Genomic DNA, 72,089 nt, shown 5'->3' with positions numbered 1-72,089 from the left:
ATCAAAGGTAGCATTGATATGATTATCATTACGTTACTTATGGTCAAACAACGCGTGATTTGTTGTACCTAAACAATAAGTCGCGACCCTTGAATCATTAACCATTTTTACGAAAAATCTTACGATTTTACCTCGGTGTTAAAAGCATGTTAGATGTATCATCAAATGATCCTATATTAATGGTCCTAACAATAGGCAAGTGACACCCCCGAAACGTATTCGAAGTATGCCTCCTGTTATCTGCAATTACACTCCTAGTGTAGATTTTCATAAACCCATTAGGAAACCTGTCGAAGATAAGCGACAACCACTCGCAAGATTTTCATTTGAATATTCAAACGAAGATATTATAAACACCACATTCACTGTCCCGTTCTCATACTCTACCATCCATATCTCACTTGCCAGCAACAGCTTCACACATGAACATTTTGAATTCCAAAAACTTATGATAGTCAACAACCGCATTTAAATACAATAGAATTCATTACCACGCAAGATTTTTGCTTAAAATAGCCCGAAATTTTCAAAATTCCATCACCCGATTTTCATCGAACTTTTTCCAACCCGTAACCTCCAAAATGGGAAAATTCTGTCATTCTTGCAAATTTTATAAATCGTATATAATAAAGTAATTTACCCTTACGTATTTTTGACTAGTACATATAAAATTATACTTTGACTTTTATAAATCAATTCTTTTATTTAAAAGATATTTTACTTAAAATAGTACATGTTGTACATAACTCTAGTTTTACTAAGAACTTCGTTTCCTTTTTTTTAAATTGTCACCTTCAATGACTCGAACTTCTATAAAAATTTTCGTTGCTTGTTTATATAAAAATTTTCGTATTATTCTACACCATGTAGTAGTCACAATTCCTCTTGCCCTTCGAAACTTACCATTGAGTTCATCATTGGAAACTCTATGTTCTCCGTAACTTTTCCCTTGTAAGGTTGACCGTTGAGAAGATTTTACTTTTAATATCTCACGGCTAAACCACAGCAACCTCGTAAAATGTCAATTCCATGATTTAATATCTTTTTGGCACAAGAAAGCATTTTTCAGATATTTTCTCACCCGGTGTAAATTATTCTTTGTAGCCAATGATTCATATTTCTTTACATCCGCACTTAAACTCATAAGTGAATCATAGATTGACTCGCCATAGGTGCGAGAACGTCTTTCTCATCAAGAGATCACACCTCTCGTGCGATTTCCTATCAGAAATATAAATTATGATCCTCGCTATCCTCTCTAAAGGAGTTACCTTAAATGATTATGGTGTCTATGTGTTTTCACTAAACAATTTCTTCCTCACTAGTTATAACTAGATGTTATCCTAGACAAATTTCGACCTTTTGTTTTAACATATAGCTGAAATCTTGAACATAAGGTGCTTTCATTGATCGCTCAAACCATTCTGAGGGCATTTTAGTAATTATGGTTTACTTTGCATATAAGCTCGATTAGTGACTCCTCAGCTGGAATCTCGTTTCATCTATTCACATTAGATATTTCTTGAAAACCAAAGGTATCATGTCTAAGGTTATCTTCCGGAATTTGAAGTCGGTAACATATCTAACAAACACAAGCCATGCATCAAACTACATGGTTGTGATCTCCACGTACTCCTCTCTGATTGTCTGCCCTAATGGCGACATAAACGCCCATGGTTTCAAATAAACTTAACAATGTTGGTTGCACATGTCAGGTATCCAACTTACTGAAATGCTTGTACGACTAAAATATCACAATCCCTTTTTAAAAAAACCTGGTCAGATGACACTCATGTTATCCCATTTAATTACCGCCGCATTGATAATAAAATGCACTTCATAGAAGAATCCGTAGAAGTTGTGGATCGTGAGATCCAAACGCTTAAAACAGGACAACAGTTCATATTGTCAAAATCCGTTGAAATTCACGTAGAGGCCCCGAGTATACCTGGGAACGTGAAGACCAAATGAAGCGGAAATATCCGCATCCCTTCTCCACCGTAGATGCATCCGAGAAGTCTACCTAAAACTTCGGGACGAAGTTTTTATTAACGGGGAGGTACTATAACGACCCTCATTTTTCCAATTCTATTTTTTGCTGTTTTACCCTTAGGACTTTTGTGCTCATAAATTTCTAGTTAGCAAAACGTTGACCAAATAGTAAACTTTTAGTCGACACTCACTGCTAATTAAAGTTTATGCAATTCTGTGTTATATAAATATTAAACCTTCTAAATAATAAAATGAGACATTTATATAAATAAGAAACCTTTTGTGAACTAAATAAAATAAACAGAAGTCAGACAAAAATATAAAAAGATTTAATAAAACTTATCCTAAATAAATGATATGGACAAATAATGTAAACTGATTAGATGTATAAAAAATAATAATAAAATAAACTATATAATTAAATATGTAAGCCGAACTATATAAAAAAAAAATAATGCATATATAAATCGGCTAGGATAAAAAAAAAGGATGACTTGATAACTAAGTAATGTAATCCTAACTCTAATCCAATTTTTATCCATTCCTTTTAGCCAAGTTCTAATCCCATTCAAACTCCAAGTTTATCATAATCCAATTGTGATTTCTAGATTAATCATTAAGGAATTTGTGTTTGATCATGACTCATGCTAACACTCTATAAAAGGATCCATTAGTTTCTTGATTTTTCATTCAACTTGCATTCTAAAAATCACACCCAAATTTCCTCTCCATCTTTTCTTGTGTTCGGCAGATTTTGATCACCTTATCATCATCATTCTAGTCAACTCAACAACCCTCTCTTTTGCTTGTTTGTGTTCGACAGATTTTGCACCCATTTGTCCACCACCATTGACTAACAAACACCATCCATCACAGCCCCTCAACAGCTCCAAGTCGATACCCATTCCAGCCCGCAAACTCCTCGAAATCTTCTGTTTTCTGCTGACTTTTACAGCCACCTGTTGCCGCCACACCTGCTGCGTTTTTCTGCAGCAAAACCCGCCACCCAAACTGTCCAAATCACCACCCTACACCACCCATTCGTTCACCCTCAAAAACTGTCACCACCACCTTCAAACTTGCTGTTTACTGCAGCTTTTCACCACCCTCACCTGCCGCGTATTTGCAGCCTAAGACAGCCCCAAAACTGCAGCTATTTGCTGCTGTGTGTAGTGACCCGGAAAATTTCGACTATTTTTAAATCAAATTCTCGATACGTTTGACACGATAAGCAAAGTCTGTAATGTTGAATCTTAAAAATTTTAAACTGTTTCATATATTCAATTGACCTTCGACCATTCCTGACGATTCACGAACAACTATTTGTAAATAGATATGTGTGTATATATATAAATAATAATTGAAAGTATAATTTGAAATATATTATATGATGTTGTTATGAAATATGATATTATAATAATTATTATTTAAAAATATATCTATATATAAATAAAAGTATATTAAAAATAAATATTAAATAATTGTAATACTCGTTTGATGTTTCGATCGTTATTAAGCAAGTTAAATTCGAACTTAAGTGATTATAAAATAAACGGAGATCCGAAAATGAGTTAGATAAGTTTTAGGCTTATTAAAAATGTATTTAGGAACTATTTGTTAAGTTTTAACACTTTTTATATTTTACCCAAAATTGAGAGGGACAATTGATGTAATTTTTATTTAACAAATTGATGATCGACTTTTATACCATAATGACTGACATAAATAAATATAGTTAATATAAAAATTTGGGATCTTTCTGTGTACTTTTATCCACTACTGATTAGCTAAGGAGTACGAAATCTAGTCCGTGAAAGGAATAGTAGACGACAGCTAAGAATTCATGCGTTTTTATTTTATAATATATTATAATTATTATAATATTATTTTTATTACATTATTGTACTAAGTTCTGTTAATTGATTAATTTGATTACTATTAATGATTGACGATAATAGGATAAGACAATTGTGACGGCTGTTTTACTATATCATGTTACTATCTTCTTTATGATATTAGGATATAATATACATATATAATTTCCACTAACTAATATCTAAACATATACGTACATACTTATGATTGGAGATTTAACAACCATCACTTTAAAATATGTCTCTGCTTCTTTTACTTCCTATCAAACCCACAAACTTTTTATTTATTCGTCAATGAATCCATAAATTCATGTCTTTTCCCACACCTCAAAAATTGTTCATTTACTCTTATAAATTCGTGACTATACGAAATATATATTAAAAATACATATATATTCAGTAAAATGGGTTAGAGTTATGAATCATATTGCAAATGGAGAGTTATACTCCAATTCATCCTCAAAGATCCGGTACCACAAAACCACCTCAACCATCTCGTTCCAACACCGTAATCTTCCACCATAAACCACCATGACCTTCACTAACCTCTTGAAACCCACTTCAACCTATACCGAACACTCACCTCCCACGACCACCCTAATGCCACCCTAAACCCACTTACTTTTTAGTTTATGTTTATGATCGAGAACCCTCACCACCTTTCATCGTGAATCATGACCCTCCATCTATCACCACCTTTACTACTATAATCTATCACCATTTCAATCGGGAACCAAACCACCATCACCTACAAAAACACAAAACCACCACCAATTGAACCCACGTTGCTACTGTTTAATGTTTCTAATTTCGATCAAGACAATCACCACTCTTGTAATTTGATGCTGTGTTGCAGTTGTTCACCCTACCCATTAAACCACCACTTCTCTACCTATCTCTCTTCTATTTCTGTCTGGCGAAATCCACACCCAACTGTCATCTTTGTGCTGCTAATTGCAGCTGGAAAACCACCCAAAACAGTGACCACTTACTACTATTCACCACCGTGAAACTACAACTGTTTTGTTTATGTTCCTATTTCTGTAAACCGTAACAACCAACCAAAGCCAACACCATTTTTATTACTCCGTTTATTTCTTCTTCTGTTTCAGCTGTTTCTCATTAACTTTTCTGGTTAGCTGCTATTATATTTTCTCTCAAACACGAAACCCATATGATAGTGATAATGTTCCTCGTTTTTCTGTTTCATAACCACCACCATTATCGTCATCATAAATTTTTCTGTTTTAATTCGTTGGATCCTAGACTCAAAATATATCGCCTGTTGCTACTACCTATCTGTTTTGTTTCTGTCCAGCTTCAAATAAACGTCTAGCCATTTGTGTTTTCTCAATAAACCATATATTTCTTTTTCTCTTCATGTTGTCGGCCACTATTGCCTTATAAATATATTTGGATACCAAAGCCTTTAATTATTTGATGGAAACAAAAAAAAAGAGGATGTTGGTGCGTAATCTTTCCAACACCACCGACACATTTTGGTTCTCTTAAACTTGACTGATGAAACGATTGGGTTCATTTTCTAGATTGGGCCGTATATTTGTTATCTAAGTTGGGCCGAAGGAAGATTGGGCCATTTAAACTTGATTATTGGACTAAAAATCTAATTGGGTTTAACTTGGGCCGAATAAATAACTAGTATCATAAAGTAGACGTTTAATTAGTTTCGGATGATGTTCGATGGTAAAGGTTGATGATTTGAAATAGATGACGATATATATGATGATGATTTAGAAGAGGACCGTGATGAGAGTGATACATTAAAGAAGATGTCTATGAGTATGATTTTATGTGAGGATGGGTGTATTATGAACGATGAGAGTGATGATAAGTAAAGATGATGAAGATTATAATTTTATGATGGTCATGATAATGAAATTGTGATATTAGATGATTATGTTTATGTAGTATGATGATGATGCTGAAGAACGATGATGATGGGGAAGAAGCAGATGAAAACAGGAAAAGGGTTAAATAGATTTAAGTAACTATTTCAGTAAGAAAATCGAGATAGAACAGTTGGTTTGTAGTGTTGTGGGTTAGGCGAGAGGTCTCGGGTTCGAGTTCGGGCAGTGACGTTTTATTTTTAGAAGCTTGTTTCCTCAAAGGTTGTATTCTAAATTTTTTGTTATTATTATTATTATTATTATTATTATTAATAATATTATTATTAATATTATTATTATTATTATTATTATTATTATTATTATTATTATTATTATTATTATTATTATTATTATTATTATCATTATTATTATTTTTATTATTATCATTATTATTATTATTATTAATATAAGTATTAACATATAACATTTTTTAGTATTATCATTATTATTAGTATTATAAGTATTTTCAGTTTTATTAACAATATTATTATTTAACATTATTATTATTATTATCATTATCTTTATTAAAAGTATAAATTTTTATTTTTATTAGTATTATTAATAGAATTATTATCGTCATTAGTAAAAATTATTAATCACCAATGCTAATGTTATTATGATCATTAATATTATTATTATTATGATTAGTATTATTATGAATTATTAACATCTACATTTATATAATAAAATATTAGTATCATTACTTTCATATTAACAATATTATTATAACAAATAAATATTTTCTAAATAAGAATACATTTATTACAAATTAAATATACAAGACATATAAATTAAGAATAAATTATTCGATTACAATTATATGTTTTAATATAAATATAAATGATATAGGTTCGTGAATCCGAGGCCAACCCTGCATTGTTCAATGCCATCATATGTATTTTTTTACTACAAAATACATTAGGTGAGTTTCATTTGCTCCCTTTTACTCTTTAAATTTTTGGGACTGAGAATACATGCGCTGTTTTTATAACTGCTTTATTAAATGCTTTTGAAATATATTTTGATCTGCGAATACATGAAATGCTTTTATAAATGTTTGACGAGATAGACACAAGCAAAACATTCCTCGAATGAATTATTATGCAGACAGAAGTTCTGCGGATTATTATTGAATTATGTGGACATGATAATTGCCACGATTGAATTATGTGGACATGATAATGCCACGATTGAATTATGTGGACATGATAATTGCCACCATTGAATTATGTGGACATGATAATTGCCATCAATTGATATGAATGTTATGTATCGAGAGAATGATTTTTATACACAGGTTATGTGTATGTTATATTTTATACACGAGATATGTGTACGGTTACTAAGATTTATGAAAAAGGATTTCGTACACGAGAAAGGTGTACTGTATTTAAAAGATATAGCATGTACATTACAGGTGGGTATAGGATTCTGGCCCATTTGTACCATGCAGGATTTAAATCTTGTGGTCAATCAAAATGATGAATTTTATTATTTTATGATAAACTTATGAACTCACCAACCTTTTGGTTGACACTTTAAAGCATGTTTATTCTCAGGTATGAAAGAAATCTTTCGCTGTGCATTTGCTCATATTACATGGAGTCGTTCATGGCATATAGAGGTCAGAACCTCGCAATGGGACCAACTGTTGAAGACTTCGTCCAGATGGATTAGGACGGGTCACTACAGGTGGCATCAGAGCTGATATAATGCCGTCCATGTGTGGCGGGTTAGTCGTAAAGGAGGTTCTCACAGTGTTACGTGTGACGAAGCATTGGCTCTTACTCCTTGCTATCCCTTACGAGGGTTGGCAATTACCGAGAGGCAGACCCTAAAATCAGTATCTGAGGTACACTCAGTGGTCACCAGGCGATTAGCTGGGAAGGCACTGGGTGGGACGGGTTGTCCCCACTGTAACTACAGGTGGTATCAGAGCGGTGGTCTTAGCGAACCAGGTCTTGCATTAGTGTGTCTAACTGATAGTTGTTAGGATGCATTAGTGAGTCCAGACTTCGACCGTGTCTGCATGTCAAAAGTTTTGCTTATCATTTCGTGTCGAAAATCATCTGCTTATCATCCTTAGGAAATTACCTGCTTATCATTCTTAGTCTAGACACATCTTACTACAATGATTGCATGAATAGTGTATAGACAAAATTCGTATCTTAGTGTATCTGCTAATTCATATCTTAGCATATCTGTTATTGTAGACTTGCCTCCGTAACTTATGGGATTTTAGTATTATATATGCATATGTAACTTATGTATTGCAGAGTACTAATCTATATCCTATAATCTAATTCTTATCGAAAATCATTCATCTGATCGTACGAGATGAATCTCTCAACCAGTTCGAATTTCTCGGATTCCGACAGCTATTCCGATATGGATATCCACCTGAGCTCTGAAAATAGTATAACTGGAATGGATCAACCAATCAGTCATCCCCAATTCATCTGATAGGTTCGTAGTCGACTTAATCAATGGAGACGCGAAGAAGGCGATCCCTTCCACCAACCAAATTTACCTCTTGGCGATGAACCCGAAGCACTTACCGACGAACCAGTCTGAAACACCAGTTTCACCCTCATTTCCCGAATATCTCACCACAATTATATTCTATCTACAATTCTGAACCTTATTCATCCACTCGTTCCGACCGACAATCATCCCGGAGTAATGAAAGAAGTCAACGAACTTCGCGCTCGAATAATCAATTTGGAGAATATGGTGCAAAATGTACCAGCTTCAGCAACATCACCGACACCAACAGTACCATCAGTAACAGCACCAGTACCATCAACAATCCATGCCTAAACATCTCATTCTGTACCTCGAGTATAATTATCGTTCTACGAATCGTTCTACATCATTTATCTTCGTTCGACATGGCGATTATGTAATCTCTAATATTTTAGAGATTATATATTCTTATTCTAACGGCAAATCAAATGAGTCTAATATCATATTGACTCATTAAAATCCCTGACTACATCTGAAGAAAATATATATGTATATATATTTTCATAAGGATTGTAATTAAAAATTCTTTTGTACAAACTGTTAATGGTGAAGATATTTTAACGGGTAGGTAATACCCAAGGAATATTTAGATTTCACATTAATAAGTTACACTGTACATTCTTCGAATCTGATTCAACAGTCATTTACTATCCTACTTACATCTACCGATAATACGAATCTGTTCACCACAGAATAACCATTTTCATTCAATTTCATATTTGGATTTTGATTTATCAAAATCCAACAAGTGGCATAATGAAGAAAACATTGGACAAAATAAAATTTGTTAGAAACAAACAAATTAACTATGAGAAATTTTGTTAAGAATCCACGCTAACTGTTCCTAGCTAATTGTTCCTAGCTAACTGTTCCTATATGACTATTTTCTTATAATATACTAGTTTTGGCTGAACTATTGGACTATTGAACTACTATCATTGGACAATTAAAAAGTATTAAAAGATTAGGAAATATTAATTACAACACATTTTGACTTAAAAATATCGTAAATAAATTACATCAACTACAGTTAAATATTTCCTCAAGTTGCCACTTGATTTCATCTTAAACATCATATATATCTTGACAATTACAATCTTCATTCAAAATCCTTGAAAACACCTCAATCGAGAGGATGAACCAACCGCACTTCATCTACGGAAGAAAAGATTGATACATATAGTTATGCACCTGAAAACACTCGGAACCTGAGAAAACATTTAACACATATTTGTGCTAGCTCCTTTGACGTTATTATTACTGAAAATAACTTTGCAACTCCTGTTCGAGTAGCCAATTTTGTCACAGCTCCAGCCAGTCAACTTCAATTTTTCAGACGGATTAGCCTTATTATAACCTTGATTTATAAGTTTACCTTTCGTCATTGTTACCGGGGAACCGTTTACCCCCCATCACATTATCAGAAAACTGAGCAGCAACTTCATTACTCATTGACTTAAGTCTCTCCAAAGAATCATTATGGTTGTTCATTAAAACCTTACCATATACTCATCCATATCTTATAACGAGAATTACCATACCAATTACCGGGAATTAGCAATCAGTATTTTGAATCTCGCAGCGTATCTACATCAATAGTTATATGTATACATATAACATTTATCTCTTAGAATTATGATCTCCTATTCTGATATTCTGAACAGCACTCTAGTCTACGAATCAGTTCTTCGAATTTTGAGAAAGCTGATAAAGCAGCGAAAACTGTTGATGACATTAACAGTCAAAAGTATGAAGATAAAGAAGGGAGTGTTGGAAACGCTCAATAGAAAATTTAGTACCGAAAAGCGAATTTTGTGAAACCATGAAGGAGACTCTGAACGAATTACAAGGACTAAACTTGTACATAAAGAATCCTGATGATTATGTTCTGATGAAATTTTTAGCAAATACCTTGCTCCTTAATCGCTCTAAATCATCGTGAATGAATTTCTTCATCACAATTTAATTCTAAAATCCTAAGATATTATCGTATCTTTCATTATAAATATTCTCAATATTTCTGAAGATATCTTCATAAATATTCTTGTCCGATATTAATTATCTCTCCGCTCTATCTGTGTCATATCATAAAAAGAAAACTATTTTAGTTTCTAAATTCTGAAAAATTCAAATTTAAAATATGAATGTTTTTGAAGTAGTGTTGGGAACTGATGCATGAGTTAGTATAATATAATGACACTTGATCAACGTGATTATATTACAGTAAGTCATGCTGAGTTTCTAATGAAACGTGATGATTCTCAGTACCATCATCATGTGCCATGTTACACGACTCTTACATTCTATCTAATCTTTAAACATATCAAGAGCATATTTTCTTGATAGTTCTATCTTTTTTCGTGACTTCTGATAATTTGACAAGTCAAATCGAGTTGTGGAAATAAGGAAATAAAGAGGGTGAATTTATAGTGAAATATCAGACAAAGCAATCAAGACAGATGACCACATTTAATTAAAGACGATCCTAATTTTCTTATTTACCAAAGAGTCAAATCTTATAAAGATTTTGAAGATTTTCTTTAAATTTCTTGAATTCCGGAATTCAACAGTGACAACGTCAAAAGTTAAGACGAACCTCTATTTGCTTCATTTCACTCTTTTGTGACAGCCTCACTCGTACGCTTCACATAATCAAATCTTTTTATCTATATTAATCAATATTGATAAAATTCTATTTATCAACTCATATTCGTCAGGAAAACATTCTTATTGTTAGCCATGACGACCTCACTCAAATTTCGGGATGAAATTTCTTTAACGGGTAGGTACTGTAGTGACCCGGAAAATTTTGACTATTTTTAAATCAAATTCTCGATACATTTGACACGATAAGCAAACTCGTAATGTTGAATCTTAAAAATTTTGAACGGTTTCATATATTCAATTGACCTTCGATCATTCCCGACGATTCACGAACAACTATTTGTAAATAGATATGTGTGTATATATATAAATAATAATTGAAAGTATAATTTGAAATATATTATATGATGTTGTTATGAAATATGATATTATAATAATTATTATTTAAAAATATATCTATATATAAATAAAAGTATATTAAAAATAAATATTAAATAATTGTAATACTCGTTTGATGTTTCGATCGTTATTAAGCAAGTTAAATTCGAACTTATGTGATTATAAAATAAACGGAGATCTAAAAATGAGTTAGATAAGTTTTAGGCTTATTAAAAATATATTTAGGAACTATTTGTTAAGTTTTAACACTTTTTATATTTTACCCAAAATTGAGAGGGACAATTGATGTAATTTTTATTTAACAAATTGATGATCGACTTTTATACCATAATGACTTAAATAAATAAATATAGTTAATATAAAAATTTGGGATCTTTCTGTGTACTTTTATCCACTACTGATTAGCAAAGGAGTACGAAATCTAGTCCGTGAAAGGAATAGTAGACGACAGCTAAGAATTCACGCGTTTTTATTTTATAATATATTATAATTATTATTATATTATTTTTATTACATTATTGTACTAAGTTCTGTTAATTGATTAATTTGATTACTATTAATGATTGACGATAATAGGATAAGACAATTGTGACGGCTGTTTTACTATATCATGTCACTATCTTCTTTATGATATTAGGATATAATATACATATATAATTTCCACTAACTAATATCTAAACATATACGTACATACTTATGATTGGAGATTTAACAACCATCACTTTAAAATATGTCTCTGCTTCTTTTACTTCCTATCAAACCCACAAACTTTTTATTTATTCGTCAATGAATCCATAAATTCATGTCTTTTCCCACATCTCAAAAATTGTTCATTTACTCTTATAAATTCGTGACTATATGAAATATATATTAAAAATACATATATATTCAGTAAAATGGGTTAGAGTTATGAATCATATTGCAAATGGAGAGTTATACTCCAATTCATCCTCAAAGATCCAGTACCACAAAACCACCTCAACCATCTCGTTCCAACACCGTAATCTTCCACCATAAACCACCATGACCTTCACTAACCTCTTGAAACCCACTTCAACCTATACCGAACACTCACCTCCCACGACCACCCTAATGCCACCCTAAACCCACTTACTTTTTCGTTTATGTTTATGATCGAGAACCCTCACCACCTTTCATCGTGAACCATGACCCTCCATCTATCACCACCTTTACTACTATAATCTATCACCATTTCAATCGGGAACCAAACCACCATCACCTACAAAAACACAAAACCACCACCAATTGAACCCACGTCGCTACTGTTTAATGTTTCTAATTTCGATCAAGACAATCACCACTCTTGTAATTTGATGCTGTGTTGCAGTTGTTCACCCTACCCATTAAACCACCACTTCTCTACCTATCTTTCTTCTATTTCTGTATGGCGAAATCCACACCCAACTGTCATCTTTGTGCTGCTAATTGCAGCTGGAAAACCACCCAAAACAGTGACCACTTACTGCTATTCACCACCGTGAAACTACAACTGTTTTGTTTATGTTCCTATTTCCGTAAACCGTAACAACCAACCAAAGCCAACACCATTTTTATTACTCCGTTTATTTCTTCTTCTGTTTTAGCTGTTTCTCATTAACTTTTCTGGTTAGCTGCTATTATATTTTCTCTCAAACACGAAACCCATATGATAGTGATAATGTTCCTCGTTTTTCTATTTCATAACCACCACCATTATCATCGTCATAATTTTTTCTGTTTTAATTCGTTGGATCCTAGACTCAAAATATATCGCCTGTTGCTACTACCTATCTGTTTTGTTTCTGTCCAGCTTCAAATAAACGTCTAGCCATTTGTGTTTTCTCAACAAATCATATATTTCTTTTTCTCTTCATGTTGTCGGCCACTATTGCCTTATAAATATATTTGGATACCAAAGCCTTTAATTATTTGATGGAAAAAAAAAAGAGGATGCTGGTGCGTAATCTTTCCAACACCACCGACACATTTTGGTTCTCTTAAACTTGACTGATGAAAACGATTGGGTTCATTTTCTAGATTGGGCCGTATATTTGTTATCTAAGTTGGACCGAAGGAAGATTAGGCCATTTAAACTTGATTATTGGACTAAAAATCTAATTGGGTTTAACTTGGGCCGAATAAATAACTAGTATCATAAAGTAGACGTTTAATTGGTTTTGGATGATGTTCGATGGTAAAGGTTGATGATTTGAAATAGATGATGATATATATGATGATGATTTAGAAGAGGACCGTGATGATAGTGATACATTAAAGAAGATGTCTATGAGTATGATTTTATGTGAGGATGGGTGTATTATGAACGATGAGAGTGATGATAAGTAAAGATGATGAAGATTATAATTTTATGATGGTCATGATAATGAAATTGTGATATTAGATGATTATGTTTATGTAGTATGATGATGATGTAGAAGAACGATGATGATGGGGAAGAAGCAGATGAAAACAGGAAAAGGGTTAAATAGATTTAAGTAACTATTTAAGTAAGAAAATCGAGATAGAACCGTTGGTTTGTAGTGTTGTGGGTTAGGCGAGAGGTCTCGGGTTCGAGTCCGGGCAGTGGCGTTTTATTTTTAGAAGCTTGTTTCTTCAAAGGTTGTATTCTAAATTTTTTGTTATTATTATTATTATTGTTATTATTATTATTATTATTATTATTATTATTATTATTATTATTATTATTATTATTATTATCATTATTAATATTTTTATTATTATCATTATTGTTATTAATAATATAAGTATTAACATATAACATTTTTTAGTATTATCATTATTATTAGTATTATAAGTATTTTTAGTTTTATTAACAATATTATTATTTAACATTATTATTATTATTATCATTATCTTTATTAAAAGTATAAATTTTTATTTTTATTAGTATTATTAATAGAATTATTATCATCATTAGTAAAAATTATTAATCACCAATGCTAATGTTATTATGATCATTAATATTATTATTATTATTATGATTAGTATTATTATGAATTATTAACATCTACATTAATATAATAAAATATTATTATCATTACTTTCATATTAAAAATATTATTATAACAAATAAATATTTTCTAAATAAGAATACATTTATTACAAATTAAATATACAAGACATATAAACTAAGAATAAATTATTCGATTACAATTATATGTTTTAATATAAATATAAATGATATAGGTTCGTGAATCCGAGGCCAACCCTGCATTGTTCAATGTCATCATATGCATTTTTTACTACAAAATACATTAGGTGAGTTTCATTTGCTCCCTTTTACTCTTTACATTTTTGGGACTGAGAATACATGCGCTGTTTTTATAACTGCTTTATTAAATGCTTTTGAAATATATTTTTAACTGCGAATACATGAAATGCTTTTATAAATGTTTGACGAGATAGACACAAGCAAAACATTCCTCGAATGAATTATTATGCAGACAGAAGTTCTGCGGATTATTATTGAATTATGTGGACATGATAATTGCCACGATTGAATTATGTGGACATGATAATGCCACGATTGAATTATGTGGACATGATAATTGCCACCATTGAATTATGTGGACATGATAATTGCCACCAATTGATATGAATGCTATGTATCGAGAGAATAATTTTTTATACACAGGTTATGTGTATGTTATATTTTGTACACGAGATATGTGTACGGTTACTAAGATTTATGAAAAAGGATTTCGTACACGAGAAAGGTGTACTGTATTTAAAAGATATCGCATGTACATTACAGGTGGGTATAGGATTCGGGCCCATTTGTACCATGCAGGATTTAAATCTTGTGGTCTATCAAAATGATGAATTTTATTATTTTACGATAAACTTATGAACTCACCAACCTTTTGGTTGACACTTTAAAGCATGTTAATTCTCAGGTATGAAAGAAATCTTCCGCTGTGCATTTGCTCATATTACATGGAGTCGTTCATGGCATATAGAGGTCAGAACCTCGCAATGGGACCAAATGTTGAAGACTTCGTCCAGATGGATTAGGACGGGTCACTACACTGTGTTCGACCACCAAACCGTCCCCAACATCTTCCATTCTTCTGCAGCTTTCCTGCTATTTCTGCACGTCCAAAAATAGCCCAAACCCACCTGATTTGCACCCTGCTGCTGCTGCATTTTTTTCCTGTTGGTTATGCGTGTTCAAACAGTCCAAAACCCATCTGTTTTGGGTCATCCCTGCTGCTGTGAATCTGTTTCTTTTCGGTTCATATTAGTCACCACCTTTTTCTTGATCTAAACCCTTAAGGTATCCCTAAACTCTAAACTAATGTTACTTATTAATTTATTATGTTTTAGTAGTATGTTGTTAATTAGGATTTGATCTTAAAGATAGTTATGAATGATGTATAAATAACTCTAATGAATATGAACTAAATAATTAAATTGATCATGATTAGTTAGTGTTATGATAAAGTAATATATTGAATATGATACTTGAGAATTATTATAATAAAGGGATAATTGTAAAAGTTCAAAAGATAATAACAACTTAAAAAGTTAAAAATAAATATAAAGTGATAATGATAAAAATACATGAGATAAGATAAAATTTTGACTTTATCTAGGTTACATAAACTTAATGATATAAAATTTTATTGATAAGATTAGGGTTAAGTTGTGATCATGATTTGGATATGAAGTTAGTTAATATAGATAATGATTGTAATTAAAAGAATTATGATTATGAACTAGTAATAAAATTAAGTATGAATATAAGTTGATCATGATTGTTGTTATAAAAGTTAATTAAAATAGATAAAAGTTTATGATAAAAGATTATGATTTTATGTTAATGATAAACTAGTTTAATAAGTTAAAGAGTATAAATAGGTTATGATTATGATTAAAGGGTTGATTAGTAATATATGAAAGAAGGTTAGTAAGTAATAATAATAATGATACACATGCATGCATGCATGCATGCATACGTACGTATGTACATGTATACATTGTAGATATATGTGTGTGTGTATATGTGAATATATACATAGGTGTATATGTATATGTATATGTACGTGTGTATGTATGTATGAGTGTGTATATGTATTAGGTAAATATTATAAGAAATTACAAAGATGATAAGTAGTTATATGTATATATATGTATCACCTTTACACTAATATATATGTAACACATACATAAAAGATATACATACATAGTATGGCTTATATGTATAGGTAACATGTAGGTAAGGATGTATATAACACTTGTATTAATGAGACTACTTAATACTTGATTAATTAAAGAATAATACTACTATTATTATTATAACTCATACACTTATCTATATAGTAACACTTAAGTACACCAAGTATATTATCACTTATATAAATATAACTTTTCTCGAGAATGGTCACTGTTAATATAGTTTGCTATATTAATAAATAAACTTTATGTCTATTAGACATTAATTAATTTAACATTATATCTCTAGGTTGAGATCTCTGTATTCAACACTCCGATCATTTAACTTGCGTGGATTATCTATCTGCTATTAAGGTGAACTTCATAGCCCCGCTTTTTAACTATCTTTATATACTTGTTTTATAACTTTGGGGTGAGACCTATGCTGTTCACTCAACCATTGTTGGTTGACACTTTTAAGCATGTTTTGTCTCAGGTACTTAGATATATTGCTTCCATTGTAGAACTCTGCTGTTACTTAGAAGTCAAGCCGAGCACTGGGACCAGAGTTAACATCCGCGTCAATGGCGATTTTGGCGGGGTGTTACAAGAATCACTGTTAATGTCACACAACCAACATTTCAAAACCGGGTTAGACCGAAGATCCCACAGTTTCAACTTATCTTGAGTTTTCAAACGTTCACCCATTAATAAGCACATAATAAAGGCATGCTTTGGAATATAATGCGAGAACCAAACCACACTAAACCATGGAACACATGTAGCCCGAGGCCTGATTGAGTCCCAAACACGAGACACGGCCCAATGTTGTTACTTACCATCGATGTCCTTCCATAACAGTTTATCATCACTAGAATTAAATGAAGGAAACATCACATATTGTAAGGCAGGGTATCTTTGTTTCCAATCTTGAAACCACCTAGATGCACTCGAAATACAAATTTCATTAACAGTAGCCTTCATGGAAAAACCAGCTTGCACTATATCATGAGTAGAGATGATATTAATGAGAGGCCCATAAGGACCCCATGAATCGAACCAAGCAGAAGCATCACGACCATTACCTATCTGATATACGAAAAAGGGACGCACCAGAGGTCTAATTTAAAACATTTTACGCCAGATCCAAGACGCGTTTGCAGAGATCAGAACCCACAAATTGTGATTCACAAGCTTATAAGAATGAGTCCACTGCACCCACAATGATTGTTTACACGTCATAAGCCTCCATAGACGACATTAGGGCCGGGTTCCATAGCTTTAAACTTTTAATACCTAGCCCTCCCTCATCTTTTGGAAGGCAAACATCATTCCATCGAACTTTCGCTTTGCATCTCTTCAACTCGCCTTGGCACCATAAGAAACCTTGTAACAACCCAACCCGTTTCCATACGATAAAATTTTTTTTATGCAACACAATTACACGCCGAATAAATATGTAACCCATTTCACGAGTTCCATTTAAAGCGCACAACAATTAATCGTTTACAAAAGGCACGAGGGCCACAAATAAAGTTTAGTACAAGTTTGACCCATTACAGATGATAGTTTACAATCCAAACGACACTTCGAGCATGGTTTGGGACTAAACTACCCATAACGTTAGACCAACATCAAAACTCCAACAAAGCATCATCACGGGACACCTAATGCCCGATAACCCCCTTGCCCTTAACTGCGCCTGCATCTAAAAAGATAAACAACGAGAGGGTAAGCTAACGCTTAGTGAATGCAATAATTATACACATACATATATAACCTACTTACATGCAATCACATACACAATTACCTCATACACGCTAGCAATTTAAAAGACATACCAACGCAAGGCATAATGCTAAATCTCCAAGACCACAAGCTAGCACAACGATAACATATATAACTCGAATAATGTGAAAACACCACACAACAAACACATAGCCATGGTTAACCAATAGTACAAGGAATGGTACTTCGAATTACCCATTGGTGTTCCCAACAACCGTTAGTGCACAACAAATTATGACACTAACCCCGGAGTGGTATCGATCGCCCGAACTTTAAACCCACCCGTCACATGTAATGTGGTATCGAACGCCCGAACTTTAATCCCACACTACATGCCCACACACATATATGACATGGCATCGAACGCCCGAACTTAAACCCATATCATATATTGACCCGATGTGGTATCGACCGCCTGAACTTAAACCCACATAGAATCTCGTACAAGTAAATACATTATATACACATATGCATAATCATTCCACTCACCTCAAGTCTCTTGTGAAAGCTAACCGAGCTTGCAACCCTTCAATGTAACGTATCTATTACATTATGCATTTATTAACATACAATCTAGGTGAATTAAATGCCAACCACTAACCCTTGAGCATTTAATGACCCGTTTGCATTAAATGACTCAAGTACACCAAAACCGCCCGTTAATGGCCATGCCTCGTCATAAATCACTAAAAGCTAGTGATTAGGGTTTAATAACATCAACTAACATAAACTTGGTGTACTTCATAACCATTTCACCCGATTAGGTCAACTAGTGCTCTTTTGACTATTTGACTCATAAATCAAGTCAAACTTACACAATAACAACTCTTTCATCCTTTTAAAAGTTCATTAATGACTAACAACATCATTTAGCACTTACAACCTCAAATCACAAGACCAAACCCTAGATAATAGCTATTTAGGGCTTCCTTTCAACAATCTAACCAAAAACCCACCCATTTAACCCTCAAATGGGTCACACTAGTTCCATATGAACCAAACCCTAGCTTAAACTAATTAAAACTCAAGACTTAGAGTTAGAACTTACCAAGACTATGAATGTGTAGCTAAAGATACAATGAACAACTTTAATTCTTGCTCCTAGGTTTGATTCACAACTCTTCACCTTCAAATCTCAAGATTAAACTTAGTGGGTTTTATGTTTTAGGAGGAAAATGTGAAAGAAAATGGAAAAGAAATGAGAAATGGAGGATAAGTGGCTGAGATTAAAGGCTCCAATCTGATCTATACGCAAAAGACCAAATTACCCCTAAAGTCCTATTTAAATTGGGCTGAAATTGGAGTCAGAACTGCAGAGGTGCCGCGGCGCGGCTCCTTTGTGGCGGCGCGACATAAAGAAGGAAAAATGACCCTTCTTAACTCAAGTTCTGATCTGGATTTGCTTTACATGTCGCGTCGCGGCATTGGCCTGTTCCTGGTAACTTTCACAGCAAATCATAAAACGAAGGTTCATACAACTAGCACACCTCGTTCACTATTCCTATGCATGTCTAAGCTTCGCCCTTAAGTCTCACACGACTCAACACCATCGCGACACATACATAAACACGTACACGCACGCATTCGCATATATATATATATATATATATATATATATATATATATATATATATATATATATACATATACATACATGTACTTACACAAAAACTAACACTTGGCTCACTTAATCACACAAACGAACAAGTTATAAGCGTGCTAATAATTAAGGTTGTACCTTTAAACGTGCACGGGAAAACGGGGTGTTACGACTCTCCCCCACTTAAATCGGAGCGCGTCCTCGCGATCCAAGCCGCATGATACGAGGGAAGGTAAATCAACACGAATTCTTCGGGCTCCCAAGTAAACTCGGAACCTTTACTACGACGCCATTGGACCTTAAAGGTCCTCACCTCTTTGTTACGCAACATTTTTACCTTCTCGTCGAGTATAGCAATCGGCTCTTCAACGTATTCTAACTTGTTGTTTAGCTCAATTTCGTCTAAAGGCATCTATGAAGAATCATCCGCAAGACACTTACGGAGGTGGGAAACATGAAATGTGTTATGGATCCCCGCAAGTTCTTCGGGTAATTCCGAACGATACGCGACTTCACCAACACGAGCTAAAACCTTAAACGGCCCAATAAACCGAGGAGCTAACTTTCCCCATTTTCGAAACCGAATGATACCCTTCCATGGCAAAACCTTAAGCATCACCATATCGCCTTCTTCAAATTCGATCGGTCGCCTACGTTTATCAACGTAAGACTTCTGTCTATCTTGCACCGCCTTTAAACGAGCCCGAATCATATCGATTTTGCTATTTGTCTCCAATACCAAGTCGGTGCTCCCAACTTCCCTTTGACCCACATCACCCCAACAAATCGGGGTTCGACACCTCCTACCGTATAACATCTCATATGGTGGCATTCCAATGCTAGAGTGAAAACTATTATTGTACGAGAATTCCACCAATGGCAAATGTTCGTCCCAACTACCGCCAAAATCGATAATACACGCACGTAACATATCCTCCAATGTTTGATTCGTACATTCAGTTTGCCCATCCGTTTGAGGATGATATGCCGTACTCATATTCACCCTCGTACCCATGTCTTCATGAAACTTCTTCCAAAATCGAGAAGTAAAACGCGTGTCCCGATCCAAAACAATAGACGCGGGAACGCCATGTCTCGATATCACCTCTTTAATGAACATCTTCGCGAGTGCCTCTGACGAAATTGCTTCTTTAATAGGAAGAAACAAAGCACTCTTCGTTAATCTATCGACAATCACCCAAATAGTGTCAAATTGGGTTCTTGCCGTTTTTGGCAACTTGGTAATAAAATCCATGGTAATATGCTCCCACTTCCACATCGGAATTTCTAGCGGTTGCAACTTACCCTACGGCTTTTGGTGTTCGGCTTTAACTTGCAAATACGTGACGCATTGTGACAACCCGGAAATTTTTGACCAAATTTAAACTTTATCTTTAAATAATTTAACGTTTCCGACACGATAAGCAAAGTCTATGAAGTTGAATCTCAAAATTTTAGAACTGTTTCATTACATTTAACTGCTTTCGACGATTCATGAACAATTATATGTATGTATATATATATATATGTACAAGTAAAATGACTTTGCTACAGTAAAACACTATTTGCTACAGTAAAACACTATTTGCTACAGTGAAACCGTATTTTGCTACAGTGAAAACACTATTTACTACAGTGAAACACTATTTGCTACAGTAAAACACTATTTGCTACAGTAAAATACTATTTGCTACAGTAAACACTATTTGATGTCGACGAACTAGCAAACAAAAACGGATAAGGCGGCCATGCGATCGCATGGAAAAAACACTGAAAACTCATGCGATCGCATGAGGTACTGTAGCAGGCCACATACTATAAAAGCTCGGTTCATTCCTCGGAATTATTATTTTTTATATTATTATTATTATTATTATTATTATTATTATTATTAAGATTAATATTATTATTATTAATCTTATTATAATATTATTATTAGTAGTATATATACCTAAAATACTACGACGAGGTTATGAGCGTGTCACCTTCAAAATGGGTTTTTGAGCGGGATAGAGCTAAGGAAATTATGGGTTATTGCCAAGGAGGTTAAGGGTAATGTTCGGGGGTATATTTGTGAATCAAATCTAGTGTTTATCATCTCCGTTACGTCTACGTACTTTCCTACAATATTGAATCTCAATATTTATACGTAAGCACTCATATTTTATCTTTTATATATTAATTGTGTATCCATGTCTAGTGCTCGAGTATATATATATTTATATATGCTTGTATACTAAATTTCGTCGTTAAACAGTTATAATGAATCACGAATTAAATACATATATTACTGGTAAAAAGTATATGATATACATGTTTTTGGAAGGCTGGCAAAAAATCAATAACTTTTCATTTAGATATCGAATAATTTCGATGAACGGATTAAAAGATATGATCAACTGAATTATGATTGACGTTAATTGAAATTGCTTTTGAATCTACAATTAAGATTTAAACAACTCGTTTACGAGATTGATAATTTGGATTTTTGAATATTACCAACCGAGTTAATGAATCCTTATATAAGGTACGTCTCGTTTTGTTAAACAACTGTCAAAATTGACTTTTTGAAACGACATTGGATAACTTTTGTATGTCAATCTCGAGCATTAGGATTGTGATACACTATGACCTGACCTAGCTTGATAGACGTTTATTGACCAACATATGTTCTCTAGGTTGAGATCTACGATTATTTGGTAATCCGAGTTTCGATCACATTTTGGTGAACGACTTTATATGCTGCTAAGGTGAGTTTCATTGATCCCTTTTTAATTGCTTTTGCAATATATATTTTTGGGCTGAGAATACATGCACTTTATTTTAAACGCATTGGATACAAGTACATACTAAATTCTACACTGAGTTTGAACCGAAAATCCCTTAGCTTTGGTAACTAGTAACTGCCAGTTATAAGAACTGGTGGGCGCGAGTAGTAGTATATGGATCCATAGGGCTTGATATCCCCGTCCGAGCTAGAGAACTAGCCTTTTAACGGATGTATGCTATTTGAGAAGCGTACACGTTGGTTTGCGTGTATTATTAAGATGATTATACAAAGGGTACAAATTATATATACGTTAAAGTTTAGTTACCAGGGTGCTCAATTTCGTAGAATATTTTGATAAACGTTTCTGGATGAAACAACTGAAATCTTGTGATCCACCTTTATATACAGATTATACGAAACATTAAAACTATGAACTCACCAACCTTTGTGTTGACACTTGTTAGCATGTTTATTCTCAGGTTCCCTAGAAGTCTTCCGCTGTTTGATTATATGTTACACAAGCTATGTGCATGGAGTCTTACATGGCATATTTTTTCAAGGAAACGTTGCATTCACCAAATCATCACCATGTATCTTATTTTGACTGCATTGTCAACTGAAGTACTATTGTAAACTATTATTTATGGTGATTTTATATATGTAGAAATCATCAGATGTCGAAAACCTTTGATTTAAATATTCATTTATGGTGTGCCTTTTCAAAAGAATGCAATGTTTACAAAACGTATCATATAGAGGTCAAATACCTCGCTATGAAATCAATGAATGATGTGTTCGTCCATATGGATTTGGAGCGATCGTCACAGTTGGTATCAGAGCGTTGGTCCTAGCGAACCAGGTCTTGCATGAGTGTGTCTAACTGATAGTTGTTAGGATGCATTAGTAAGTCTGGACTTCGACCGTGTCTGCATGTCAAAAGTTTTGCTTATCATTTTTTGTCGGAAATTACCTGCTTATCATTCCTAGTCTAGACACGTTTTACTGCATTGATTGCATGAATAGTGTATAGACAAAATTTATATCTTAGCGTATCTGTTACTGTAAACTTTTCCTGACATCTTCCGAAAATTTCTCCGTGATTTATGGAATTTGGTATTATATATACATATGTAAATTATGTATTGAAGAATACCAAACTAAATTCTATAATCTAATTCATATCAAAAATCATCTCCCTAATTATACAAGATGGATCCTGTATCCAGTTCAAATTCCTTAAACTCCGACAGCTATTCCGATATGGATATTCACCTGAATTCCGAAGACAGTGTAACCGGAATGGATCAAATAATCAGCCATTACCCATTCTGGATGAATTGGGGATGGGTTCGTAGCCTGCTTAATTATTGGAGACAAGAAGAAGGCGATCCCTTCCATCCATCACATTGCCCTCTTGGCGAAGAACCTGAAGCACTTACCGGCGAACCTGTTCGTAATACCATTTTCTCTCTCATCTCCAGAACATCTCGTCATGATCATATACTCTCTCAAATTCTGGATCTTATTCATCCGCTAGTCCGAACCACCAATCATCCCGGTGTAACTGTAACGACCCGGAAATTTCCGACCAAATTTAAACCTTAATCTTTATATGTTTCCGACACGATAAGCAAAATATGTAATGTTGAGTCTAGAAAGTTTGAAATCTATATTTAGGTAATCAATTACCATATGACCATGCCTGACGATTCACGAATCATTGTTTGTAAATATGTGTACATAAATAAAAATATATGTGTATATAACTGAATTACAAATATTGTTATAAATATGTAAAATAATAATGTGCATTGTAATGAAAACTATTATCTTATATATATATATATATATATATATATATATATATATATATATATATATATATATATATATATATATATATTGTTACAATTCAAATTATTCTGTACAAATTATATATTAAATATATTCATTTATGTAATAAAAACTATTATTTAATATGTATAATTCTTGTTTATATATTGTTATATTTAATTTAATTATTTAATATATATTTATTTGCGTAGCAAATTTTGTTATTTAAAACTGTTTATATATATACATAGTATATATTGAATATAATTAATTTTGAGTTTAAATGATCAATGTCTGTAACTTTCGGTTGACGTTTAGCTATTTCTAAAATAGGTCTAATATATATATATATATATATATATATATATATATATATATATATATATATATGAAGTTTTAAAATAAAAGTTGTTCCAAAAATTTAATAAAAAGATAATAGTTTTGATAAATATTTTTTTTTACCTTTTCGAACTAAGTTTTTGTACTCCGTATATATAAATTGGAACATAAAATAAACAATTATTTAACGTTTTTGATCAGGTTTCAAACAATTAATGAGTGGAATAATTAATTTTATTTAACCTAAAAGTTTGAGATTTTTAGGAACACTTTCATACGTCAATTGTTTAGCAATAGACACGATATAGCACTCCGCGAAGTGAAAATATCCAAACGTCGGCAGAGTAATTACAAACATCCTGCCAACTGTTTTCAATTATTCTTTGATCTCCTTACTGTGTTATATTTTATTATATATAAATTATTACATGTGCTATATACTTATATTTTATATATACATATACTTGCATTATGGAGTTATCATCACATTATCCATCACCCTTCTCTTCTTCTACTTTCACCTTCACCCACCACCTTCAACTCAACTTGAGACCCATTTTAATCAACTCATCAACACCTTCATGTGTCATTCGAACCATCAACCACCATAACCATAGCCATCAAGCTTTTTGATCTTTTCGTGTTCGGTTTTCCATCAAACACTAAGACCCATTTTACACGCCATTTGATCTCCTCCACCATTTCAAGAATCACCACCACTAACACCGGTCAACACACCCACCGCCCAATCCCTACACCGTCGCCATACTATCTATCTCTCCTCCCTCTCTCTCCTGTTTTTCTGTCCCAAAGCATCGTGAAACCAACACCTTCGAACACCCTTTTAACCGTTTCATATTTCTGTTTCTTTATCTCATCAAAGACAGCCACGAGATCATTCTTTTCTCTCCCTATTCTTTTTCTAATTAATTCCGAAATACCCTAAACCGCCACCCTTATTCCTTATCTCTTTTACTCTCTCTTTTCTTGAACCATAAACATGAGCCACCATATAAACACACTTTCGTTCTTTCCTGTTTGTGCAACAATCAACGAACAAACCATCACCATAAATCGAGTCACCTAAACCCAACGTAAATTGCATACACCTTCTGCTGTCCACGCGTTTCTGTTGCACAATTAACAACCACCAAAACAGCCGATACCATCCTCCTGCTATGTTACCACGCTATTTCTCCTTCTATTCTTTTTCTGTTTAATAGCCAACAAGAACCCACCAATACCAAACATATTTGTTGCTCATATAGTTACGGTTTTTCTTTTATAAAGATTAGGAATTAGGAATACGTTATTCTTTTTGGAAGTGGCCAACAACCATTAAAGGTGATAAATCCTTTTGACTATTAAAAGATAAAGGATGGAATTGTTGATTGGTGACTTGGTATGAAAACGATATACATATGCTTTTGACCGATTATAATTTAAATAAATTTACAATATAACGATGGGCCACTACTTGTGAGTCCTTGTTTCCATTTTTTTATTTGAGTTAAAAACACGAGAGATAGTGATACACGATGATGAGATGATTTGATTATCCTGGTTTAACGGGTCCCGTATTCCCTTGTGATAAAGTGTACATAATCGGGTTAATCAAGAACAGAAGGAGGCCGTGAATTTAGTTAATGATGTTGGACCGAAAGATTGGATATAGAGATTTTCTTAACGGACTATTATATGGACCACAATGGTTTCAGTTTTGTATTGGGCCAAATCAAATGGTTGCTGAGGTTGCAATCGATTAGTGTTAATGAGAAACCCAGACGTTTAACTAGATATAAAGGTTTAATCTGGGAAATAAAACAGAAAGTTATGGGTAGTGAAGTGGTTGAGGGGTGTTGAGTTTAAGCGAGAGGTCTTGGGTTCGAGTCCCGTTTGGAGCTTTTCTTTTTAGGAGGGTATACATTCTTTTTCCATTTCCACTATGATTATAGTTACTATTATTATTATTATTATCATTATTATCATTATTATTATTACTAAAAGTATTATTTTTACTAAAACTATCAATTTTATCATTTTTATTATTACTAGAATCATTATTATTAATATTATTAGTATTTTTTTTATATAACAAATAGATACTATATACTTATATTAATATTACATAAAATCCTATTAAACATATTAACATCAATTATATAAAAATTACATATAATAAATTATTGATTTTTTTAGTACATATATTTATTTCACTACAACACTTAATATATATATAAATATTATATGGAAGGAATTATGTGATTATATGTGTTAATATAAATATAAATGTTATAGGTTCGTGAATCCGAGGTCAACCTTGCACATGTTAAATGATGTTATATGTATTTTTACTACAAAATACAGTATGGTGAGTATATAGCCCCTTTTAAACTTTAAATATTTTGGGCTGAGAATACATGCGCTATTTTTTTATAAATGATTTATGTTATGGACACAAGTGATTAAAAATGATATTCTGCGGATTGATGTGCTAGGTAATTTAGTTATATGTTATAATAGCATGTAAGCGCGAATCCTAAAGATAGATCTATCGGGTTTAACACCCCCATCCAGTAGGCTGCACTAGACATAAGAACCAGTGGGCGTATGTTTAGTACTTCGAGGTTTATTTATACACTTGCGAGTGTACACATCTATCTTTGCGAAGATGACTTATTATATTATTGTTAAGGTTGGTTACTGAGGCCTCAACATAAGCAGAATGATTTTATACACTTACGAGTGTATTATATTTTTTTTTATATATGAAATCTTGTGGTCCATAGTTATAACGCTGCTAGCATCAAACCTATATATCTCACCAACTTTACGTTGACATTTTAAAGCATGTTATTCTCAGGTACGAATTAAGTCTTCCGCTGTGCATTTGCTCATTTTAAGGACATTACTTGGAGTCGATCATCGCAATGGAACCAGATGTTGATGATTTCGTCCAGGGGGATAAGGACGGGTTGTTACATGTGGTATCAGAGCGGTGGTCTTAGCGAACCAGGCCTTGCATTAGTGTGTCTGACTAGTAGTTGTTAGGATACATTAGTGAGTCTGGACTTTAACCGTGTCTACATGTCAAAAAGTTTTGCTTATCATTTCTAGTCGGAAGCCATCTGCTTATCATCCTTAAGGAATTGCCTGCTTATCATTCATAAGTCTAGACACGTCTTACTGCATTTACTGCATTGATAGTGTATAGACAAAATTCATATCTTAGCGTATCTGTTACTATAGAATTGCCTGACTCATGCCGTAAATTCCTCTGTAGTCAACGAAATCTTTAGGATTACATGTATAGATATTCTATATAGTCAGAATATCATCCGATACCTGAAAATCATATCACATCGACGATCCCCTCCATCCACCAAATTGCTCGTTTGGCGATGAACCTGAAGCACTTACCGGCGAACCTGTTCGAGAAACCATTTTCTCACTCATTTCTAGAGTATCTCGTCATGACTATATACTATCCCATATTTCGAATCTTGTTCATTCGCTCGTTCCAACCACCAATCATTCCGGTGTACTAGCAGAAGTTAACAAACTTCGCGCTCGTGTGACGGCTTTGGAGAATATGGTGCGAAGGTTACAAACCTCAGCAGCAGCACCAGCAGCATAATCAGCATCACCATCATCAACGCCGACAATACCCTTATCACCCCCAAACCACAACCGCGCCGTAACTCTCAACACCACAATCTGTACCTCGAATATCAACATTACACGCCTCAATATCACCATCTGTACTTCGAGTATGAACTTCGTTCTACACATCGATCTACATCAATTATCTTCGCTTTACGTATCATTCCACCTCATTTTACCTTCGTCCGACATGGCAATTATGTAATCTCTAAAGTTTTAGAGATCATGTAATCAAGTGCTAGCAATAAATCAAATGAGTATAAAATCTTATTGACTCATTAAATCCATAATTACATCTGAAGAAAATATATATGCAAGTATATTTTCATAAAGATCGTAATTAAAAATTCTTTCGTACGAACTGTTAATGATGAAAATATTTTAACGGGTGGGTAGTACCCAAGGAATATTTAAAATTCACATTAACAAGTTACACTGTACATTCTTCGAATCTGGTTCAACGGTCATTTATTATCCTACTTACAACCACCGATATTCATATCCGCTCACCCCGGAATAACCATTTTCATTCAAATTTCATATTCGGATTTTGACCTATCAAAATCCAACAAGTGGCATAAAGAAGAAAACATTGGACAGAATAAAATTTGTTAGAAACAAACGGATTAACTAATTGAAATATTGTTAAGATTCCACGCTAACTGTTCCTAGCTAACTGTTCCCAGCTAACTAATTAACATTTAATTTATCGCAATTTACATTCTCGCAATTTTATTTATTGTTATTTAATTTCTGCACTTTACATACCGTCGGGACACATGTACAACAATACGTCGGATTAATTTTGAGACAACATGTTGTATAATGGGTCATGATATATATTTATTTATTTTACGCACTTTAAATAACGGGACACGTATGCAAGGTTTCGACTTATCATATCGACCCATCTATATATATATTTCGGAACAACCGCAGACACTCTATATGTGAAGGTGGGAGTTGGCTATACAGGGTTGGAGTTGATTCCAAAATATATATATGGTTTGAGTTGTGATTGACACTGAGACCGGTACACGGGTCACGATACGTATTAATTAATTCGAATATTATATATATTTAATTTATATATGAATTCATTGGACTATTGGACAATCGGACTATTGGACTGCTAACTTTGGATAATTAAAATGAATTAAAATATTGATTATAACATATGAAACTAAAACTAATCTTCAAGTTTGCCACTTGATTTTATCTTAAACCCCATTCGTATCCTGACGATTACAATTTGCATTCAAATCTTTCATGATCCTTGAAAACACCTCGATCGAGAAGTTGAACCAGCCGCACCTCGTCTATGGAAGAAAGATTCATGCATACAGATATGCACCTGAAAAACTTTCGAAACCGAAGTTGTAGTTAAAACCTATCCGCGTCGAATTCCTTATCATTCACTAGCAAAAACAACCCTACAATTCCTTTTCAAAAAGCTAATTTTGTCACCACTCCACTTCGACTTCTCAGTGAGACTACTCCTATTATAATCTTGATATTCATACCTTGTCTTTTCGCCATCGTTACCGGAGAACCTTTTATATTCCACGAAATCATCATCAGTTGTGCCAGCAGTTCGTCATCTCTTTGGCAAAATCCGCAATCAGTATCTTGAAAATTTCGTAGAACTTCTCCAGTTATACCTATAGCGTCTATCTCTAAGAATTTCATACTCCGAATGTGAAGTTTCTGAAAAACACCCTGAACTATGAAGTAGTTCTTAAAATGCTAATGAAGCAACAAAAACTGTAAACGAATTTAGCAGTCAAAAGTTGGCAATAAAGTATAATGTGATGGTAAAGCTCAGAAAAAGAGGAGATTTGGAACTGGAAAAACGGATTGAGCAAAGTATGAAAGAAGGTGTGGATAAATCACAAGAACTGAATCTGCTTTCAAAGAATCCAAACGATTCAGTACCTGCTGAAACCATTAGTAAAAACCCTACTCGATATTCTAAACCTTTTCGGATGATATTCTTCATCATTATCTTATCTTAGATATTATAAGATATCTTCATATCTTCTGTTATACATATTCTCCATATTTCAGGAGATATTTTCACAACTATTCCTATCTGCGATCATGTATCTTTCCGTAATATCTGCGTTATTAAATAAAAGAAACTGTGTTAGTTTCTAAATTCTGAAACCTTCGAAATTAAAATATGAATGTTTTGAAGTAGTGTTGGGAACTGATGCATGAATTAGTATAATATAATGAAACTTGATCAACTTCATTATATTATAGTAAGTCATGTTAAGTTTCTAATGGAATGTGATGATTCACAGTACCATCATCATGTGCCATGTTACACGACTCTTTCATTCTACTTAATCTCTAAGCTTATCACGAAAATATTTCCTTGATATTTCTGTTCTTCCGTTATTCCAACAGTTGCTAATAATTCGTGCTAATATATCTTCCTTCTGATTAGAATATTTCCTTAAATCCCTTGAATTCCGAAATTCAACATGACTACGTCAAAAGTTAAGATGGACCTTTGTTTCTCCAGTTCACACTTATGTGACAGCTTCACTCGTACGCTTCACATAATCGGATCGTTTTATCCATATTAATCAATAATGATAAAACTCTAATTATCAACTCTTATTCGTCATAAAAACAATTTTATTGTTAGTCATGACGACCTCATTCAAATTTCGGGGACGAAATTTCTTTAACGGGTGGGTACTGTAACGACCCGGAAATTTCCGACCAAATTTAAACCTTAATCTTTATATGTTTCCGACACGATAAGCAAAATATGTAATGTTGAGTCTAGAAAGTTTGAAATCTATATTTAGGTAATCAATTACCATATGACCATGCCTGACGATTCACGAATCATTGTTTGTAAATATGTGTACATAAATAAAAATATATGTGTATATAACTGAATTACAAATATTGTTATAAATATGTAAAATAATAATGTGCATTGTAATGAAAACTATTATCTTATATATATATATATATATATATATATATATATATATATATATATATATATATATATATATATATATATATTGTTACAATTCAAATTATTCTGTACAAATTATATATTAAATATATTCATTTATGTAATAAAAACTATTATTTAATATGTATAATTCTTGTTTATATATTGTTATATTTAATTTAATTATTTAATATATATTTATTTGCGTAGCAAATTTTGTTATTTAAAACTGTTTATATATATACATAGTATATATTGAATATAATTAATTTTGAGTTTAAATGATAAATGTCTGTAACTTTCGGTTGACGTTTAACTATTTCTAAAATAGGTCTAATATATATATATATATATATATATATATATATATATATATATATATATATATATATATATATATATATATATATATATATATATATATATGAAGTTTTAAAATAAAAGTTGTTCCAAAAATTTAATAAAAAGATAATAGTTTTGATAAATATTTTTTTTTACCTTTTCGAACTAAGTTTTTGTACTCCGTATATATAAATTGGAACATAAAATAAACAATTATTTAACGTTTTTGATCAGGTTTCAAACAATTAATGAGTGGAATAATTAATTTTATTTAACCTAAAAGTTTGAGATTTTTAGGAACACTTTCATACGTCAACTGTTTAGCAATAGACACGATATAGCACTCCGCGAAGTGAAAATATCCAAACGTCGGCAGAGTAATTACAAACATCCTGCCAACTGTTTTCAATTATTCTTTGATCTCCTTACTGTGTTATATTTTATTATATATAAATTATTACATGTGCTATATATTTATATTTTATATATACATATACTTGCATTATGGAGTTATCATCACATTATCCGTCACCCTTCTCTTCTTCTACTTTCACCTTCACCCACCACCTTCAACTCAACTTGAGACCCATTTTAATCAACTCATCAACACCTTCATGTGTCATTCGAACCATCAACCACCATAACCATAGCCATCAAGCTTTTTGATCTTTTCGTGTTCGGTTTTCCATCAAACACTAAGACCCATTTTACACGCCATTTGATCTCCTCCACCATTTCAAGAATCACCACCACTAACACCGGTCAACACACCCACCGCCCAATCCCTACACCGTCGCCATACTATCTATCTCTCCTCCCTCTCTCTCCTGTTTTTCTGTCCCAAAGCATCGTGAAACCAACACCTTCGAACACCCTTTTAACCGTTTCATATTTCTGTTTCTTTATCTCGTCAAAGACAGCCACGAGATCATTCTTTTCTCTCCCTATTCTTTTTCTAATTAATTCCGAAATACCCTAAACCGCCACCCTTATTCCTTATCTCTTTTACTCTCTCTTTTCTTGAACCATAAACATGAGCCACCATATAAACACACTTTCGTTCTTTCCTGTTTGTGCAACAATCAACGAACAAACCATCACCATAAATCGAGTCACCTAAACCCAACGTAAATTGCATACACCTTCTGCTGTCCACGCGTTTCTGTTGCACAATTAACAACCACCAAAACAGCCGATACCATCCTCCTGCTATGTTACCACGCTATTTCTCCTTCTATTCTTTTTCTGTTTAATAGCCAACAAGAACCCACCAATACCAAACATATTTGTTGCTCATATAGTTACGGTTTTTCTTTTATAAAGATTAGGAATTAGGAATACGTTATTCTTTTTGGAAGTGGCCAACAACCATTAAAGGTGATAAATCCTTTTGACTATTAAAAGATAAAGGATGGAATTGTTGATTGGTGACTTGGTATGAAAACGATATACATATGCTTTTGACCGATTATAATTTAAATAAATTTACAATATAACGATGGGCCACTACTTGTGAGTCCTTGTTTCCATTTTTTTATTTGAGTTAAAAACACGAGAGATAGTGATACACGATGATGAGATGATTTGATTATCCTGGTTTAACGGGTCCCGTATTCCCTTGTGATAAAGTGTACATAATCGGGTTAATCAAGAACAGAAGGAGGCCGTGAATTTAGTTAATGATGTTGGACCGAAAGATTGGATATAGAGATTTTCTTAACGGACTATTATATGGACCACAATGGTTTCAGTTTTGTATTGGACCAAATCAAATGGTTGCTGAGGTTGCAATCAATTAGTGTTAATGAGAAACCCAGACGTTTAACTAGATATAAAGGTTTAATCTGGGAAATAAAACAGAAAGTTATGGGCAGTGAAGTGGTTGAGGGGTGTTGAGTTTAAGCGAGAGGTCTTGGGTTCGAGTCCCGTTTGGAGCTTTTCTTTTTAGGAGGGTATACATTCTTTTTCCATTTCCACTATGATTATAGTTACTATTATTATTATTATTATCATTATTATCATTATTATTATTACTAAAAGTATTATTTTTACTAAAACTATCAATTTTATCATTTTTATTATTACTAGAATCATTATTATTAATATTATTAGTATTTTTTTATATATAACAAATAGATACTATATACTTATATTAATATTACATAAAATTATATTAAACATATTAACATCAATTATATAAAAATTACATATAATAAATTATTGATTTTTTTAGTACATATATTTATTTCACTACAACACTTAATATATATATAAATATTATATGGAAGGAATTATGTGATTATATGTGTTAATATAAATATAAATGTTATAGGTTCGTGAATCCGAGGTCAACCTTGCACATGTTAAATGATGTTATATGTATTTTTACTACAAAATACAGTATGGTGAGTATATAGCCCCTTTTAAACTTTAAATATTTTGGGCTGAGAATACATGCGCTATTTTTTTATAAATGATTTACGTTATGGACACAAGTGATTAAAAATGATATTCTGCGGATTGATGTGCTAGGTAATTTAGTTATATGTTATAATAACATGTAAGCGCGAATCCTAAAGATAGATCTATCGGGTTTAACACCCCCATCCAGTAGGCTGTACTAGACATAAGAACTAGTGGGCGGATGTTTAGTACTTCGAGGTTTATTTATACACTTGCGAGTGTACACATCCATCTTTGCGAAGATGACTTATTATATTATTGTTAAGGTTGGTTACTGAGGCCTCAACATAAGCAGAATGATTTTATACACTTACGAGTGTATTATATTTTTTTTATATATGAAATCTTGTGGTCCATAGTTATAACGCTGCTAGCATCAAACCTATATATCTCACCAACTTTACGTTGACATTTTAAAGCATGTTATTCTTAGGTACGAATTAAGTCTTCTGCTGTGCATTTGCTCATTTTAAGGACATTACTTGGAGTCGATCATCGCAATGGAACCAGATGTTGATGATTTCGTCCAGGGGGATAAGGACGGGTTGTTACAGTAGTAGAAGAAGTCAACGAGCTTCGTGCTCGGGTAGTGGCTTTGGAGAATACGGTGCAAAGGTTACAAGCACCAGCAGCATCACCGGTAGCAACAGTACCACCAACAACAACACCAATAATACCATTACCACCACCAACAACATCCGCATCACAAACCTCAACTTCACAATCTATTCCACGAGCATCAATGTCATACGCACCGTAATTACCAATTAATACCAGCAACAATAATCGATGAAGTATTAACTCATTTCCCCTGAAGAAATTTTATGTATATTTAATATATATGAATTTTGAAATCAAAATAAATCTTTTCGTACTAAGCTATTACGTGTGAATCTTAACTGATAGGTACTACTCGGTTAGTTCATATTACTAATATGCAATGATGTACATCCTTCCTTAACAACTTAACCATTGTTAACTACAATCTCTGTTTCAACCTAATGAATTCTATTTCATAATAAACCAAGTGTATTATTCAATTACATAATTGATTTTACATTTTCATTTTTGATGTACTCGAAACTTTTAAAAAAACATCATCTGTGCCTTGTAAGGTTCACAAAAATTCCACGAGCACCAACATCCTTCACTGAGGAATATCAATAAGAATAAATAATGAAGTGTTGATTTCATTAGTGAAATACTCCGCAAAGACTATGCAATCTTTAATGTTTTAGAGATTAATCATTTTTAAGTCAAGTCAAAAATCAAATGAGCTTAATATGATATTAACTCATTAAATCTGCATTACATCTGAAGAAATATACATACATATATTTTCATAAAGACTGTAATGAAAATTCTTTTGTACAAAATATTACTTGTGAAATGTTTAACGGGTAGGTAATTCCCGGGAAATATATAAGTTCACAATTAATATGTTATATTGTACATTCTTCAATTTTGATTCAAAAATCATTAACTATACTCACTATCTTCACAATGATACATAATCATTTCATACAAATTCAATCACATATTCTGATATCGACGTATCAGAATCCAAGCCATAACTCTAAACCGATGACATCATTCTTAGATCTCTACATCTTTCAAAGCTATACTTTAACTTTAAAAATGTGAAAGATCCTTTAGCATTGTTATTACCGAAAATAATCTTGCAATCCCTGTTCAAAGTATCCAGTTTTACCACACTTCCAACCAGTCAACTTCGACTTTTCAGATTAGTCTTATTATAACCTTGACATATAGATTTTTGTTACTTGAGAACCTTTTATGTTCCACCACATTAGCAGTAAATTTACCAACAACTTCATTGATCTTTGACCTTCCGAAAAGTCATTATACTCATTGAAACCCTATCATATACTCATCCACATCTTGTAACGGTAATTGCCATACCAACTACCGGGAATTAGCAATCGGTATTTTGAATCTCACAGTATTTTCTACGACAACAGTTATATATAGATAACATCTATCTTCTAGACTTACATACTTCGAATGTGAAGCTTCTGAAAAACATCCCAAACTATGAAATAGTTCTCTGAAATTGGAACAATGCTGATGAAGCAGCAAAAACTGTAAACGACCTTAACAGTCAAAAGTTTGATGATAAAGAATAGTATGGTGGTAAAGCTGAGAAAAAGAGAAGGTTTGGAACTGAAAAACGGATTGAGCAGACCATGAAGGAGGCTGTGGACAAATCACAAAGACTTAATCTACCTTCAAATAATCCAAATGATTCAGTGTCTGCTGAAATCATTAGCGAATACCTTGTTCCTTACTCTAAAACCTTTACGTATAATATTCTTTATCATCATCTTATCTTAAATATTATAAGATATCATCGTATCTTCCGTTATAAATATCCTCCATATTTCTGAAGATATTTTCATAACTATTCTTATCTGAAATCATTCATCTCTTCGCGCTATCTGTGTTATATCATAAAAGAAACTGTTTCAGTTTCTAAATTCTGAAAATTTCGAAAAATGGATGTCTTTGAAGTAGTGTTGGGAACTGAAGCATGAGTTAGTATAATATAATGACATTTGATCAACTTGATTATATTACAGTAAGTCATGCTGAGTTTCTAATGGAACGTGATAAAGGTTCACAGATCCCACCCTCATCATGAACCATGTTACATAACTCTTTCATTCTATATAATCTCTAAATATATCAAGAAAATATATTTCTTGATGATTCGGTCTTTTTCGAGGTATTCTAGTAATTTGACAAGTCAGATTGTACTATTACTATTTCTTTCTTAGAACATTAGTTATGTTCATCTGAAACTTCATACCTACGAATTCTGGTCCATTATCCGCTTGACTTAAGGTCGGGAAGAGAAAACGAAAGCATGAAGCTCCGAAATATAATAGAGAATATAAAGCCCGATAACAACCCCGAAATTTACAAACCGTGTACATCAATTCGTATAGCAATATAAAGACACGGGAGAATGAAAAACACTATAACCCCAAGGTAATAGTAGAAGAAAATAACTTCCTCTGGTGGCAGATGAAAAAGAAGAATGAAGGATACGATAGCCAGGAAAATATCAAGAATCAGAACTGGATTAAGCATTTTCACAATCTATTGGGATGTATGAAATAAGAAAGAAGATTATAGGAGTGGTGAAAATAAATGAAACGGAAGAGGTCAATTTATAGCGAAATATCAGACATAGCAATCGAGGCAGATTACGCATTTAATCAAAGAAAATCCTAATTTCCGCAAATTCCGAAGAATCAAATTTTATTTGGATTATGAAGATTTTCTATTCCTTAAATTCTGGAAATCAATCGTAACTACGTCAAAAGTTAAGACGAATCTCTATTCTTTCATTTCATTCTTTTACGATAACTTCTCTCATACGCTTCGAGAAATCGGATTGTTTTATCCATATAATTCAACGGTGATAAAATTCTATTTATCAACTCATATCTGTCATGAAAATATTTTTATTGTCAGCCATGACGACCTCACTCAAATTTCGGGACGAAATTTCTTTAACGGGTAGGTACTGTGACAACCCGGAAATTTTTGACCAAATTTAAACTTTATCTTTAAATGATTTAAAGTTTCCGACACGATAAGCAAAGTCTATGAAGTTGAATCTCAAAATTTTAGAACTGTTTCATTACATTTGACTGCTCTCGACGATTCATGAACAATTATATGTATGTATATATATATATATATATATACATATGTACAAGTAAAATGACTTTGCTATAGTAAAACACTATTTTCTATAGTAAAATACTATTTGCTACAGTAAAACTGTATTTTGCTATAGTGCTACAGTGAAAACGACTTGCTACAGTGATTTGGTACAGTAAACCACTATTTGCTACAGTAAAACACTATTTGCTACAGTGAAACACTATTTGCTACAGTGAAACACTATTTGCTGCAGTAAAACACTATTTGATGTCGACGAACTAGCAAACAAAAACAGATAAGGCGGCCATGCGATCGCATGGCAAAAACACTGAAAACTCATGCGATCGCATGAGGTACTGTAGCAGGCCACATACTATAAAAGCTCAGTTCATTCCTCGGAATTATTATTTTTTATATTATTATTATTATTATTATTATTATTATTATTATTATTATTATTATTATTATTATTATTGAGATTAATATTATTATTATTAATCTTATTATAATATTATTATTAGTAGTATATATACCTAAAATACTACGACGAGGTTATGAGCATGTCACCTTCAAAATGGGTTTTTGAGCGGGATAGAGCTAAGGAAATTATGGGTTATTGCCAAGGAGGTTAAGGGCAATGTTCGGGGGTATATTTGTGAATCAAATCTAGTGTTTATCATCTCCGTTACGTCTACGTACTTTCCTACAATATTGAATCTCAATATTTATACGTAAGCACTCATATTTCATCTTTTATATATTAATTGTGTATCCATGTCTAGTGCTCGAGTATATATATATTTATATATGCTGGTATACTAAATTTCGTCGTTAAACAGTTATAATGAATCAAGAATTAAATACATATATTATTGGTAAAAAGTATATGATATACATGTTTTTGGAAGGCTGGCAAAAAATCAATAACTTTTCATTTAGATATCGAATAATTTCGATGAACGGATTAAAAGATATGATCAACTGAATTATGATTGACGTTAATTGAAATTGCTTTTGAATCTACAATTAAGATTTAAACAACTCGTTTACGAGATTGATAATTTGGATTTTTGAATATTACCAACCGAGTTAATGAATCCTTATATAAGGTACGTCTCGTTTTGTTAAACAACTGTCAAAATTGACTTTTTGAAACGACATTGGATAACTTTTGTATGTCGATCTCGAGCATTAGGATTGTGATACACTATGACCTGACCTAGCTTGATAGACGTTTATTGACCAACATATGTTCTCTAGGTTGAGATCTACGATTATTTGGTAATCCGAGTTTCGATCACATTTTGGTGAACGACTTTATATGCTGCTAAGGTGAGTTTCATTGATCCCTTTTTAATTGCTTTTGCAATATATATTTTTGGGCTGAGAATACATGCACTTTATTTTAAACGCATTGGATACAAGTACATACTAAATTCTACACTGAGTTTGAACCGAAAATCCCTTAGCTTTGGTAACTAGTAACTGCCAGTTATAAGAACTGGTGGGCGCGAGTAGTAGTATATGGATCCATAGGGCTTGATATCCCCGTCCGAGCTAGAGAACTAGCCTTTTAACGGATGTATGCTATTTGAGAAGCGTACACGTTGGTTTGCGTGTATTATTAAGATGATTATACAAAGGGTACAAATTATATATACGTTAAAGTTTAGTTACCAGGGTGCTCAATTTCGTAGAATATTTTGATAAACGTTTCTGGATGAAACAACTGAAATCTTGTGATCCACCTTTATATACAGATTATACGAAACATTAAAACTATGAACTCACCAACCTTTGTGTTGACACTTGTTAGCATGTTTATTCTCAGGTTCCCTAGAAGTCTTCCGCTGTTTGATTATATGTTACACAAGCTATGTGCATGGAGTCTTACATGGCATATTTTTTCAAGGAAACGTTGCATTCACCAAATCATCACCATGTATCTTATTTTGACTGCATTGTTAACGGAAGTACTATTGTAAACTATTATTTATTGTGATTGTCTATATGTAGAAATCATCAGAGGTCGAAAACCTTTGATTTAAATATTCATTTATGGTGTGCCTTTTCAAAAGAATGCAATGTTTACAAAACGTATCATATAGAGGTCAAATACCTCTCAATGAAATCAATGAATGACGTGTTCGTCCATATGGATTTGGAGCGATCGTCACACGCATTGCTCAACATACTTAACAACGTCGCGTTTCATGCCCGGCCACCAATAATCTTTCTTCAAATCATGGTACATCTTCGTCGCACCCGGATGTATGGAATACTTAGACTTGTGCGCCTCATCAAGAAGCACCTTTCGGAAATCACCCATCTTAGGCACTCACACTCTTTCTTGAAAAGACAATAAACCACGCGAACCCATCGTAATGAATTATGATTGCCCCACAATTCGTTCCGCATGCTTGTTGTGAACTTAAGCCTCTATTTGAATCACACCAAGTTTTTCAAGAAAATCGTTAGTAATAATCATACGTAACAATCCCAATCGTAACACCGGGTGGTGACTCTTTCGGCTTAACGCATCCGTGACCACATTAGCCTTGCCTGGATGATAAAGTATCTCACAATCATAATCCTTCACCACATCCATCCATCTACGTTGACGATAATTCAAATTCCGTTGATCAAAAAGATGTTTCAAACTCTTGTGATCTGAATAAATTGTACACTTGACACCATACAAGTAATGGCGCCAAATTTTCAAATCATGGACCACCGCCGCTAATTCGAGATCATGAGTCGGGTATCTCTTTTCATGTTCCTTTAATTGGCGAGAGGCGTAAGCGATGACTTTACCTCGTTGCATTAGAACACACCCGAGCCCATTCAAAGAAGCATCACAATAGACCGTCATATCATCTACACCTTCCGGCAATACTAAGACCGGAGCTTTACATAATTTCTCTTTCAACAATTGAAAAGCGATTTCTTGCTCGTTCTCCCTATTGAATCTCGTATTCTTCCTTGTAAACTTAGTTAATGGCGAAGCAATCTTGGAAAAGTCTTGGATAAACCGACGACAGTAACCGGTCAATCCGAGAAAACTTCGGATTTCCGTAGGCGTAGTCGGTCGTCCCCAATCCTTCACCGTCTCTATCTTCCCCGGATCCACTTGAATACCATCATTGTTCACAATATGGCCAAGGAATTGAACCTCCCTTAGCCAAAATTCACATTTTGAGAATTTAGCATACAACTTCTCTTTTCTCAACGTCTTCAATACTTCGCGCAAGTGGTGTTCATGTTCCGTCATGCTCTTAGAATAGACAAGAATATCGTCAATGAACATAATTACCGACTTGTCCAACATAGGTTGGCACACTCGGTTCATAAGATCCATGAATGCCGCCGGTGCATTCGTAAGACCAAAAGGCATAACCACAAATTCAAAATGCCCGTAACGCGTTCGAAAGGCCGTTTTCTCAATATCTTCCTCACGGACCCGCATTTGGTGATAGCCGGACCGTAGGTCAATTTTTGAGAAATACGTCGCACCTTGGATTTGGTCAAACAAATCGTCAATCCTAGGCAATGGATAACGATTCTTGATCGTCACCTTGTTCAACTCCCGATAGTCGATACACATCCGCATACTTCCATCCTTCTTTTTCACTAATAAAACCGGAGCACCCCATGGTGAAGCACTCGGTCGAATAAAACCCTTCTCAAGTAACTCTTGAATTTGATTCAACAATTCTTGCATTTCCGTCGGTGCTAAACGATAAGGAGTTTTAGCAATGGGAGTAGCTCCCGGAACCAACTCAATGCGAAATTCGACTTGTCTTTCCGCCGGAACACCCGGTAACTCATCCGGAAAACATCATCAAACTCACTTTCCACCAGAATTTCACGAATGGGTGGTGGCTCATCACGAGTATCAACAACATGGGCGAGAAAAGCCATGCCACCACTAACAAGGAAACGACGTGCCCGTGCAAAAGTGCATCCCGGTACAAGTCTTCTACGTTTATCACCATGAATAATTAACTCTCTCCCACTTGGGGTCTTCACACGAATAGATTTTTCATGGCACGCAATATCGGCTCTATTATGATCGAGCCAATCCATACTAACCATGATATCAAAATCACCCAACGTCATCGGAATGAGATCAATATTAAAGTTCTCGGAACCAAACACAACGTTACAATTTTTACACACATCAACCACTAGCACCGTCTTACCATCCGCTATTTCGAATTCTACCGGACGACTTAACTTAGCTAACGGTTTATTAAGTTTAGGCACAAATTTTGGAGACACAAATGATAAATTTGCACCGCTATCAAATAGGATCCTTGCCGGATTAGAGTTAACCATGAAAGTACCTGAAACGACTTCATTGGATTGCTTGGCTTCGTCATGGGTCATCAAATAATTACATCCCCTAGCCGACCCTGCCACCTTCTCCATTCTCTTAACTTGATCATTTCGGAGTTCGGGGCACTTCGACTTTCGGTGCCCTTCTTGTTGACAATTGAAACATGTGATCACATTAGTACGCGGTTTTGGGCAATCACGAGAGTAGTGACCTTTTTGCCCACAATTGAAACAAGTGACCATGTGACCACTAGAAGCACCCTTCTTCACGCTACCGACACTTTCGGATGCTCCCTTACTCTTCTTGTTCAAAAAATTAGAAACTTCAAACTTTCGTTTACTTGGCGCATAACTAACCGGACTCGGAGCTTGCACTTCAAACCCCTTCGCCACCGCCAACAGCTTATCAAAGGTCTCAACATGACCAATACTAATTTTACCCTTCAAATCATCTCTAAGGGTCGCATGAAAGTCTTCCATTAACAATTGATCATTCCCCACATAGTCGCGGAAAAAACGCGCCTTAGCAAGAAAGTTGGTTTTAAGAGTGTTTAGGTCCAAAGACCCTTGACGCATGTTCCTTAACTCGTTGTGCAATTTAGAAAGATCTGCTTGCGTACGATATTCAAGGACAAACTCCTTCTTGAAATCCGCCCAAGATAATCCCACAAAAGCCGCATCACCCACCATATCAATCTTGCCATCGAGCCAATATTTAGCATGGCCCCTTAACAAACTAGTAGCAAGCCTTGTTTTCTTTTCGGGAGGGCACTCGGTCGTGCGAAAACAACCTTCAACATCGGAAATCCAAGCCGCACTCTTCATGGGGTCGGGATCCCCGTGAAAGTGAGGAGGCTTAGTCGCCAAGAAGTTCTTATAGCTAAACTCCAACTCGCCCACATTTTGAGGTCTAGGAAACCTCCTTTCAACTTCTTCTTTAACGGCATTAGTCATCCGTTCTTGAATCATATCGACAATTTGTTCCGAAACCGACTCTTCGAATATTTGTTTAACCCTTCGTGAGAAAACCGAAACATAGTTTTCTAAAGCGGTCTCAATCTTGGTAGTCATCTCATCTTCCTCCACATGAGAGGGACCACCATTGCCATTCGTATTCGTTCCGTTTCTCGTCTTCATTCTAAAGATTAAAAATGGATTATACATCACCAACAATTTAATACACATATATACCTATGCATATGACCGCACACACACCACATCTAGCTCGATACTTGTCGTACATCCTTGCTCGACTTGACTTGCAACCGTAATAGTGGTCGCGACTCACTATTATGCTCACATGCCGTACCGTGCTCAAACGTGTCACAACCATCTTGCTCGATGTTCAAAACAACAACACATGATTAGTAACATCATAACATAGCATAGTTGTCCACTTATGCATCAAAGAACTAATCAAACCCCGCACTGACCCGTAGTCCTACAAGTCCCACATATAATTCCACAACACAAAAGTCTAAGTCTAGGCGCCTATCTCAAGTCACCTAAATCCCTTAGACCATGCTCTGATACCACTTGTAACAACCCAACCCGTTTCCATACGATAAATTTTTTTTATTGCAACACAATTACACGCCGAATAAATATGTAACCCATTTCGATAGTTCCATTTAAGGCGCACAACAATTAATCATTTGCAAAAGGCACTAGGGCCACGAATAAAGTTTAGTACAAGTTTGACCCATTACAAATGATAGTTTACAATCCAAACGACACTTCGAGCATGGTTTGGGACTAAACTACCCATAACGTTAGGCCAACATCAAAACTCCAACAAAGCATCATCACGGGACACCTAATGCCCGATAACCCCCTTGCCCTTAACTGCGCCTGCATCTAAAAAGATAAACAACGAGAGGGTAAGCTAACGCTTAGTGAATGCAATAATTATACACATACATATATAACCTACTTACATGTAATCACATACACAATTACCTCATACACGCTAGCAATTTAAAAAATATACCAACGCAAGGCATAACGCTAAATCTCCAAGACCACAAGCTAGCACAACGATAACATATATAACTCGAATAATGTGAAAACACCACACAACAAACACATAGCCATGGTTAACCAATAGTACAAGGAATGGTACTTCGAATTTCCCATTGGTGTTCCCAACAACCGTTAGTGCACAACAAATTATGACACTAACCCCCGGAGTGGTATCGATCGCCTGAACTTTAAACCCACCCGTCACGTGTAATGTGGTATCAAACGCCCGAACTTTAAACCCACACTACATGCCCACACACATATATGACATGGCATCGAACGCCCGAACTTAAACCCATATCATATATTGACCCGTTGTGGTATCGATCGCCCGAACTTAAACCCACATCGAATCTCGTACAAGTAAATACATTATATACACATATGCATAATCATTCCACTCACCTCAAGTCTCTTGTGAAAGCTAACCGATCTTGCAACCCTTCAATGTAATGTACATATTACATTATGCATTTATTAACATACAATCTAGTTGAATTAAATGCCAACCACTAACCCTTGAGCATTTAATGACCCGTTTGCATTAAATGACTCAACTACACCAAAACCGCACGTTAATAGCTATGCCTCGTCATAAATCACTAAAAGCTAGTGATTAGGGTTTAATAACATCAACTAACATAAACTTGATGTACTTCATAACCATTTCACCCGATTAGGTCAACTAGTGCTCTTTTGATTATTTGACTCATAAATCAAGTCAAACTTACACAATAACAACTCTTTCATCCTTTTAAAAGTGCATTAATGACTAACAACATCATTTAGCACTTACAACCTCAAATCACAAGACCAAACCCTAGATAATAGCTATTTAGGGTTTCCTTTCAACAATCCAACCCAAAACCCACCCATTTAACCCTCAAATAGGTCACACTAGTTCCATATGAACCAAACCCTAGCTTAAACTAATTAAAACTCAAGACTTAGAGTTAGAACTTACCAAGACTATGAACGTGTAGCTAGAGATACAATGAACAACTTTAATTCTTGCTCCTAGGTTTGATTCACAACTCTTCACCTTCAAATCTCAAGATTAAACTTAGTGGGTTTTATGTTTTGGGAGGAAAATGTGAAAGAAAATGGAAAAGAAATGAGAAATGGAGGATAAGTGGCTGAGATTAAAGGCTCCAATCTGATCTATATGCAAAAAGACTAAATTTCCCCTAAAGCCCTATTTAAATTGGGCTGAAATTGGAGTCAGAACTGCAGAGGTGCCGCGGCGCAGCTCCTTTGTCACGGCGCGACATAAAGAAGGAAAAACGACCCTTCTTAACTCAAGTTCTGATCTGGATTTGCTTTACATGTCGCGTCGAGGCCCCATTCCTCGCGGCACGGCATTGGCCTGTTCCTGGTCACTTTGAAAACAAATCATAAAACGAAGGTTTATACAACTAGCACACCTCGTTCACTATTCCTATGCACGTCTAAGCTTCGCCCTTAAGTCTCACACGACTCAACACCATCGCGACACATACATAAACACGTACACGCACGCATTTGCATATATATATATATATATATATATATATATATATATATATATATATACACACACATATACATACATGTACTTACACAAAAACTAACACTTGGCTCACTTAATCACACAAACGAACAAGTTATAAGCGTGCTAATAATTAAGGTTGTACCTTTAAACGTGCACGGGAAAACGGGGTGTTACAAACCTCAAATAAGCTTTTCGATTTCTTGAACGATCCCATCCGGCAAGATGAACACTGAGAACCAATAAAGTTGTATAGCAGTAAGAACCGAAACAATTAATTGCACCCTTCCCGCAAATGAAAGAAACTTGTTCTTCTAATCATTAATCTTATTTCGAACTCTATCAACTAATAATTTGCAATCCTGATACAGCAAATGAGATGACACAAGGGGAATACCAAGATATCTAACCCGGAGACTCCCTTCTTCAAACTGTAAATTCGCTAAGATAGTAGTCTTCACATTAGACCGAACATTTGAAAAAAGGCGGTACTCTTCGAAAGACTATCGGACAAACCAGAACATTGTTTAAATTCATCAAGAGACTTTCGAATAACCTCCACCGAAGCAACACTGCCATAAGGGAAGATAAAAAGATCATCAGCGAAACATAAATTAATTAACTCTAATTTATCATGTGACAACCCGAAAATTTTCGACCAAATTTAAACTTGATCTTTATATGTTTCCGACATGATAAGCAAAGTCTATAATGTTAAATCTCAAAATTTTGGAACTACATTCATGTAATCAATCACCCTTTGACCATGCTCGACGAATCACGAACAATATATATAACTAGATGTGCATACATGATTATATATATTTATATTTAATTGAAAACGTTATCAAAGTGTTAAACGCATAATACTTTACATGAACGTATTTGTTCAATATGATTATCGATGGAATTAGAAGATGATATCAAATGATTGATTTATCAGATACATTGTATGATTACGAGTCTTTGTTGAGAGGTCCACTTTGATTTGGGAAACCTTTCATTTTTAATGGTATTCGAAATAATTGGTAAAGTAAATTACATGTAAGAACAAAAGTGTCAATTAATGAGAACTAGACAAAGGTTAGTGGAGATTTCTGTTTGATTTCAAACTCATGCTTTACAATATTTTCCTCGTGACTTTGTCAAGATAACTATTTTTAACTTTCATTTTATGGTAAAAGTAAGAATGTAGAATGTAGATAACTTAGATGTTGAATATCGACAAGTTAAGTAAATCAACGTTTTACACATTAACCATTAGACTATATTCTATGCTTCACCAACTATACAATAATCTAAAAACTTAAAACCTATTATAAGTACATATAATTTTACTTTTCTAAAAGGTTTTATGATAACGATTTTCATTATTTAAATCTTTCAACAAAATGATCCCTAAATATATTTAGCTAGGAAAACAAATTTTCATATTTATCTGATTTAGTTCAAACGAACGAAAACGCTTAAAAAGAACTTTGTTATTAAAACGTTTTGTTTTAAAATAAAATATTTTGGTAAACAACAAGATATTGATTTATAGAAGCAAATGACCAAAACACTCAAATGATTAAGATACATCTTGAGTGATATAGTTACTAATAATCTAAGTCTATATTTTGTTAAGAGTACGAGTCACTAAACATAATGTACTAGTTTTCTAGGAGTACGAAAATACGCTCGAGAAATCGAAACCGAGACGTAAGTCGAGTGACAACGTACGAGTCATCGGAACTAATTTTATGTTCTAACTATGCACGTAAATTTAATATAATATATATATATATAATTATATAAATTAAATAAATATATATTAAATATTAAATCAAGTGTCGGCAGCCTCAAATTAATGGATGTAAGCTGGCAAAGATCACCATGCGATCGCATGGCCTAACCCACTAAAACTCATGCGATCGCATGAGAGGTTTAGGTGTGCCAAGTCCCTTTATAAGTCGTACGTTTTTAGTTTTCATTTATCCCATTCATCTATCTATCTATCGTGTACTCTCTCTCTCTCTCTCTCTCTCTATCTCTCTCTCTCTATATATATATATATATATATATATATATATATATATATATATATATATATATATATATATATATATATATATATATATATATATATATATATATATATATATATATATATATTATTAATTATATTATTATTAGTAGTATTAGTATTATAATTATTAGTATTATACATAAAATACTACGACGAGGTTCTGCTCGCATGTTTTCAAAAATGGTTTTTCGAGGGGGTAGAGCTAAGGAAATTACGGGTTATAGCTAAGGAGGTTATGGGTATGATTCGGGGGTATGCTCGTGAGGTCAAACTAGTGTTTCACATCTCCGTCGCGTCTACGTACTTTCCTGCAATATTGAATCACAATATTGATACGTGAGCACTCATATCCTATCTTTTATATATTAATAGTGTATCCCTGACTAGTGCTCGAGTATATATGTTATTGCATGCTTGTATGCTTAGTTTCGTCGTTAAATAGTTTAAGATAAATCACGAATTTGATACATATGAGACTGAGATAAGGTATATGATATGCATGTCGTTGGAAAACTGGCGAAAAATTAATAACTTTTCATTTAGAAAGCGTATCATTTCGATGAACGGATTAAAAGATATCGTCAATTGAATTATCTATAATTTTAAGTATTATTGTTAAAATTATTATTATTATCATTATCGTTATCGTTATCGTTATCGTTATCGTCATTATTATCGTCATTATTATTATTATTATTATTATTATTATTATTATTATTATTATTATTATTATTATTATTATTATTATTATTATTATTATTATTATTATTATTATTATTATTATTATTATTATCTAGTAATCAATATTATTATTATTATTATTATTATTATTAAAATAACTAATATTTTTATCAAAACTATCATTTTATTATTTTTATCGTTATTATTAATAAAAGTATCATTAATATTAAAACTATCATTTTTATTAAAATTATGATTTTAATAGAAATATCATTGTTATTATTAAATATCATTATTATTATCATTTTAGTATTATTACTATTAAAAGTTATCATTTTGAATAGAATTATTATTTTTATAAAATATTATTATTACAGCTAATAATAAAAAGTATCGTTATTATTAAAATTATCATGATTAGAATAATCATTTTATTATAATTAATATCATCATTAGTAAATATAAATATTGTTATTGTTATTATTAGTAGAATAATAATAATAATTATTATTATTACAAAATAATACAACTTTTACTCATTATTATCATTATGAATATTATTTTATCGAATAAATATATGATACAAGGATATTTTTACCACACGTAATATAATTACATTAATAATACATATCACTATATTTTTATGATATTAAGTGAATTTAATAAATTTTAATACTTGAGATATATAAAAAAATATATATTTTTATCATATATAAATTTTAATATAAATTTTATTAATAAATGACTTGTATTAATTACTCTAATAAAATCTGATAAATATACGTAATTACATATAACGACTATATTTAAATTATATAATTAACATGTATAGATTTTGGATGTCATTTTGAATCAAATTGATTTTTGTTAACTTTTGCATATCGGTGTCGAGCATTAGGATTGTGATACACTATGACTTGACCTAAATTGTTAGATAGATATTGACTAACATATATATATATATATATATATATATATATATATATATATATATATATATATATATATATATATATATATATATATATATATATATATATATGTTAGTAATATAATCATAATCATAATCATAATCATGATCATGATCATGATCATGATTATATATATATATATATATATATATATATATATATATATATATATATATATATATATATATATATATATATATACATATACACACACTTAATATAGGTTCGTGAATCCGCGGCCAACCCTGCACTTGTTCAGTGTCGTCAATTGCATTATTGCTACGAAATACAGTATTGTGAGTTTCATTTGATCCCTTTTTAAATGCTTTTGCAATATATATTTTTGGGCTGAGAATACATGCGCTGCTTTTATAACTGTTTTACAAAATAGACACAAGTACTTGAAACTACATTCTATGGTTGAATTATTATACTGGATATCACCCTTTTTAGCTTGGTAGCCTAAGAATTTGGGAACAGACCCCCAAATTGACGCGAATCTTGAAGATAGATCTATGGACTTTGACACGTCCCATCCGGGTTACGGATGCTTTAGTACTTCGATTTTATATACAGATGAGTGTACCTGTATATTTGGGGATATTCTAGATGCATTTGTTAATGTCGGTTACGAGGTGTTCACCATATGAATGATTTTTGCAGATGAGTGTTCCTGCAGTTAACTATGAAAATGAAATCTTGTGGTCTATTAAAATTATGGAAACGATTGATCATGATAAACTAATGAACTCACCAACCTTTTGGTTGACACTTTTAAGGATGTTTATTCTCAGGTATTAAAGAAACCTTTCGCTGTGCATTTGCTCATTTTAAAGATATTACTTGGAGTCATTCATGACATATTTCAAAAGACGTTGCATTCGAGTCGTTGAAGTCATCAAGATTATTAAGTCATTTATAGTTTGGATATATTGGGAAATGGTATGCATATTGTCAACTATCGTTATAATGAAAGCTGTCTTTTAAAAACGAATGCAATGTTTGTAAAATGTATCATATAGAGGTCAAATACCTCGCAATGTACCATATGTTATTGTATTCGTCCTTATGGATTAGGACGGGTCGCTTCATATCACATTGAGGATGATAGCGAAAACCACCAAATAGAGAAATATTTCTCTTTAATATCAACGTTAGCACCTCCATCACAAGAGTGAACAAGTATGGCGACATTGGATCACCTTGTCTCAATCCGCATTTACCCTTAAAGAAACCGTGAAGGTCACCATTTACACAAACCGAATAGGACGTAGAAGTGACGCAAGCCATAATCCATTTGATCATCTTTAAAGGATAACCAAAACAAATAAGGACTTCCTCCAAAAAATTCCAATCTACCGTGTCGTAAGCCTTTTGAATATCAACTTTAAAGGCGCATCTAGGAGTACCACGGTCAAGATGATAACCCCTCATTAGCTGTTGCGTAAGAAGGATGTTATTAGCAATTCTACGTCCGGGAATAAAGGCCGATTAGTTACTGTTCACTACCTCCTCCAAGCTCGTTTTTATCCTTCCTGTAATTATCTTACTGTTGCACTTACATAAAATATTACAGCATGAAATAGGACGAATATCAGTAACCTTGCTAGGATTCTGAACCTTCGGTAAGAGAGTGATGATCGTATTATTGATTTCTTTTAACATTTGCCCGTTGCGGAAAAATTCTTGAACCGCAAGGACCACCTCTTCACCAATAATGTCCCATGATTCTTTAAAGAACACAGAAGTTAAGCCATCCGAACAGGGGAACTTACTCTCCCCAATACTGAAAATTGCATATTTAACCTAATGAGCAGTTACAGGGGCAATCATCATTTGAGCTTGGCTTTGACTTATCATTTTCGTGAACATAGAACTCGGGTCAGCAATTTCCGTAGCAACCAAAGTAGATCCAAGAAAATTTTCATAGTGTTGCACTATAAGAATAGGTATATCAGAACCTTCAACCACATTACCATTAGCATCAATAAGGGAGTCAATACGGCTTCTATTCTTTAGACTGTTAACCACCTTATGAAAATAATAGGAATTATTGTCACCAACTCGGAGCCACTCAACTTTCGCTTTTTTCTTTAGAAAACACTCTTCCTCCAGATTCGCCACATTATATTCTTTGAGGGCCTGGCTTGCATTTTCTCGAGCCGATAACAGATAGGGATTATCATCAAGAATTTTTTACGCCTCATCCAAACTACCCCTGCATTTGATCACCTTGTCATGAAGATTTCCTTTGTTCCACATTGATTTCCGAATAGGATTCTTCAACATGCGTAATTTTTTCACAACCTGATACATCGTGTGAGCATGAACCTCATGTTTCCAACCCTCCGCAATAACATACCTGAATTCAGCATGCTTTGCAACATAGTTGTAGAATTTAAATGACTTTGCTTTCTTCACAACATTCATCGGAATTTTAATGACCGCGGGGCAATGATCCGATATTCTATACGGTTGGAATATAACATATTCATTGACATACATGCTTATAAAAATATCATTGTCCATTACTCTATTAATCTTCTTGAAAATACCCGTCGACGAGTTAGGGTACATCCAACATATTAATCGTGTTTACATTTTTATAGATTCGTAAGGAGGTGGTGGCAAGGGTAAGCACGAGGACTAGTGGATTATTGCGGGTTGCTTTAGAAGACTTCGCTTTTGGATTTGATTTAGGATTGGATAATGCATTCCCAATCACCATGCTCAGTCTTATGTTGGAATTTAAACGCTATGGGTCGAAATTATCTTTTGAATTATGTCAAACGAGTCTTGGGTCGTTATGCCCATTTTGACACTTGGTCTTATGTAGTGAATGAATAAAAGATGTTTAAACTTGTCAAGTATTGGAAGTGTTTCAAAAACATAAATTGTGGTGACATGTTATTAATATTAATGTGTTGTAATAAAGAAAAAAAATTTGGGTCGATATAATGACGGGTTGGGTCATTACAAATAATAATATAATAATAATAATAATATAATAATCATAATTACTTTCACTTCATATCTGCATACTTATTTACTTTGGTTCTTTGTCATGTAGAGTTCTGTGACATGCTTTGCTGAATTAAATATGAATTTTAGTTTTGTTTATTCAGTTTACAACTAATTTGCAGTTTGCACTCTATAATGATGTACGAAAATTTGAAATATTATTGTGTACAATTAATTAATAACTTATATATTTTTTTTCATTTATTTTCCTTCAAATTCGAGAATACATATAAAATATTTTATTTTCCATTCCTCTCCATTATAATACTCTCTTCTCTTTTCCATTACATTCATTTTTACTTAAAAACACTCGAGAACACATTCTAAGTTACTTTTTTTTAACAGCGATTGGGATCACCCGAGGGGGACTAAATCACCCGTTGGGATCATCTCCCATTTCGACTATGCTGATGAGTTACTAACACTATCCAAAATCATTTTTAAAAGTTTTTAACACACGGGCTCTTAAACTCAAAAGAACTTTTAAAATTCGTCAATATCACGGGCTCTTAAACTCAAAAGGAATTTTTAAAATTTGTCAACACCACGGGCCCTTAAACTCAAAAGAATGTTTAAAATTTGTCAACACCACGGACTCTTAAATAGTTTTTATAATTTTTCTGTTTTTTTAGTATCGTTATTTACATACCAATATGAACTGCAAATTACATTTTTTGTACGGTTTTTTACACATTCATGCAACGCACGGCCTCAACGATTTTTTGTTGAATCTTGAATCTTTTCCCTTCATAATCGTTAATTAATTAAAAATCTGATTTAGATCTTCAACGATTTTTGTATCTTGTGTTTTTGAATAAAATCTTCAAATCATTTCTTGTGTATCTTTTCCTCCACAAATCACAATCCCTCCAAATCTTTGTAGATATACCAATGGAATAGTAAAGTTCTCGATTATTTCCACCATTGGAATGATACCTTTAAACAATATTCTCACCTATCAATTGCTCTTCCATAAGCAATGCGAATTTAAGATATTCTTCCTACTTGCATTTTCGATCTACCTGAGTTATATAGCAGTGACGCACCCTATGTTAGGAATTCGGTAGGCCCTAACAAGACAAGTGATTTATGTGAATCACTTACCCAAAAAACGAATAAGAAAGCATAAACGATAAATGTAAACGACACAGGGATTTAACGTGGTTGTATCCCAACTCCAAAACGCAGAGAAGGGTTTACTCCACGGGAGCAAATCAGAGTTTTTCACTATATTTTTCGTGTACACATTACAATGAGTCTAGGGGTTACAATTCATAGGAAGAGTTAAACTTGTCCACCAAGTTACACCTGTCCTTCAAGCAAAAGACATTCCATAAATATCTATTACTTGCTCCATACTCCATTCCTACTAGAAGATTTAATTAAGGCAACAAGATCTCTACGACTTGTTCACCAAGTTAAGCTCCCTACGACTTGTTCACCAAGTCAAGCTCCCTACGACTTGTTCACCAAATAAAGCTCCATACGACTTGTTCACCAAGTCAAGCTCTCTTCGACTTATTCCTTTGATCAAATTCTTCACACCTTCAACAATCTCCCACTTGAAGACTTTGAGCAAACTCTTCACTACTCAACAATCTCTCACTTGAAGATTTTGAACAAACCCGAACATCAATCTCCATTCCATCCAAGAAAGTCAAACCACCATTATACCGCCAAACTCCATTTGGGACACGCACACTCTTATCACATTCTTCGGATAAGCAGACTTTCGATACAAGGACTTCAACACTACTTGTCGGAACTAGAAACCAATAACCGCATCAATTGTCAATGTTGTTCAAACACCCATAGCAACTCCCAATCTTCTCTTAGCTACGACTTTTGATACCGCCAAAATCAAACATCCGGGTCACGCCGCTCTTCCACACCAGAGGGAAGGAAGTCTTTCGACATCAAAACCGCTAAGCTTCAACCCGATCTCCAGTTACTATCATGGTCCATCTCGATTTCTTGCACCACCATCTTCTTACACAAGAAGATCAATTGAAGTATGCAACTCTTCAATTATAGGATTCTTCATGAGAGTACACCGCCTCACCGATCACTCTAGACATGTCCAATCCCGAACACACATGTTAATTGAAATGTCCCGTTCTTACTGATTAAAAACGTTTCATATTAATTGATTTCGTTGCGAGGTTTTGACCTCTATATGAGACGTTTTTCAAAGTCTGCATTCATTTTTAAAACAAACCATAACCTTTATTTTATAAATGAAGGTTTAAAAAGCTTTACATAGATTATCAAATAATGATAATCTAAAATATCCTGTTTACACACGACCATTACATAATGGTTTACAATACAAATATGTTACATCGAAATCAGTTTCTTGAATGCAGTTTTTACACAATATCATACAAACATGGACTCTAAATCTTGTCCTTATTTTAGTATGCAACAGCGGAAGCTCTTAATATTCACCTGAGAATAAACATGCTTTAAACGTCAACTAAAATGTTGGTGAGTTATAGGTTTAACCTATATATATCAAATCGTAACAATAGACCACAAGATTTCATATTTCAATACACATCCCATACATAGAGATAAAAATCATTCATATGGTGAATACCTGGTAACCGACATTAACAAGATGCATATATAAGAATATCCCCATCATTCCGGGACACCCTTCGGATATGATATAAATTTCGAAGTACTAAAGCATCCGGTACTTTGGATGGGGTTTGTTAGGCCCAATAGATCTATCTTTAGGATTCGCGTCAATTAGGGTGTCTGTTCCCTAATTCTTAGATTACCAGACTTAATAAAAAAGGGGCATATTCGATTTCGATAATTCAACCATAGAATGTAGTTTCACGTACTTGTGTCTATTTTGTAAATCATTTATAAAACCTGCATGTATTCTCATCCTAAAAATATTAGATTTTAAAAGTGGGACTATAACTCACTTTCACAGATTTTTACTTCGTCGAGAAGTAAGACTTGGCCACTGTTGATTCACGAACCTATAACAATATATACATATATATTAAAGTATGTTCAAAATATATTTACAACACTTTTAATATATTTTGATGTTTTAAGTTTATTAAGTCAGCTGTCCTCGTTAGTAACCTACAACTAGTTGTCCACAGTTAGATGTACAGAAATAAATCGATAAATATTATCTTGAATCAATCCACGACCCAGTGTATACGTATCTCAGTACTGTTCACAACTCAAACTATATATATTTTGGAATCAACCTCAACCCTGTATAGCTAACTCCAACATTCACATATAGAGTGTCTATGGTTGTTCCGAAATATATATAGATGTGTCGACATGATAGGTCGAAACATTGTATACGTGTCTATGGTATCTCAAGATTACATAATATACAATACAAGTTGATTAAGTTATGGTTGGAATAGATTTGTTACCAATTTTCACGTAGCTAAAATGAGAAAAATTATCCAATCTTGTTTTACCCATAACTTCTTCATTTTAAATCCGTTTTGAGTGAATCAAATTGCTATGGTTTCATATTGAACTCTATTTTATGAATATAAACAGAAAAAGTATAGGTTTATTGTCGGAAAAATAAGTTACAAGTCGTTTTTGTAAAGGTAGTCATTTCAGTCGAAAGAACGATGTCTAGATGACCATTTTAGAAAACATACTTCCACTTTGAGTTTAACCATAATTTTTGGATATAGTTTCATGTTCATAATAAAAATCATTTTCTCAGAATAATAACTTTTAAATCAAAGTTTATCATAGTTTTTAATTAACTAACCCAAAACAGCCCGCGGTGTTACTACGACGGCGTAAATCCGGTTTTACGGTGTTTTTCGTGTTTCCAGGTTTTAAATCATTAAGTTAGCATATCATATAGATATAGAACATGTGTTTAGTTAATTTTAAAAGTCAAGTTAGAAGGATTAACTTTTGTTTGCGAACAAGTTTAGAATTAACTAAACTATGTTCTAGTGATTACGAGTTTAAACCTTCGAATAAGATAGTTTTATATATATGAATCGAATGATGTTATGAACATCATTAATACCTCAAGTTTAGTAGGTAAACCTACTGGAAGTGACAAGAAATGATCTAGCTTCAAAGGATCTTGGATGGCTTGAAAGTTCTTGAAGTAGGATCATGACACAAAAACAAGTTCAAGTAAGATTTTTACTCGAATTAAGATAGTTTATAGTTATAGAAATTGAATAAAAGTTTGAATATGAATATTACCTTGAATAAGAAAGATAACCTACTGTATATAACAAAGGTTTCTTGATCTTAGATGATTACTTGGAATGGATTAGAAAGCTTGGAAGTAAATTAGTAAACTTGAAGGGATTTTTGAAGTGTTCTTGAAGTGTTCTTCCTATGATGATTATAGCTTGATTCTTGAAGTTATTTTTGATGAATATGATGATTAACTGCTGGAAAAATACGTTCATAATAGTGTGTGTGTGTTGAGAGAGAATTAGAAAGAGAATTGGAAGTGAAATGGAGTGAATGATGAGTGGTAATTGGTGAGTGGTGAGTGGGGTTAAAAGGAGTTCTAGTTAGTTGACTAGCTCATGGTAGAAGTTAAAATTGATTAGTCATACATGACATAATCAAGAGTGGAATCCCATGCTAGTTCCTATTGGTATATACCCATAGTAAGTACGTTTTGAAGCTGTGTATAATACGGGTAAGAATACGACTAGAATTCTTGATGAAAGAAAAGAATGGGAAAGTAACTGTAACCATTTTTGTTAAGTATGAGTGTTTTGATATATGTCTTGAAGTCTTCCAAAAGTATTTTAATACATCTAAAGACACTACATGTATATACATTTTAACTGAGTCGTTAAGTCATCGTTAGTCGTTACATGTAAGTGTTGTTTTGAAACCTTTAAGTTAACGATCTCAATTAATGTTGTTAACTCATTGTTTATTATATCTAATGAGATGTTAAATTATTATATTATAATGATATTATGATATATTAATATATCTTAATATGATATATATACATTTAAATGTCGTTACAACGATAATCGTTACATATATGTCTCGTTTCGAAATCCTTAAGTTAGTAGTCTTGTTTATATGTATATAACTCATTGTTAATATACTTATGGAGATACTTACTTATAATAATCTCATGTTAACCATATGTATATCCATATATATATCGTCATGTCGTTTTTACAAGTTTTAACGTTCGTGAATCTCCGGTCAACTTGGGTGGTCAATTGTCTATATGAAACATATTTCAATTAATCAAGTCTTAACAAGTTTGATTGCTTAACATGTTGGAAACATTTAATCATGTAAATATCAATCTCAATTAATATATATAAACATGGAAAAGTTCGGGTCACTACAGTACCTACCCGTTAAATAAATTTCGTCCCAAAATTTTAAGCTGTTTAAGGTGTTGACGAATCTTCTGGAAATAGATGTGGGTATTTCTTCTTCATCTGATCTTCACGCTCCCAGGTGAACTCGGGTCCTCTACGAGCATTCCATCGAACCTTAACAATTGGTATCTTGTTTTGCTTAAGTCTTTTAACCTCACGATCCATTATTTCGACGGGTTCTTCGATGAATTGGAGTTTTTCGTTGATTTGGATTTCATCTAACAGAATAGTGAGATCTTCTTTAGCAAAATATTTCTTCAAATTCGAGACGTGGAAAGTGTTATGTACAGCCGCGAGTTGTTGAGGTAACTCAAGTCGGTAAGCTACTGGTCCGACACGATCAATAATCTTGAATGGTCCAATATACCTTGGATTTAATTTCCCTCGTTTATCAAATCGAACAACGCCTTTTCAAGGTGCAACTTTAAGCATGACCATCTCTCCAATTTCAAATTCTATATCGTTTCTTTTAATGTCAGCGTAGCTCTTTTGTCGACTTTGGGCGGTTTTCAACCGTTGTTGAATTTGGATGATCTTCTCGGTAGTTTCTTGTATAATCTCCGGACCCGTAATCTGTCTATCCCCCACTTCACTCCAACAAATCGGAGACCTGCACTTTCTACCATAAAGTGCTTCAAACGGCGCCATCTCAATGCTTGAATGGTAGCTGTTGTTGTAGGAAAATTCTGCTAACGGTATATGTCGATCCCAACTGTTTCCGAAATCAATAACACATGCTCGTAGCATGTCTTCAAGCGTTTGTATCGACCTTTCGCTCTGCCCATCAGTTTGTGGATGATAGGCAGTACTCATGTCTAGACGAGTTCCTAATGCTTGCTGTAATGTCTGCCAGAATCTTGAAGTAAATCTGCCATCCCTATCAGAGATAATAGAGATTGGTATTCCATGTCTGGAGACGACTTCCTTCCTTCAAATACAGTCGTGCTAACTTCTCCATCTTGTCATCTTCTCTTATTGGCAGGAAGTGTGCTGATTTGGTGAGACGATCAACTATTACCCAAATAGTGTCAAAACCACTTGCAGTCCTTGGAAATTTAGTGATGAAATCCATGGTAATGTTTTCCCATTTCCATTCTGGGATTTTGGGTTGTTGAAGTAGACCTGATGGTTTCTGATGCTCAGCTTTGACCTTAGAACACGTCAAACATTCTCCTACTTATTTAGCAACATCAGCTTTCATACCCGGCCACCAAAAATGTTTCTTGAGATCCTTGTACATGTTCCCCGTTCCAGGATGTATTGAGTATCTGGTTTTATGAGCTTCTCTAAGTACCATTTCTCTCATATCTCCAAATTTTGGTACCCAAATCCTTTCAGCCCTATACCGGATTCCGTCTTTCCGAATATTAAGATGCTGCTCCGATCCTTTGGGTATTTCATCCTTTAAATTTCCTTCTTTTAAAACTCCTTGTTGCGCCTCCTTTATTTGAGTAGTAAGGTTATTATGAATCATTATATTCATAGATTTTACTCGAATGGGTTCTCTGTCCTTCCTGCTCAAGGCATCGGCTACCACATTTGCCTTCCTCGGGTGGTAACGAATCTCAAAGTCGTAATCATTCAACAATTCAATCCACCTACGCTGCCTCATATTCAGTTGTTTCTGATTAAATATGTGTTGAAGACTTTTGTGGTCGGTATATATAATACTTTTGACCCCATATAAGTAGTGCCTCCAAGTCTTTAATGCAAAAACAATCGCGCCTAATTTCAAATCATGCGTCGTATAATTTTGCTCGAGAATCTTCAATTGTCTAGATGCATAAGCAATCACCTTCGTTCGTTGCATTAATACACAACCGAGACCTTGCTTTGATGCGTCACAATAAATCACAAAATCATCATTCCCTTCAGGCAATGACAATATAGGTGCCGTAGTTAGCTTTTTCTTCAATAACTGAAACGCTTTCTCTTGTTCATCCTTCCATTCAAATTTCTTCCCTTTATGCGTTAATGCAATCAAGGGTTTTGCTATTCTGGAAAAGTCTTGGATGAACCTTCTGTAGTAACCAGCTAGTCCTAAAAACTGGCGTATGTGTTTCGGAGTTTTCGGGGTTTCCCACTTTTCAACAGTTTCTATCTTTGCCGGATCCACCTTAATACCTTTTTTGTTCACTATGTGACCGAGGAATTGAACTTCTTCCAACCAAAATGCACACTTTGAAAATTTAGCGTACAATTCTTCCTTCCTCAATACTGCTAACACCTTTCTCAAATGTTCACCGTGTTCTTGGTCATTCTTTGAGTAAATAAGTATGTCATCAATGAAAACAATGACAAACTTGTCAAGGTATGGTCCACACACTCGGTTCATAAGGTCCATGAACACAGCTGGTGCATTAGTTAAACCAAATGGCATGACCATAAACTCGTAATGACCGTAACGTGTTCTGAAAGCAGTCTTTGGAATATCATCTTCTTTCACCCGCATTTGATGATACCCGGAACGTAAGTCAATCTTTGAATAAACAGACGAGCCTTGTAGTTGATCAAATAAGTCGTCGATTCTCGGTAGTGGGTAGCGGTTCTTGATGGTAAGTTTGTTCAACTCTCGGTAGTCGATACACAACCTGAATGTACCATCTTTCTTCTTGACAAACAAAACAGGAGCTCCCCACGGTGATGTGCTTGGTCGAATGAAACCATGCTCTAAAAGTTCTTGTAATTGGCTTTGCAGTTCTTTCATCTCGCTGGGTGCGAGTCTGTAAGGAGCACGAGCTATTGGTGCAGCTCCTGGTACAAGATCTATTTGAAATTCAACGGATCGATGTGGGGGTAATCCCGGTAATTCTTTCGGAAATACATCGGGAAATTCTTTTGCGACGGGAACATCATTGATGCTCTTTTCTTCAGTTTGTACTTTCTCGACGTGTGCTAGAACAGCATAGCAACCTTTTCTTATTAGTTTTTGTGCCTTCAAATTACTAATAAGATGTAGCTTCGTGTTGCCCTTTTCTCCGTACACCATTAAGGGTTTTCCTTTTTCTCGTATAATGCGAATTGCATTTTTGTAACAAACGATCTCTGCTTTCACTTCTTTCAACCAGTCCATACCGATTATCACATCAAAACTCCCTAACTCTACTGGTATCAAGTCAATCTTAAATGTTTCGCTAACCAGTTTAATTTCTCGATTCCGACATATATTATCTGCTGAAATTAATTTACCATTTGCTAATTCGAGTAAAAATTTATTATCCAAAGGCGTCAATGGACAACTTAATTTAGCACAAAAATCTCTACTCATATAGCTTCTATCCGCACCCGAATCAAATAAAACGTAAGCAGATTTATTGTCAATAAGAAACGTACCCGTAACAAGCTCCGGGTCTTCCTGTGCCTCTGCCGCATTAATATTGAAAACTCTTCCGCGGCCTTGTCCATTCGTGTTCTCCTGGTTCGGGCAATTTCTAATAATGTGGCCCGGTTTTCCACATTTATAACAAACTACATTGGCATAACTTGCTCCGACACTACTTGCTCCGCCATTACTCGTTCCGACACCATTTGTTCCTTTCGTTCTATTAACCCCTGGTCCGTAGACCTCACACTTCGCCGCGCTATGACCGTTTCTTTTACACTTGTTGCAAAATTTGGTGCAGAACCCCGAGTGATACTTTTCACACGTTTGGCATAGCTGTTTCTAATTGTTGTTGTTGTTGCGGTTATTATTGTTGTTGGGATGATTGTTGTAGTTGCTGTTGTTGTTGTTGTTGTTGGGCCATTTGTTGTAGTTGCGATTGATGTTGCGATTGTTGGGATAATTGTTGCGATTATTGTTGTAATTGCTGTTGTTTTTGTATTTGTGATTCTTATCACCATTTTCCTCCTACTTTCTTTTGACTTGCTTCACATTGGCCTCTTCAGTAGTCTGTTCTTTAATTCTTTCTTCAATCTGGCTCACTAGTTTGTGAGCCATTCTACATGCCTGTTGTATGGAGGCGGGCTCGTGTGAACTTATATCTTCTTGGATTCTTTCCGGTAATCCTTTCACAAGCGCGTCGATCTTCTCTTCCTCATCTTCGAATGCTCCCGGACACAATAGGCAAAATTCTGTGAATCACCTTTCGTACGTGGTAATATCAAATCCTTGGGTTCGTAACCCTCTAAGTTCTGTCTTGAGCTTATTGACCTCGGTTCTGGGACGGTACTTCTCATTCATCAAGTGCTTGAATGCTAACCACGGTAGTGCGTACGCATCGTCTTGTCCCACTTGCTCTAGATAGGTATTCCACCATGTTAACACAGAACCTGTGAAGGTATGCGTAGCGTACTTTACTTTGTCCTCTTCAGTACACTTACTTATGGCAAACACCGATTCGACCTTCTCGGTCCACCGTTTCAATCCGATCGGTCCTTCGGTTCCATCAAATTCCAAAGGTTTGCAGGTAGTGAATTCTTTGTAGGTGCATCTTACACGATTTCCTGTACTGCCAGATCCAAGGTTATTGTTGGTATGTAGCGCAGCCTGTACTGCGGCTATGTTTGAAGCTAGAAAAGTACGGAATTCCTCTTCACTCATATTTACGGTGTGTCGAGTAGTCGGTGCCATTTTCTTCAAAATAGTCAAATGGAACAAGTTAATCATACAGAATATTAAGAGTAGTTAATAGTATTTCGTAGCATAATATGAACTCATTTATAAAAGCTTTTTCTTCATATTAGCGTTTTATAAGTTTAAATTCGGGTAGTACCTACCCGTTAAGTTCATACTTAGTAGCTAATATACAATTCAACTACTACAATTCTATATGAAAAACTGATTATAAAAATATTTCGCGTTCAAACTTTTATACAATATTTTACAAACTTACAATACCGCTTATTTTACATAAAGCATGAAATATAGCACACAATAAATTTGATACAAGATAGTTGTGAAAATAATTCTAGCTAGTACACAAGTCGTTCATCAAAGGCAATAAAGACACGTAATTCATACGTCCAGAAACAAGTCATGCATTCTGGTTTTACTAGGACTACTTCCCATCCTTGGTCTTGTGGAACATAACAGTTATGGCCGTTGATAAGACAGCGCGTTGTAACGTCGTCAAAGGGACGAGGGTTACGTAATGTCCAACAGTCCCGTAACAATCTAAAAACCTCATTTCTTACCCCAATTACCGACTCCGTCACTTGTGGAAACGTTTTGTTTAATAGTTGTAGGCCGATGTTCTTGTTCTCACTTTGGTGAGAAGCGAACATTACTAATCCGTAAGCATAACATGCTTCTTTATGTTGCATGTTAGCCGCTTTTTCTAAATCACAAAGTCCAATATTCGGATATATTGAGTCAAAATAATTTCTTAACCCATTGCGTAAAATAGCATTTGGGTTCCCCGCAATATATGCGTCAAAGTAAACACATCGTAACTTATGGATTTCCCAATGTGATATCCCCCATCTTTCGAACAAAAGCCTTTTATAAACCAAGGCATTCTTGGAACGTTCTTCGAATGTCTTACAAACTGATCTCGCCTTAAATAGTTGTGCCGAAGAATTCTGACCGACTCTAGACAAGATTTCATCAATCATGTCTCCGGGTAGGTCTCTTAAAATATTGGGTTGTCTATCCATTTTGTGTTTTTATACTGTAAATAGACAAGAGTTAGATTCATAAAAAAATACTTATTAATACAAGCAATTTTTACATATATCATAAAGCATAAGCACACTATATTACATATATTACACCACACGAATACAACTATCTTATTCCGACTCGCTTGTTTCTTCTGCTTCGGTTTTGGTTCGTTTTTCCAAGTTTCTAGGGATATATGATGTTCCCCTAATACGAGCCGTCGTTTTCCACATTGGTTTAGAAAAACCTGGTGGTTTAGAGGTTCCCGGGTCATTGTTACAACTTAAGGACTTCGGGGGTTGACGATACATATAAAGTTCATCGGGATTGGAATTAGATTTCTCTATTTTTATGCCCTTTCCCTTATTATTTTCTTTTGCCTTTTTAAATTCAGTTGGGGTAATTTCTATAACGTCATCGGAATTCTCGTCAGAATCCGATTCACCGGAGAATTGGTAATCCTCCCAATATTTTGCTTCCTTAGCGGAAACACCATTGACCATAATTAACCTTGGTCGGTTGGTTGAGGATTTTCTTTTACTTAACCGTTTTATTATTTCCCCCACCGGTTCTATTTCTTCATCCGGTTCCGATTCTTCTTCCGATTCCGATTCTTCTTCTGGTTCCGACTCTTCTTCCGGTTCCTCTTCGGGAACTTGTGAATCAGTCCACGAATCATTCCAATTTACATTTGAGTCTTCATTATTATTAGGTGAGTCAATGGGACTTGTTCTAGAGGTAGACATCTATCACATAATATCAAACGCGTTAAGAGATTAATATATCATATAATATTCACATGTTAAAAATATATAGTTTCCAACAAAATTTGTTAAGCAATCATTTTTCAAGTAAACACGGTCGAAGTCCAGACTCACTAATGCATCCTAACAAACTCGATAAGACACACTAATGAAAAATTCTGGTTCTCTAAGACCAACGCTCGGATACCAACTGAAATGTCACGTTCTTATTGATTAAAAATGTTCCATATTAATTGATTTCGTTGCGAGGTTTTGACCTCTATATGAGACGTTTTTCAAAGACTGCATTCATTTTTAAAACAAACCATAACCTTTATTTTATAAATGAAGGTTTAAAAAGCTTTACGTAGATTATCAAATAATGATAATCTAAAATATCCTGTTTACACACGACCATTACATAATGGTTTACAATACAAATATGTTACATCGAAATCAGTTTCTTGAATGCAGTTTTTACACAATATCATACAAACATGGACTCCAAATCTTGTCCTTATTTTAGTATGCAACAGCGGAAGCTCTTAATATTCACCTGAGAATAAACATGCTTTAAACGTCAACAAAAATATTGGTGAGTTATAGGTTTAACCTATATATATCAAATCGTAACAATAGACCACAAGATTTCATATTTCAATACACATCCCATACATAGAGATAAAAATCATTCATATGGTGAACACCTGGTAACCGACATTAACAAGATGCATATATAAGAATATCCCCATCATTCCGGGACACCCTTCGGATATGATATAAATTTCGAAGTACTAAAGCATCCGGTACTTTGGATGGGGTTTGTTAGGCCCAATAGATCTATCTTTAGCGTCAATTAGGGTGTCTGTTCCCTAATTCTTAGATTACCAGACTTAATAAAAAAGGGGCATATTCGATTTCGATAATTCAACCATAGAATGTAGTTTCACGTACTTGTGTCTATTTTGTAAATCATTTATAAAACCTGCATGTATTCTCATCCCAAAAATATTAGATTTTAAAAGTGGGACTATAACTCACTTTCACAGATTTTTACTTCGTCGAGAAGTAAGACTTGGCCACTGTTGATTCACGAACCTATAAAAATATATACATATATATTAAAGTATGTTCAAAATATATTTACAACACTTTTAATATATTTTGATGTTTTAAGTTTATTAAGTCAGCTGTCCTCGTTAGTAACCTACAACTAGTTGTCCACAGTTAGATGTACAGAAATAAATCGATAAATATTATCTTGAATCAATCCACGACCCAGTGTATACGTATCTCAGTATTGATCACAACTCAAACTATATATATTTTGGAATCAACCTCAACCCTGTATAGCTAACTCCAACATTCACATATAGAGTGTCTATGGTTGTTCCGAAATATATATAGATGTGTCAACATGATAGGTCGAAACATTGTATACGTGTCTATGGTATCTCAAGATTACATAATATACAATACAAGTTGATTAAGTTATGGTTGGAATAGATTTGTTACCAATTTTCACGTAGCTAAAATGAGAAAAATTATCCAATCTTGTTTTACCCATAACTTCTTCATTTTAAATGCGTTTTGAGTGAATCAAATTGCTATGGTTTCATATTGAACTATATTTTATGAATCTAAACAGAAAAAGTATAGGTTTATAGTCAGAAAAATAAGTTACAAGTCGTTTTTGTAAAGGTAGTCATTTCAGTCGAAAGAACGACGTCTAGATGACCATTTTAGAAAACATACTTCCACTTTGAGTTTAACCATAATTTTTGGATATAGTTTCATGTTCATAATAAAAATCATTTTCTCAGAATAACAACTTTTAAATCAAAGTTTATCATAGTTTTTAATTAACTAACCCAAAACAGCCCGCGGTGTTACTACGACGGCGTAAATCCGGTTTTACGGTGTTTTTCGTGTTTCCAGGTTTTAAATCATTAAGTTAGCATATCATATAGATATAGAACATGTGTTTAGTTAATTTTAAAAGTCAAGTTAGAAGGATTAACTTTTGTTTGCGAACAAGTTTAGAATTAACTAAACTATGTTCTAGTGATTACGAGTTTAAACCTTCGAATAAGATAGTTTTATATATATGAATCGAATGATGTTATGAACATCATTACTACCTCAAGTTTAGTAGGTAAACCTACTGGAAGTGACAAGAAATGATCTAGCTTCAAAGGATCTTGGATGGCTTGAAAGTTCTTGAAGTAGGATCATGACACAAAAACAAGTTCAAGTAAGATTTTTACTCGAATTAAGATAGTTTATAGTTATAGAAATTGAATCAAAGTTTGAATATGAATATTAACTTGAATAAGAAAGATAACCTACTGTATATAACAAAGGTTTCTTGATCTTAGATGATTACTTGGAATGGATTAGAAAGCTTGGAAGTAAATTAGTAAACTTGAAGGGATTTTTGAAGTGTTCTTGAAGTGTTCTTCCTATGATGATTATAGCTTGATTCTTGAAGTGATTTTTGATGAAGATGATGATTAACTACTGGAAAAATACGTTCATAATAGTGTGTGTGTGTTGAGAGAGAATTAGAAAGAGAATTGGAAGTGAAATGGAGTGAATGATGAGTGGTAATTGGTGAGTGGTGAGTGGGGTTAAAAGGAGTTCTAGTTAGTTGACTAGTGATGTTTTAGCAGAGTAGTATATAAAATAGCTTATATTTTTACAGAAAATACTATTAAATACGATACAATTTTACACAAGATATTTATTTATTTATAGAATGGATATACTTAAACCTTGCTACAACACTTATAGGCAGTGTACCTAATCGTACAGTAGTGTAGTTTTTAGTAAGTCCGGTTCGTTCCACAGGGAATCTTTTTAAACAAAGCTTAACGCTATATTAGTTTACTTTTATAAAAATACAAATATATATATATATATATATATATATATATATATATATATATATATATATATATATATATATATATATATATATATATATATATATATATATAAGTAATATTATTATTATAAAGGGGGGTTTTTACCGTTTAATGACCGGTTTGTCGATTTTAAAACTTTAGTCGCAGTTAAAACCAAATGTAAAATATTAAAAATAAATACAAGACTTAAATTAAAGCATAAAGTAAATAACGATAATGAAATTGCGAATAATAAAAATGCGATAAAATAAACTTGCGATAATTAAAAAGTACGATAATTAAAAGTGCAATTAAATAAAATAACAATAAAAATGCGATAATTAGAAGTGCAATTAAATATAAAATAAAGGAAATTAAATATGAAATAAAAAGAATTATGCTTATTTAAACTTCCGTAATCATGATGTTTGACGTGTTGATTTTAGTTTTATGCCCATGGGTTAATTGTCCTTTGTCCTGGATTATTTAATATGTCCGTCTGGTTTTTGTCCATAACAGTCCATCAGTCATAAATATAAAGTGCGAGTGTCCTCGTCAAATTATCCTTATACCCGAAGTTAAATATTCCAACTAATTGGGGACTTAAACTGTAACAAGATTTTAATACTTTGTTTAATAATTACACCAGGATGTCGACTGAGTGTAACTCAAGGTTTTAATATTTTGTTATCAATTATACCAAGTGTCCTTGTACATAATTTCACCCCTGTTTTAATTATTCTAGTGACTATTAATCCATTCCCGTGTCCGGTTAAATGAACGATTATTCGTACATATAAATACCCCGCCCATCGTGTCCGATTGAGTGTATATGGTAATTTATAGGGACGCCCAATTGTAAATCTTTATATTAACATTAACAAACTATCATTTAGTTAAACAAATATAAAGCCCATTAATAGCTCATAGTCTAATTTCCACAAGTGTCGTTCTTTTGTCTAAACCCCAATTATGGTACAAAGCCCAATTACCCAATTTTAGTAATTAGCCCAACATCATGATTACTTCGTTTTAAATAAGCATAATAATAACTTAGCTACGAGACATTAATATAAAAAGGTTGAACATAACTTACAATGATTAAAAATAGCGTAGCGTTACACGGACAGAATTTTGACTTACACCCTTACAACATTCGCTAACATACCCTTATTATTAGAATTATAATTAAAATTAAAATATAAATTATAAATATATATATATATATATATATATATATATATATATATATATATATATATATATATATTTTACGTATGAATGAGGAGAAGAAGAAAAAGATGATATTTTACGATCAGAATGCGCGAGCTTTATAGGGAGTTTCTGAAATTGGGGCTCTGCGACTCGCGGCCAATTTTGCCTTCAAACTCCGCGAGTCGCGGAGTTTACTTTTACAGCTCACCCATGTTTGGAGTCTTTCTTGCCGACGATTTATTTTATATATATAATATATATATAATTAATAGAATTAATTATATATTATATTATATTTATATACATAGTTAACTTGTAATTTTTAGTCCGTTGCGTCGAGCGTTGAGAGTTGACTCTGGTCCCGGTTCCGGATTTTCGAACGTCCTTGCGTACAATTTAATATCTTGTACTTTGCGTTTTGAATCTTGTACTCTTGTAATTTCGAGACGTTTCTTATCAATAATTGGAACCTCTTTGATTGTATTTTGTACTTTTGAGCTTTTTGGTCATTTGCGTCTTCAATTCGTCGAATCTGTCTTTTGTCTTCACCTTTTATTATTTAAACGAATATCACTTGTAAATAGAACAATTGCAACTAAAAGCTTGTCTTTCTTGAGGAATAATGCTATGAAATATATGTTTGTTTTTAGCATTATCAAATATTCCCACACTTGAGCGTTGCTTGTCCTCAAGCAATATCGTCTTGAAATACTAGAATCACTTCTTTATTCTTCACACTTTGAACATCAGTGATTTCTATACGGTGGTATAAACAATGGTAGTAACGATATGGTTTACAGTCCCACATGACTATAAAAATTTAGATCCATTAAGGAAATTGGATCTTTATGAAAACATTTGATCTTTTGAAAATTAAATCTAGTTTTTACCCTAGATAAGTTTTCCGGAATAACCCTTTACCGGTGTTTGCAAAATATTTTTGTGGGTTTGGTGGGTTTCAGATTTGAATATTTTAGCTCAAAACTTATGGTTTTGTGTCACCCACTTGCTAACCTTGTATTTGGAAAGCAACACGTCCAGTTTACTTGTCCCGTATATTACCTTTTGGTAAACTACCGTCCGGTTGTAAAGGAAAGCGTTGAACAAGCAACTGTTAAGGCAATGTCCCCTGACATGCTTTTAATTATGGTCTATAACGTGTCGGACGCAATTACTATCCTTGGTAGGAGCAATAGTAAAGCTCACCCTTATAATTTTTTGGTCTGGCACAAGGTCTTGTCTTTGACCATGCTATGCATCCACCGTTCTTACGGTTGACACCCGATTTGGTTCAGGTGACCTAATGAATTCCAGGTGAATTCCTAGGATTTTACGTTCAATGGTAATGAACGCATTGAAAATAGGGTTTTCAGAAAACAAATCGGTTTGTAATTTTGATCAAAATATTTTCTCGTTCAAGCTCGAGTTTAGATATCATTGAATTCCATGAGTTTGTAATTCTCAATCTTTAAGGTCAATCTCTAGGATTGAGTAATATCAGTCTTAAAAGCTGATTTTTAATCTTTAAGGAGATTATCCTTTCTGGGGATCTGATTCATTAGTCTTATCCAGCTAATTTGCATGGTGCCCCCCCATTTTACAAGATAAATCCTTCTCATGGTTAGGATAAATCTGACCACTTGGCGACCCTGTTTAATGCTGAGGTCCGTGGATTTCCTGCTGATTTTAGTGATGACTTTTCTAGATTTTTAGTCAACCTACAGCTGGTCTGGATGACAACTTCATGACCTAAATCAAGAAGCGCGTGTCTTTTTCGGAAGACTTTACTTCCTTTTAATGATGGAATTGATTCATCGTGTAGATTCATCTCTTCTTTTCTTTCATCGGGTAAAACAGTTTAGTTTAGTCCAAAGCAAAAGTATTTTCAGTTATTTGTTACAGATATATGTGACATATGTTTAAAATAACTTGGTAAATTTTCCCACACTTGGCTTTTATTTTCCTTTTTATCGTCCTCTATTCCATTTTAAATGAATTTTAACATTTTGGTTTGTTTCTCAATTTATGTCCTTTCCGAGGTAACAATAATTTCGGTGTCAAAACCTAGTTTTATCGTTCATAAATATGTATAAACATGATTTTGAGTTCATTTAATTGAAAATTTTGAAAAATTTTACTAGAATTGGGTAGTCAGTATATAAGACTAGGGCTGTTCTTTATTATCAGAGAGCACTAGATTCTAATACAACTACTGCTTTACTAGTATTTTTAATGGTAACCAAGTGTATAAAGTAAAAAATTTTAAAATCCGAAAGAATTTAACCCCTTCCCACACTTAAGATCTTGCAATGCCCTCATTTGCAAGAAATCAGTAATAATTTAAATTATTGAGGGTGATTTGTGTGAAAATGATTAAATTTTTACCAAAGTTTCCAAATATATTGGCGTTTGTTTGCTGAATGATAAATGGTGCACATCATTTGTTCATTCCGTCTTGTTGTTATTTCACATATATTTTGCATCTTGTCGTCAAAATTAGTTGCTTTTGCTGAACTTAATGCCAGTCTTTGAAAATGCGTTATTTTACCCTGTTGTGTACATAAGATAAACTGCAAACATATATACATATTTTTGAAGTTTGGTATATTACCCCACATTCAAAAATTATTAAAATCTAAGAATAAAAGTTAGACAATTATAAAAACTATTACAATATTAACAAAAGTATTAAACATATCAATCATTACAAATTACAAAATAAATAAAACTAAGTATACTAGGGATGATACTGGTACCAATAGGGGTTCCAGGCATAACCATAGGTGCTATAGAATGCTTCGGAAGGGTTATACGTAGGATACGGTGGTTGCATCTCTATAGACCAGGGAGGGAAGATGGGTTTCGGTGTAGGAATATAGTTTCTACCTATATGTTGGCAATGATCTATGATTTGGTTCTGATGAACTTGCCAATCTTCAAATGCTCTCTGTCTAGCATTTTCGTACTCCTGTGAAGCTATAAACCTTTGCATTTCTTGCATCTCATTTCCCCCTCCTATATTACCTTGCTGTTGGTTTCTCTCAACTTGTGGATGTCTACCATGGTATGGTACTGCGGCATTATTTCGCCTCTTCAAAACTTTCGCACCATGGTATACATTTAAACCTATAGTATCGCGGGGTTCTGGTTCTTCTACTAATAATCCCCCCCCCCCCCCCCCCGACTTATATCCACACCGAGATATTCACCAATCAAAGTAATAAAAATACCACCTCCTATTATGCTATGCGGTCTCATCCCCCGAACCATAGCTGATAAATAATAACCCACACAATACGGTATACTTACAGCGCTTTGTGGGTCTCGAATACACATATGGTAAAACAAATCCCGTTCATTTACCTTTTCCTTGTTCTTACCCCTTTGTGTAATCGAATTAGCTAAAAACCTATGAATCACTCTTAATTCGGCTCTATCTATATCTAAATAAGAGTAATTTCCCCCCTTGAAACGGTGATGGCTTGTCATTTGACTCCATACACCGTGTGTATCAAAATTTTCATCTATCTTTCTACCGTTTAGTATCAACCCTCTACAATCGGCAGATGCTAACTCCTCAGGCGTATATATACGTAAAGCCTGAGCCATGTCCAGTAAAGACATGTGGCGCATCGAACCGCCTAACAAAAATC

General features: G+C 33.5%; 1 protein-coding gene across 1 annotated transcript; it reads right to left on the bottom strand.

Moving 5' to 3' along the window:
- Nucleotides 1-17,308: 17,308 nt before the first annotated feature.
- LOC139888351 (uncharacterized) lies at nt 17,309-52,088 on the bottom strand. Its single transcript, XM_071871361.1, has 7 exons — nt 51,792-52,088; nt 51,430-51,701; nt 51,162-51,345; nt 50,721-50,996; nt 46,178-46,342; nt 46,021-46,071; nt 17,309-17,566 (listed from the first exon to the last, which is right to left on the bottom strand). Exons 1-7 carry the CDS (start codon nt 52,086-52,088, stop codon nt 17,309-17,311), a joined length of 1,503 nt encoding a protein of 500 aa, XP_071727462.1.
- Between the last annotated feature and the right edge of the window lie 20,001 nt (nt 52,089-72,089).

Source organism: Rutidosis leptorrhynchoides, chromosome 2 (genome assembly GCF_046630445.1).
Source record: "Rutidosis leptorrhynchoides isolate AG116_Rl617_1_P2 chromosome 2, CSIRO_AGI_Rlap_v1, whole genome shotgun sequence".
Lineage (NCBI taxonomy): Eukaryota > Viridiplantae > Streptophyta > Magnoliopsida > Asterales > Asteraceae > Rutidosis > Rutidosis leptorrhynchoides.
This window is presented reverse-complemented; position numbering and strand designations above follow the sequence as displayed.

What these genes read in the sequence shown, in the direction of transcription:
- LOC139888351 (XM_071871361.1), bottom strand. Translation starts at nt 52,088, where the DNA reads ATGGACAATGATATTTTTATAAGCATGTATGTCAATGAATATGTTATA. An exon ending in GCAAATTATTAGTTGATAGA is followed by an intron (nt 46,072 to 46,177) that starts GTTCGAAATAAG and finishes ATTGGTTCTCAG; the next exon opens with TGTTCATCTTGCCGGATGGG. An exon ending in AATCGAAAAGCTTATTTGAG is followed by an intron (nt 17,567 to 46,020) that starts GTTTGTAACACC and finishes TTCGTATATCAG; the next exon opens with ATAGGTAATGGTCGTGATGC.